Source organism: Tursiops truncatus, chromosome 10 (genome assembly GCF_011762595.2).
Source record: "Tursiops truncatus isolate mTurTru1 chromosome 10, mTurTru1.mat.Y, whole genome shotgun sequence".
NCBI classification, from domain to species: Eukaryota; Metazoa; Chordata; class Mammalia; order Artiodactyla; family Delphinidae; genus Tursiops; species Tursiops truncatus.
Window position 1 is genome coordinate 18,834,546 of NC_047043.1, and position 72,089 is coordinate 18,906,634.

General features: G+C 37.1%; 1 long non-coding RNA gene across 1 annotated transcript; it reads right to left on the reverse strand.

The window, feature by feature from the left end:
- Positions 1–13,894: 13,894 nt before the first annotated feature.
- Positions 13,895–52,012, reverse strand: LOC141279638 (uncharacterized). The gene is made up of 3 exons (XR_012334221.1): positions 51,951–52,012; positions 20,535–20,723; positions 13,895–13,915 (listed from the first exon to the last, which is right to left on the reverse strand). It is a non-coding gene; the product is annotated as an uncharacterized lncRNA (long non-coding RNA).
- Positions 52,013–72,089: the final 20,077 nt, after the last annotated feature.

Here is a 72,089-nt window from a genome sequence, read left to right on the forward strand (position 1 = left end):
GCCTCTCCCACTGCGGAGCACAGGCTCCAGACGTGCAGACTCAGTGGCCACGGCTCACGGGACCAGCCGCTCCGCGGCACGCGGGATCCCCCCGGACCGGGGCACGAACCCGCGTCCCCTGCATCAGCAGGCGGACTCTCAACCACTGCGCCACCAGGGAAGCCCCTTTCTTATGTATATTTTATACATAGAAAGCAATTTATTTGTTTTTTTCTTTATGGTGAATGAACAACTGGATAATATGAAAAAGAATTAATATTCATTCAGACATCATAGATTAGAAGATCCTCATTGGGAAGACTGTGATCCATTGTGGGGAATATAGTGCAATGAGAAGTTTTACAACCACTAGAATATAAGTTGTCAGGGCCTAAAACAGTAGTTGTGATATAGTTGATTCTTAAATATTATTTGAGTTCACGAACTTGTAAATAAACAGGATTGAGTCCACTCATTTCTACTTATAGGTTATTAGACTTTCAGGCTCTCTGAATCTTTAACTTCTTAAATTTGTGAAATAAAGATAGCGAATGCCTTACATACTGTTCAAGTGCATTCTACAAAAACAGGTAAAGAAGAAGAGGATAGAAACTAGCATTTATTTAATTGATATTTCAGACTCTTTGACAGGCAATTTTCCCTACTTTATATCAATGAGGTATGAATATAAAAGACTTTCCCAAAGTTTGTACAAGCAATCATTTATTAAACCATTTGTACCTGAGCTTCTATTGAATAGTTATCTGCCTGAATGACATGAGAGGATACTCTTCAAACTCGAATGACATATTTAGTTTGAGTAAGAGAAAACATGATAAAAACTAAACCTGGGTACATATTACATCAAGAAGTGGAATAGGCAGTCCATACTACTGCATTAAGAAAGGTGATAAGAAATTACTAATGACGGAATCATAAAGCGTCTGCCATGAGTAGCTGATCCCAGTGTATCTTTATGGTTAGTGAATAAGAAGAGAGCCATGTCCTCTCACAGCTTTTCAAGCAATAGAATCCTGGGTTGAAGAGCCAGAGGTCTGAACCAGTGGCACTACAGCAGAGCACGCAGGTAATTTTTTCCAAGGTTGTACAGAAAGTCAAAGATAAAACAAGAAATGTAATTTAACCCTCCTTAACTACAATCTAATTTTATATCCTTCTATATGCATTACCAAATTCATATTCTCCCAGGAGGTTTTGGGTTATTTCTATCCTGCATTCCTGTTTTTAGCATTCAGTTTTGCTAGAATTCTATAACCAGTGCACAAAAGTAGGACAAATTGTGCCCAAAAAAAAAAAATAGTTCTGTTCCAAGGAGCATATCACCTAAAGGCACAAATGATGCAGGGGAAGAAAAATGAAATAGCTATGTAGTAGCAAATAGTATAAACGTAATTATATTTAGACTGAGCACTTGAAAGACAATTTCTCAGGAGAGAAAGTAAATGATTAGCAAATACTAACTGAGGACTTGTGTTGTGTCCAGAGGATGGTACTCACATGTTTAAGGCAAACCCTCTTGCATATAAAGAGATGATTGTAGCAGCACAGAATCAGTAGTCCTTTTCTCTCTCTCCTTTCCCCCAGCTTTGGAATATTCAGCCTAGGTCTGGTTCTAGCCACTTCCAGGTACTAATATTGATGGCCAGCCCAAGAGTATTCAAGGTTTGTGCCCTCTCATGGTTATACACTTATTGACCGAGGACTCAATATTAAGAAACTTCAAGATTCAATGGAACTATCAGTACTGGTATGAATACCAGAGAGAATGATGGTAATCTATAGTATTTGCATCATGCGTTACAGTTTCAAGATTTTCTCACTTCCATTTTTTAATGTGAGTGTCACAAAAACATTGTGAGTTAGATAAGGTATATTATGTATCTTGCCTAAAAAGATAATTGAGGTTTGCCTCTGTGTAATGAATTCTGAATTGCAAAACCAGAGGCTAATTCTAGGAGCCCTCATTGATCCCCTCTCACCTTCTAAACCACACCACTCACTGTGACTATTCATAAAGCTCATCTTGGATACTTACCTTCTCAGCATCCATCTGAATTTATAAAACCTCCAGCCTACAAAACTATTATCTTTTGCATGGCCTTCTAGTATATTTAATTATTTTCTATAGTTGTAATTTTACAGTATATATCTATTGATTCTCATTTTTTATGTAATATATTGTATGCATTTTCTGTGTTCTACACAGTATTCACAGTGTTCTTTCTAATGCCTCCATCATATTGAAGCTGGCATATTTTCTTGCATATTTCTCTATTGTTAGACATTACGGCTACTTCTATTCATTACAGCTTTTTTTATTTTTTCATTTTCAAAAGCTTCTGTGAATAGTTTCACAAATAGTACTTCCTTTTTTTTTATTATCTCCTTAGGAATTTGCCTAGAAGTTGGATTTTAATAACTTAAAACAGCACATGTAATTTTTATAGCTCTTATATCTATTGCTAAATACCCTTCCGAAAGTACTGAACCAATTTACATCATGAACAGGAATGATAATTCCAAGTGTATTGTTCATTCTGTATGTGTCTTTCTTCCATAACCCAATGGATAAAAATTAACTTAATTCAATCCATCAAACATTTATGCAAAACCAACTATTAACCAAATATTTTGCTAGACCCTGGTAATGCAAAGGTGAGTAATAAAGGCACAAAGCCTACTCTCAAGGAGTTTTGGATAATTTGCCGCAAATAATTCCAGAGACACAGGAGGCAGGAATTATGTCCAACCAGAACACATATGTATTTGGTGAACAAATTATTTTAATAGGATTTGAATGGTTATGTATCTTACAGCTTTGTGTGATTCCATCTTGAGTATGTCATTCTGACTCAGTTGTCAACACTCTCATGAATAAGCCATAATCATTCGTTTATGTTCCACATCAAACTTAAAAAACAGATTCATCAGCTCTTCCTTGTGTATTTCCCAGATGAATCCATTGATTTGGAGCCCAGGCAGTACATCTTTTCAAAATTTCAGGTAAGATATGTCATAATTCTTTTATGGCTCTTCCTTTACACCAAAAAAAAAAAAAAAAAAGTGTGTCTATGAGGAAGAAACACTGGTGCAGAATTAGGAAACTTTGCTTTAGTCCCATATCTGCCACTAAGTATGTAACTTATGGCAAGATATATAATTAGTTTGTATCTCATGAAAAAAAGTGATTAAAAAAGACTTCCTGTCTACTCCACGACTATCCTAATTTGACTATATCCCCATTTTAAGATTTCTCTAATACCATATCTTAATCCAGGCTTAATCCCAATTATGGAGCCCCAGTTCTTCAGTCAAGATTCAGCTCTACTAGCACCATCTTCAAGAAGTCTATCCTCTATAATTCCAGGCAGCAGTGATTTTTTTTTCCCTTCCATCCCACCCTCAGCATTTGATAATGTTATCAATAAACTCAGCACTTTCTTGTGAACTACTTTAAATCATTCTTAAATTGTTTACTAATTTTCTTGCTCCTCTTCCTTGTCCATATCTACTCCCTCTACCCCAAAGATCGAAGCAGACGATAAAATTTTGTTAGTCCTACAGGATGTGCCGTAGTACCAGAAACATAGTAGGTACTCAAATAACATTTGTTAAAAGTGATTGAAAGAAACCAAAGGACTCAAAATTTAAATGAACTCGATGCTGGAGAAGAAGGAACTCCAGAAAAGGGAGGCTAACATTCTGCCTACAATCTCCCCTCTTGGCATTTTGAGATCCTCAAACTATGCATACATGAGGGAAGCAGAAAAAATCAAGCAGAAAGCACCACTGGGAGAATTAAGAAGTGAGCGGCAATCTGGGCAGTGCTGGGCAGATCAGGTTGGAATTCTGAGCCAGCCAAGGTAAAGGGTAAACACTTAGGGCTCTGAATTGAAACATCCCAAAAGGGCAACAAAGTACCATTAAGGGCTATGCTTTAGAAGTAAGGGCAGACTAGAGAAAAAACAGCCATGACAAATCCTGAAACTCAGCCTTGGTTGGATTAAGGTGATTTTGCATTAGAACTAGAATGCTGAGAGAGAGAGTGAAAAAAAATATTATAATACTTCTTAAGAAGGAGAACATTATTCCCAGAAACCAATGCTTTTTTCTTAAATCCAATCATTGATAATTAACTAGTTACATTGAATTAAACTTAAATAATCTAAGTCTAATTTATATAACAATAAAATATACAATTTAAATTATACCATTTGACGAGTTTATAAATGCATATTCCTATATAAACATCATGGTGACCATGAAAGAGAACATTTCTGTTTCTTCATAAAATTCCTTCGTGATGCGTTGTAGAAAATTCCACCCATCCCCACTTCCAGGGAACCACTGAAATAATTCCTTCCATTACAGTTTACTTTGACCTGTTCTATAATTTCATATACAGAATAATATGGTGTGCACTGTTTTGTTTCTTATCTTTGCTGTCATGTTCCTTTTTATCACTGAGTAGCATTTATCATCTGAGTGTTGCACAATTTGTTTTCCATTTAGTTATTTTTGAACATTTCGGTTGTTTCAAGTTTGGAGCTGTAATAAGTAAAGCTACTGTGAACATTCATATACAAGTCTTTTTATGAGTTTCTTTTTTTTTAATTTCTCTTTGGTAAATACCTGGGAGTGGAACTGCTGTCACCCAGTAAGAATATGTTTACTATATAAGAAAGTAGTAAAATATTTTCCAGAGTAGCTTCTATCCCCAACTAGCAACAGCTGCTCTATACTCATGCCTAAACTTGGTATATCAATCTGCTTTTGTACTTTATTTCAGTCATTCCAGTGAGTGTACACTGATATCTCATTTTGATCTTACTTTGCATTTACCTAGTGAGCATTTTTTCAGGGACCAACTGGCCATTCACAGAGCTTCTTTTCTGAAGAACTCCCCTTCCCAGTTTTTATTGGATTGACTCCTTATTATTGAATTGTGAAGGTTCCTTGTGAGATATATGTATTGGGAATGTTTTCTTCCAATATGTTGCTTATCTTTTCATTTCCTTAAGGTTGTCTTTCAAAGAACAACATCACTAATCATCAGGAAAATGCAAGCCAAAACTATGATGAGTTATCAGCTTTTGTTTGAATGGATATTATCAAACAAAACAAAACAAGAAATAGCAAGTGTTGATGAGCATGTGGAGAAAAGGAAATCCTTGTGCACTGCTGGTAGGAATGTAAATTGGTGCAGCCATTATGGAAACAGTATGGAGGTTCCTCAAAAAATTAAAAATAAAACTACCATATGATCCAGCAATTCTACTTCTGGGTATTTATCCAAAGGAAATGAAAACACTAACCTTAAAAAATATATGCACCCCCATGCTTACTGCAGCATTGTTTATAATATCCAAGACATGGAACCAAACTAAGTGTTCACATCTATGGATGAATGGATAAAGAAAATGTGGTATACGGATGTACAAAAGAATATTATTCAGCGATAAAAATAGAAGAAAATTATGTCATTTGCAACAACATGGATGGACCCTGAGGGCATTATGCTAAGTGAAATATGTCAGAGAAAAATAAAGATTGGATAATTTCACTTCTACACAGCTAAAAAATCTGATCTCATAGATATAGAGAAGAGAGTGGTGGTTGCCAGAGGTGGGGATTGGGGGAGTGGGCAAAATGGGTGAAGGTGGTCAAAAAGTAAAAGTTATAGTTATAAGGTAAATACATTCTGGGGGTGTAATGTGCAGCATGGTGACTATAGTTTACAACACTGTATTGTATATTTTTAAATTGCTAAGAGAATAGATATTAAAAGTTATCACAGGAAAAAAAATTTGTAGCTATGTGAGGTAATGGACGATAACTAAACTGTTGTGGTACTCATTTTGCAAGACACTGATTATGAAATTATGCTGTACACCTTAAATGAATACCATGTTAATACAATTATATCTCAATAAAACCAAGGAAAAATGAAATACCCTTTTTAAATGCAGCAATTTTAAAATAAAGATCTAGATAATATATAGATTTAGATATAGATATAGATTATAAAGCATACAAGTGAGTATAAACAACATGAGGAATAGAGGAAAATATCTATATTTAATTGAAGAGGTAAAAGGGAGCAATATATGAAGAAATACTAGCTGACAATTTTTCAAAACCATCTGAAGACCTTAAGTAACAATTTCAAAAACCTTTATAAATCTCAAGCAGGAAAAATACAAGGGGAACCACGTGAAAGCACATCATAGACTAGTGAAAAAGAGAAAAGAAAAGCACAAGCAGAGATAAAGGAAACAATTCCTTCAGAGGAGTACTTATCAGGCACAGAGTGGATTTTCCACCTGAAACTGTGCAAACCAAAAGCAGTAGAACGGTATTGTTAAAAGTGTTGTAGGGCTCCCCTAGTGGCGCAGTGATTGAGAGTCCGCCTGCCGATGCAGGGGACACGGGTTCGTGCCCCGGTCCGGGAATCATCCCACATGCCGCGGAGCGGCTAGGCCCGTGAGCCATGGCCGCTGAGGCTGCGCGTCCGGAGAGGCCCGCGTACCACACACACACACACACACGCACACGCACACACACACACACACACACACACACAGTGTTGTAATAGGGCTTCCCTGGTGGCGCAGTGGTTGAGAGTCCACGTGCCGATGCAGGGGACACGGGTTCGTGCCCCAGTCCGGGAAGATCCCACATGCCGCGGAGCAACTAAGCCCGTGAGCCATGGCCGCTAAGCCTGCGCATCCGGAGCCTGTGCTCCACAACGGGAGAGGCCGCAACAGTGAGAGGCCCGCGTAACGCAAAAAAAAAAAAAAAAAAAAAGTGTTGTAATAAAATCTTACCAAATGAAAATTCTATACCAGCTAATATATATATATATATATATATATATATATATATCTCCTTTAAAAGATAAGGAAATATGAAAGGTAAAAACAAAGTTTGTATTATACAAGAAAATCATCATGTTCTTGGGGTAAGCAAGGATTTTTAAAACAGGGCTGCAAAGCACTAACCATAAATAAAAGGACTATGAATTGGACTACATTAAAATGAAGACTTCTGTTCATCACAAGATACCATTAATGAGTAAAAATGCAAGACATGGAATGGGAGAAGGTATTTCCAACACATTTACTCAACTAACATTTATACCCAAATTTTATATCCAGTCTCAAAAACAACAATAAAAAGGCACAAGAATCAATTTTTCAAATGGGCAAGGATCTAAATAGGCACTTCACTGAAGAGAACACAGGATTATCCAATAAATATAAGAAAATATTATCCTCCCATTAAACATTGAGAAAATGCAAATTAAAATCACAGTGTGATACCACTACACACACTCAGCAGAATCCTTGAATGGCTAAATAAATTTTGGCATACTTGTGCAACAAACTACTATGCAGCAACTAAAATGAGCAATATGTGGCAATATACAACAATCCGGATAATGCTCACAGGCATTATGTTGAGTAAAAGAAGTCAAACAAAAAAGAGTGTTAGTGATTCCATATATAAACTTAAAAATCAGGCAAAACCAATGCACAATAATGTAAGTCAGATTAGTGGTGATTATGGCAGGGAGGAGTATTGATTGAGTACTGGAACAAGGATGACTTCTGGGGATCTGGTCTTGTTCTATATTCTTCTCTGGATGTTTATTTTGTGGGTGTAGACACATGAAAATTAATCAAGCTGTACATTATGATCTATTCCCAACATGTGTGTTTTGTTTTAATAAAAATGGCAACAAAAAGTGTAAAATATCCAATTTTAATGTATCGTAATCCAACACAGGCATGTAGCAGGGAAAGGTTAAAAGAAGTAAAAGGAACTTGTCAAACACACATTTATTTTCTCTATGAAGATAAAATGAAGGAAATATATCACAATAATAGAAGAGAATGTGGTGAGAGTACTTTGGAAAATATTTCAAATTATTTGTGAATACCATCTATTATCACTGTTATCACAATGCAAATGTTATTTCTATTAGAAAGATAATCCTTCACCCTCCCAAGCACTGACTGTGTAAATTTTCTGAGACTAATATTGATCTATTGAGTGCTTAGAATACATCAGACTCTATGATAAGCATTTTCAATGCATTACCCCAATTTATAGTCTCAAAAACCCCATGAGGTAGGTACAGGTACTATTATCAGTGCCATTTAACATGTGAGGAAATTGAAGTTTAAACAGGCTTAGTAATTTGAGCAAAGTCATGCATTAACATGCAGCAGAGCTAGGTCCTTAGGGCAGTGCTTGTCAATGAGTGTATTGAAAGCACTCAGCCAATAGCTGTCGAAAACTTGAAAAGGTTTCGAAGTCTCATCTATGCCATGCATTTATAACAAAGTGTCTTGCTTCTCAAAGGGAACCCTTAAAAATCTAATGCAAAATTGGGATGAAGCTGAGGATGATTATTATATAGTTCATTATTTTATATATACATATATACTTATATATATAAAATGCAGTATATGCTAGAATATTGAGCTCAGTAACCATTTTGGTTTCATAATCTGTTGACTCATTCATCCTGCAACTATTTATTGTGCATCTGCCATGCACTAGAACAGGGAATATGATGGCAAACAACAGAGACAAAATTTCTGCTCTCATTGAGCTAACAATTGGGGGGAGGAGACAAATAAGTAAGTAAATAAATGAGTTTAGAAAGTGATAAATGCTATTAGCAGATTGAAGGATTAGAGACTACAAGCCTATTTTATGAGGATGCCTAAGGAAAAACTCTCCAGTGGGGCAACCTAAATGACAAGATGGAGCCAGCCAAGCAAAGACCTGGAGGATATGCATCCCAGGAAGAAGGAGCAGTGGGTGCAAAGTGTCCCTGCTGTGCTAGGTGAGTGTGAAGAACTCTGAGAAGTCCAGGATGCCTAACACATAATGAGCAGAAGTGCCCTTTAATATTCACATTTTTTAAATATTTGTTTTGAATTGTACATAGAATGTTATCTGTATTCATCCTGACTTGAAAGTCAAGCTTGCTAGTATTACTAGCAATACTCAGGCTCTGCTGTATTATGAGCAGCTTATCTCTGGCCCTAAACTTGTATACTTCACTTAGCAAAGCAAAAGCCCTGAAATTTGCTGTACTCATGGGTCCAGAAAGTCAGCTTAGTAAGCAACTATTTTTACTGGAGGATGTCTCTTGGAGTATAACTCCCCCTAAGCAGTTTGTAAAAGTAATACCTCTAACCACATAAATACTATCCCTGAGCCTATTTTTCAAACTCCAGTGTGGTACTTGGTATCCTGTTAAAATGCAAATAAATTCTGGTTCAGCAGGTCTGGGTGGAGCCTGACATTTGACATTTCTGACAAACTCCCAGGTTACGCCTGTCCTGCTGGTTCTTGAAACACAGCTTGAGTAAGAAGACCTTAGAAGACTTCTAATAAATAAAAATTCCTTTGTCTTCCGGAGATATTTAAGTGCCATAGATTTTTAGTGCCTATCAGAATGGGGCTCTGGGCAATGGCACAGATGGTCTCCTTCTTAATCTGGCTCTGGCTGTGATAATTAAGTTAAATAACATATGTAAAAACATTCTCCACATAATAAATGCACAATTAATGCTATTTTTATCTAGTGGAAAGTTAACTGCCTCAAATAAAAACTAAATTACTTATGATGGAACTATTAAAATCATGTCTCTTAAACGCACTGGACTTCTCCTCATGTCTTTATGTACAAAATGGGATCTGTTAACATATGGTGCACTTTCTTTGTGTTCAGCATTATGTTAAACACTAAGAGGACAAAAACAGTTCTGCAGAACAGTCTCCGCCCTCCAGGATCTCCAATACAGTTGAAAGAGTGAGAAAAATAGAGAAAATAATTAGCTGCTAATTAGGATGATAATCAGAGGCAAGTGAGATCAATGAGGTCTGGTGTTGACTTCCTGTTCTACATCCCACTATGGGCAGACCTGACGAGGGCAAGGAGACTATGCTAAGCCTCTGGGTACTTTGATTTCTTTATTCCAGCCGAACTCACAGAGCACAAGGACTCTGAGCTTCCATCTTTCCCCAGTGTGTGGTTTCCAGCAATGTCTGGGGAAAAGATGAGGAAATGCAGATGTGCACAATTCATTGACCATACAGACGTCCCAGAAGGCAGCGGAAGAAGCTACAGGGCTCCAGTTCTGCGCGCGCACGCGCGCACACACACACACACACACACACACACACACACACACACACACACACACACACACACACACACACACACACACACACACACACACACACACACATTAAGACTCTTCATTATTTTGCTCCCTTCCTGCTTCCATCCAGGTTTCCACCCAGAACTGATCTTGGGGCACATTCAATGCTTCATATTTCAATCATCTTCTAGTAAAAAAAAGAGGTTTGATAGTCTACCCTGTTTAGCATCCCTACAGTCCCTCTTTGACGACAATGCAAATACTAATTATTTTCCTTCCAAGGGTGAGCAAACTGTAATACTGTCAAAGTTATGCAAAAAGAGAAGTCCAATAATTACTTCTCATCTATTGTTTGGTTTAAACTGGCCTTTCTAATGTTCTTTTACTTTTATGGTGTGTGTTTGTGTGTGTGTGTGTGTGTGTGCACACACATGCATATATGCACACATGTATGTACACACATATTTTCTCCTTGGATTTTTAAAGTGGGTCTACCTATTTCTAGAATACTATTTGAACTTGAATATAATCATACCTTTTATCAATAATATATATTATTGCTCATCGTTTTACCTTCCAGTACCTGGACTAGTCAAGAAAGTCTCCATGAAAGATACAGACCTTGAACTAAGACTTAAAAAATAGGTAAGACTTCAGAGGGCCAAACTGGGGAACGGAGGTGTGACAACATTCCAGCTAAGTAGAACAGCAGGTGTTCAGGTAGAAAAGGACATCTAATTAAAGCACGTAATACATATTGAGATCAAATAAAGTATAGGTTTAATAAAATATATGAGGCTATGAAGGGGAAGATTTTAACTGCCAGCAACAGTTTTGACTTGGCTCAGGAAAAAAAAAATATCCTGAGTGTTTGATTTCAGGGAGTGACATGACATAAATGTTTATGAAAAATAAAACCTGAATTTATTAAAACTTAAATTTTGGGAGTTAATTTAGGTATGATATAACTTGGACCCAGAGTAGAGTTTAAAATTAGATAAGGGGACAATAAAGCAGAATGAAATGAATTACTATACACCCTTATCTATTTCATACAACTGGTATGCAATGTCGCTATGTGGATGTCGCACTTGAGATATCTAGCAACTTCATAGGTACTTCTAGGATACCTTATTTTCCATATTTCTAGAGTGAAATAAGTTAAATTTATGAGTTGCTCAAGTCTTTAACAGACAACCCTTGGGTGCATGCATACCTTTGGGACTAGAATGTCACAAACATCTCAGTTCTGCAGAATCCAAGACAAATCTGTCGTCTGAGACAGTTAGATAGCCAGATAGCCAGATTCTTTGACACACTAGATGCAGAACTTGGACTAAATGGATTCTCAGCACCTTTTGGCTATACATCCTTCCATCTCCCATTGCTAGAAGACCCCCTGCAAGAACCTTGATTTTTTTGTACACTACCTTTAAATGTAAGATATTTAACAAAAACTCTTAGAAATGTGTTTCCAATTTACCGTTTATCTGCCAAATCAAGTGGTGAATCTAAACTCTTGACACTTCCTCCCTTAAACTTTTCATACAACACCACCAAACCATTTGTAATTCATTACATACTCTTCTAGACTCTTTCTCCTCCATACTTTCTATCCTCCTCACCCATCTGCCTGGAATTTCCTTCCCCATTGACTTCATGTCTCTAGTTCCTATTGAATAATTCATCTTTCCTAAGATAAAAGACACTCCTTTTTAATCTCTTTTTTTTTTTTACCTTCTAACTCCTATTGGTCAATTCATCCTTTGGAAGTCATCTTAGCCCTGACATCCTCTGACCTTCCCCACTGCATTGCAGGCTACAGATGTTACTCTCTCATATCTGTGCCTGCATATACATATATATCCATGAAAGCATGGAACCACAACAATTGAAATTACCTCCTCGTGAATCTCCTCCATTGTGAATTCCTTAAGGGAACAGTTTCTTTGAATTCCCAGCATATAACTGAGTACCAAGCAAACAGTCAGTGCTCAATGAATATTTGATGACTGAATGCCTAAATGAGTGCTTGTGTTCATTGTTATTACTAAAAATCACTACCATTGTAAATATGAATAGCAGTCCCATCTAGCCTCTTGAGTCAAAATTTGGAACTTCAATCTCATAGTGAAATTGCTTTAGTTCTTATAACACCTTCATATACAAACTGTAGAGTTCTAGCAGAAGTTCCATCCCCTGGGATTTTGGACAACTATGTAAAATAGGGTGATCTAAGTATGAATTTCTCCCCAGAAATACTTTCCAATAATCTATGAACATACATCAATCCCCAAGAATAATTTCAAAAACTAGAAACTTTAGATACATAGATTAGCACATACATTTCTGAAGATACTAGAGAGGCAATACAGTAGAGTGGTTAAGATTCAGACTGTCTTAAACTCGTGACTGTCTGGATTAAAACTGTCATTATCAAAATCACTATATAACATAGCCAACAAGTAACCTAATTTTTCTATGTCTCAGTTTTTTCCTCTCCAAAATGGAAGTAGTAATAATATCTAACTCCTGGGATTGTTATGATTCAATGTGTTAATACCTAGTCAAGGCATTTAGAATATCATCTGATCAAGAGTAAGCATTCAGTCAACATTTTGGGGAGAGATAGTGGTGGTGGTTGCAGTATTATTATTCTTCATGTAGAAAAGTACATTGAAAACCCAGCAATTTGGAAAGCAGAGTATACCTGTGGGTCCAGGGTCAAAAGGAAATGAAGTTAAATACACTGACATTTAATTACCTTAAGACCCTTGAGACTATATTGTGACAGGTTATTGATGCTCATCATTATTATCTCCTCATAGATAAGTGTGAAACTAGAGAAGCAAGCATTTTGCCTAATAGGAACATATTTTTAATGTATCCAAAGGCTGTTAAATACAGCAAAAATATATAAATATAGTCTTAAATGCTATGAGTCATTTTCAAAGTTTGAAGCCAGAAGAATAGCAGTATCATGAATTAATGAGCTTTCACAGTAAAAAAAAAAGTGTTGTAATAAGTTGTAAGTGAGATATCTGAAACAATTTTGAGATAGGACAACAGTCGGAGTACAGGTAATGAGCAAACTATAAGCAACCAAGTATCTTCAGGACTTGCATTTCTGACCTTTCTCCATTTCACCAAAAGGCCTGTTCTCCACCTGGCCTTAGTATGCTGAAAACTGCTTATAATTAGTCTAGCATTTTCCAGTTATATCATGCTCACGTTCCTCTCCTCTACTTGAAGCATGTAGTCTGGGGCCATACTGATTTTGCTGAATTCTTCTACCAAATGTTGATCTCTCTGAGGTCAAGGACCTTGTCTTATTTACTTTGCATCCTCAACTACTATAAAGATTTAAAAAATTATGTATTTGTACTTAGAGTTTTCCTCCTTAGGGCTACATCTCACACTACCTTTTATACATTTTAATTGAGTTGTTTAGCTGTGTGGTGCTATCATCAAGGATTTACTGACTATATTGATCTTTGTGCTATAAATCATGGTCTCTTCCCTTGAGGCTTTTAAAATAATTGAGAAGACAGAACGTACGCAGAAAAACAACTTTGGATCTTCGTATAAAAGTTCTAATTATATGATGGTCATTTAGTAAGTCATTGATTTATCCAATAAAAATTTAGAAAATACTAACCATTGGCTAGGCACTGTGAGATCTGAGAATAAAGAACAACAAGCAGGACTCCTGTTTTCATAGAATTTATATCCTAGTGAGGGAGGAAAACAATGAAATGAGAACTTCCCATAAAATATGAAAAGTGCCACAATGGGGAAAATACAGTATGCTAAGAGGACACATAGAAGGCACAACTAAGCAAACCTAAGGGCAGATCTTGGTTCAGTTAGGATTAGATTTGCTGCATGCAACAGAGACCTAAAAGATTAGGATTAGATTTGCTGCATGCAACAGAGGCCTAAAAGAATAGTGATGTAAAGCAGAAAGAAATGTATTTCTCTCTCATGTAAGCATCTGAAGGTAGGCAGCTGTGCAGCAATGCTCTATGAATCTGTCGTGGAGTCAGGCTACCTTGTCTTGCTACTACCATTCTTTTTTTTGTTTGTTTTTTTGCGGTTCGTGGGCCTGCCACTGCTGTGGCCTCTCCCGTTGCGGAGCACAGGCTCCGGATGCGCAGGCTCAGCGGCCATGGCTCACGGGCCCAGCCTCTCCGCGGCATGTGGGATCTTCCTGGACTGGCGCACGAACCCGCGTCCCCTGCATCGGCAGGCGGACTCTCACCACTGCGCCACCAGGGAAGCCCGCTACTACCATTCTTAGTGTCCTATCTCAAGGACCAAGGTGGCTCCTCAGGTGATAGCAATCATGTGCACATTCCAGCCAATGGGAAGGATAAAGGAAATAGAGGGTGGTTTTTAGAAGTAATATAACACTTGCATTGGGCAGTAACATGACCCCATTGAGCTCCAAGAGAGATTTACAAGTATCAGTTCAATTTTGACCAGTTAATATTAGGGTTTCTATCACAAAGGTACAGTCAAGACAAATGTGATTTGAAGGGTATTTTATATTTGGAGGTCATATAAATGTAATAATATATCTCAGAATACAATCTGCAATGGAATATTCCCTTTTTTAGTTTAAAATTTTAAATATCAAAGTTCAACTATAAGAAAATAAACAACCCAATTTAGAAAGGGGTAAAAGATTGAACAGACACCTTACCAAAGAAGATATGCAGATGGAAAATAAGCATATTAATATACGCTCAATTATTTGTCACTGGGGAAATGCAAATTAAAACAATGAGATACCACTACACATCTATTAGAGTGGCCAAAATCCAAAAATATAGCAATACTGATTGCTGGCAAGGACACAGAGCAACATAAACTCTCATTTATTGCTAACAGGAATGAAAAATGATATAGCCATTTTTGAAGACAGCTTGGCAAACTCTTATAAAGCTATACAGTCTTACAATATGGCCCCTCAATCACACTTCTGGACTGATTGAAAATTTATATAATACAGAAATATTCATGTAAAAGTTTATAGCCATTTTATTCATAATCACCAAAAATAGGAAGGAAGTAAATGTTCTTCAACAAGTGAATGAATAAACAAAGTATGGTACGTCCATACAATGAAATACTACTCAATGATGCAAGGATTGAGCTGTAAAACTAATGCAAAGACACGATGAATCTTAAATGCATGTTTCTATGTGAAAGAAGCCAGTCCAAAAAAGCTACATACTTTATGAGCTTATTTATACGACATTCTGGAAAAGATAAAAACCATAGAGATAGTAAAGAGATCAGTCTCCTTTGTTGGCCGTCCCAGTTATGACAAATGGATAGACCTCACCTTTCATAGCCCCTTCCTCCACGATCTCAATCATTCCTTGGTACTCAGTCTGTGTTGGGTCAACATACCCAAGGGGTGATTGACTTTACTGGAGTAGACGGCAGGTCCAGCTTTCTCAGTAATGCCATTCACTGAGTGTGTTTTGTTCACTTTTTCCGTGCTAATTTTGTTGCCTTTGCCTTTGGACAAGCTATACTCAACTATGTGCCCCAGTTCCAGGCTATCAACATTACCAGAGAACTCACTGTATTGGAAAAGATTTTCTTATCATGATTGGCTGGCTGTTTCAATAAATCCAAAGTTATCCTTCAAAGTTGCCACATAAGCCTCTTGGAGTTAGAATTATGACCTAAAAGTCACACACAAGTTGCAATCTCCTATCCAAGCCTCTGTTTCATATAATATTAAAAAATATGATATATAATATGTTTACATATTATTATATAACTATAATACATATATAATTATATGCACATACTTATATAAACAAATGAATGAATAAATAAATAAATGGGAGAAGACAGACAAATCGCCCATGCACAAGAATTCTAAACTATTTATGTAGATACTCTGCCCTCAAGGAGGTTGGGATTAATCCCCCACTCTTTAAATGGGGCTGTGCACAGTGACTCTCTTCCAAAGAATACAGTATGGAAAGAGGCGAAAAAAGAGCAATTTTACAATGGAGGAATCCAACAAACATGACCTCACCCAAATAATCAAGGTTAATATCAACATTGTTAAGGATGTTGATAGTATATACACTTGGTGTGATGCAACGAGAAGGACACTCTATCTCTGTGCTCTTTCTCCTAAAAACCCATAAACATCATCCACTCTAATCATGAGAAAAACAACAGACAAATTCCAGTTGAGAGACATTCTGCAAAATACCTGACCAGTACTCCTCAAAACTGTCTAGGTCATCAAAAATAAGGAAAAACTGAGAAAAATCACAGCAAAGAGTTTACTAAGGATACATGAGGACTAAATGTATTCTATCCTGAATGGGTTCCTAAAACAGAAATGGTACATTAGGTGAAAACTAAAGAAATCTGAATAGAGTATGGAATCTAGTTGATAATAAAGTATCAATATAGTTTCATTAATTGTGATAAGTGTGCCACATGGGTAAGATATTAATAATAAGGGAAACTGAGCATAGAGTGTACAAGAACCCTTTGTACTATCTTTGCAATTTTTATGTAAATTTAAAATAATTTTTAAATTAAAAGTTTATTTTCTAAAAAGATAACTAACAACCTTAAATAAACTACTACTTAAAAGTAATTTAAATATTTATACCACTAAAAAGTGAAATAATTTTGAGTTTTCTATATATCTATGACTCCTATTAAAAACTCAAAAATGTTTATGAAGTTTTCATAATAAGTAGTTATATACTGTTTCATTAAATTCTATTTAGGAAACTATTACATTAATAAATACAATTAACAATGATAGCAGTGATATAACCTTGAAGATAATTAGAGAAATTTGGCCAAACTGCTCAAAGGTTTAGGATTAGCTTCACGAATGGTTATGTAGCTTACCACACAGTGTGTAATGGTTTCTATTATCACTGGTTGAGGTGTGGGTACTCATATAACCATAATGTGATATTTTATTACAGTCCTTAATGGAACATATTTTTTATAATTGAACCTTTTTGTCTGCGTGAGAATATCATACAGCAGAGGAACTGAATATTTCAAGAATCCAATGGAAGTTCAGTATAAGATTTTACAAGGGACTGCACGTTTGAAACACAGAAAGGGAAGCATGCTAACTGGGAAATGAATTGCCAATTGGTTTTCTCTCCTGCTGGTCTCATAGGAGATACAGCAAGCTGAGAAAATTCAGTTGTACTCTTGCCAAAGAATCTCATATGTCAGAGAAAAGAAGCTCTGTAGGACTCTGTTTCAATGGCAGAGGTCAAAATATGCTTTCATTATAAGCGTGTGTATATATATATGCAGTATAAGGAGGGAAATGTTAAAATGAAAGCATAAACTCAGAACTCTTTCATCTCAGGATATTTTTCTATATTACACTCTAAAAATAAAATGCTCCCATATAAAAATGTGAAATCAAGACTTTAGTACATCTGCTCTAACAAGATTTATATCTACTATTAATTGTATGCCACACAAATATCCAAACTTTCATACAAGTCTGAATATAAGCCCATTTTAAATATGAGTATTACTATTGGATAACTTACCTTACCCACTGGGGATATTGATTTAAAGATGTAAAATTCTTCAAAGTGACCTACACACTTAAGAAATTCTTTTGTAAAATTAAATTTGAATTCAATTAGGACCTGACATATTGGTGATGACGGAAAGTGCACAGATGCATAGGAATCATCTATTCAGAGGTATTAAGTGAAAATCTAGGATTGGATGTCATCATATCGGGAGGAACCATAGCTAAAAGAAAGCCAAGTACAGATCCTTAGCAAAATTCATCTTTAAATGACAGGAGAAAAAATAAAACCAGAAAAGTAAAAAGAGCCGTAACTTTGAGAGTGGAAAGAACAGTCAAAATTTAAAACTCAGTTCCACTATTTCCTGAGTGTGAACATTGACCCTTTGACTCTGTTTGCTCATCTGAAAATAAGGAAAATAATTCTTATTTCACCAGCTCAAATATAATGTTAATATAACATATGTAAAGTGCTTAGCTCAGTTCATTTGTTAGTTTCCTTCCTCATGAACACTTATTTTCTTGAAAATAAAAGTGAATCATGGAGACCAATACAAACCAATAAAAATTTTTAAGTCACTGAATAAGAGAATTCAGGGAAACAACATTGATTCTCTAAGAAATGCATGTTGTTTCCATGGTGCATTTTATGCAGGACCAACTTTACTCAGAGCCCACATATTTTGACTCTATACCAGTTTTCTCAGGGTTAGCTTTGATCTCACTGAATGAGAGTTACATTTAATGAGGAAGGTGTGGTTGTAAACAGGGAAAGGATATTATACTTTAAATTCAGAAATTCCTCGGAGGAGCATCTTTGTTGCCAATGACTTCTGGTCATTTTGTTGGTCCTATCTGAAAATATATATCCAAAACTAAAACCAACTTGGCAAAATTTAGGAAATCCAAATATATTAAAAGAATCAAACTAAAGGAACTGGAAAAGAAGTTAAGTAACACAATATGTCTCTGTAAAGGATGTAAAAATTCAGCTGCTCTTGGATTTGTTAAATGCCTGTTTTCCTTTTAAAATACTTTTGGGAATAGGCAAAACCCAAAAGGTGTTTTACTAAGCACTTTTTCTGTTCATGTAGAAATGTCCCAGAGGAAATTTAATCTCCATGTTTCTGATACTTTCACACTTAACATCAAAGAATTGTTTTGTAAGAGTTATTTGATATATTAAGAGGATTTTTTGAGCTTTTTTCCAAGGCTTTCAAATTGTTTTTCTTGGAAAAAAAATGTAGTCACATCTAAGCAAGGGGATACTAATTCATACACCACTAAGTTCAAATTCAGTTCAAAACTCTGATGCCAAATTATGCAAAGAAAAGTCTTTCCTAGTTAAAAAATAATAACTCCTTTATTATAACATTTCAGCTAAACACCCCTACTTTATAGCAGATACATTTTCTTTATTACTTTATTACTATACTAATTTCATACACATCATTACAAAAAGCGCTAACTCCTAGTATAATGGAAGTAAGAACATCGCACGTTCTGCTATGTTGTTCTCATGAATTGAAGATGCATGAATGACTTCACACAAATTTGCAGAAAGTTCAAAAGGGTGAATGGAAGAGAATGGGAACTTTATTAGTAAATACCTGGTTAAATACCTGAAAGTTACTAAAGTTCTCTTCACCAAGAGCAAAGAGATTTAATCTTTATTTTTAAAAATCATTATGACCTTGGAATTTTCTAATCTTTAACCCAGAAATATCCAGACACCATCACCTGCTATTTAGACTATAGAAATAACCTACTGGTTAGTCTCTACAATTTTTATTTCCTCTGTTCAGTTCATTTTTCATACAGCCACCAGCTCTCTTATCCACCACAACCTTTAGTCCGTTCTTCATAGAACAGCCAGCATTATTTCCTTAAAATTAAAATCCAATCATACATCTGATCCACTTGAAGACAATCAGAGACTGCTGTAGACTGACATTTGTGTTCCCCCAAAATGCATATGTTGAAGCCTAATCCCCCATATGATGGTACTTGGAGGTGGGGCTTTGGGGAGGTGATTAGATCATAAGGGTGGAGCCCTCATGAATGGGATTAGTGCCCTTATAAAAGAGAATCCAGAGAGTTCTCTCACCCCTTCCTTCATGTGAGGACAAAGTGAACCATCACCAGACACCAAATCTTCAGGTGCCTTCATCTTGAACTTTCCAGCCTCCAGAATTGTGACAAATAAATTCCTGTTGTTTATAAACCACCTAGCCGATGGTATTCTGTTACAGCAGTCCAAACAGACTAAGATAGCGACTATACAGTTTCAAAAAAACTAATACAAACACTGAATTCCTTGATGTAGTATACCCCTCTACCACAAATCCAAAGCCTTGCTGAGCTTCTTTGGGATGAGCCAGGAAGAAAGCCACTTCCCGAATCAGTGCCTTTGCATACACTTTTCCCTCTGCCCGGACTGTGCCTCCCCACCCTGTTGCCCCAGTCAACCTCTACTTGTTATTTGAGCTTTCTTACCAATGTCTGCTAAAGAGCAGGCTTCTCTCACCATCATGCATACTGTTTCACACTCACTGAGCATGTCTTCATAATACGTTAAAAAACTGTGAATCAAATTTGGAGCTTTTTCAGTGTTTAAACAATTGAACTGAGTTTAGCTCCTGAGCTCCATTTTGATTCACTGCAGAAAACTTAATCTAATAATATACAGATTAACCGAAGTTATTTTTCCATCTCTTTAAGTAAATCCCTAGGCTTATAAACCCCATTCTTCTTCACCTGTGCCTATGATCAAACTCCCAGGGCCTTACCTTATATTCAGGTATTGATGGCAGAGGATGTCCGCTTCATCTTTTTGGTGAAGAAATTCATCTTGTTGACTGTTTCTTCAGCAACTACTATTCCCTCTGTACCAGTTCCACATGGTCGTGCAGACTATTCTGAGCTTCCTCCTGGTCTCTATGGCTAACCATTTGGAGAAGTCTCTCTGCTTCCTGTTTCTGAATAATACAGTAAATACAGCCACTGTTATTATAGTGTGTGCGTAGGAGGAGGATGTCTCACATATCTATCCAATAACACCATGTAGCCATTTTACTCTACCCATATTGCCACAGAATGGACATAACTTTTCTTTGAAAATTACATTCTTCTTGGCCTTCACCCTGAGAGTAAAGGTCACTTGTGTTCCGGGATATCTGCTAATTTATATGTAATATTATCCTTACTTCCAAAACCTAGGGCTATACCCAAATAGGTCTACTAGAATTGTGTCCCTTTCTAAGTGATAGGAGAGGTTACCTAAAACAAATTGTTCTTCATGTTGGAAAAAAAATATGACATACTCAAGACCACTGGATCTTTTAAAAATTTCACGAGGATGACAGACCCCAGAATTTCTTTGTAGTATTTATTTCCCAACCCCTAGTGTACAAATATCTAGAGCAGTTGCCACTTGCTCCTTATTGGGTATTATGTTGTATTATCAACAACATAATACAGTGAACCAACATGATGTCCTGTGGAATAGAAAAGTGACCATGGTCCCAGGACCAGATTATGACACAGGGTTGGAAAGCTGATATAGCCTTGTAGGATAGGTATTGTTGGTCCTATCAGCTGGAAGCAATCCCCTCCCTAAGATCTTTACTAACAGATATAAAGAGAAAAATCATTCACTAAATCAATAGCTGCAACAGCTGGTCATAACCATATACAAGGGGTTATATTGATTTGATCCAACAACAAAACCACAACGGAAGCAGCAGCTGTAATTGGAGTAACCAACTAAAAGTAAGTTTACAACAATCCACCATTATTTTCTAAGGTTGATCTGTCTTCTCCACAGGCCAAATAGGTGGGTTGAATGGGGATATGATAGGGATCATCACTACTATTTCCTGATGGTGGCACAATCTCTACCACTTCTGCAGAAATGTGGTTTTGTGTTGGGTTTAGTACTTTAAGGGTAGAGGCAGTTCTAGTTGCTTCTGTTTGGTCATTCCTATCAAAATAGCCCACATTCCATGTTTCAGGGAACCAACATGGGGATTCTGCTAGTTTCTGCGCATGACTATTCCAATTATACATTATGGAACTGAAGAATTAACCACAGAGTAGAACAGGGGACCCATTGGACCCACTCTGAGATGGCCATGAGCCAAAATTCCAATGATAACTTGACCTCCATAAATCACTATTGTGACTAGTATAACACAGTGATTTCTAGCAATTATTGAAAAGTTAGATTATTTTCCCTTCACCGTAGTAAGTAACTACAGGTCCCTTTGTGGAAGGCTAGGAGTAAGATAAACAGTAAAATTCTGGCAGTGTAGTGAGGTTCTTCCTCAATGAGATCTGGCGTCCCCTTCATTTAAAAAGCTCTGAGGCACCAACTGGCTCAAGCTATTATTAGAACTAATAAGTGAGTTTGTCAAGGTTGCAAGGTATAAGAATGATACACAGAAATCAATTGTATTAAAATATATTAGCAACAAAACATTTAAAAATGATTCTTATATCCTTCAGATCTATTCACACACTTATCTCCCAGATTTTCTTGATATAAATTGGCAAGGCCATGCAATTCTTATGGTGTATATAACACTTTTTTTCTTTTTTAAATCTTGCCCTCTGGGCTTTGTTGTACTTCAGTCTACTTATCGGTCTACAAGCAAGGGGAGAAAATGAAGGTCGGTACTGAAGACAACCAGCGGTTCCTTGCAAGGCAACTACCATAGGGGAGGTCACTATAAGTTCTTTAGGCAAGGATTGACTAATTAATTGATAAATTGATTCATTCAATTTGTGTGGTATACAGCCATCTCTAGGAATAGACTTTGAGTTGGTTTTCAGAAATCTCAACCTTGTGATTGTAGAGGAAAAAGGTTTCTTGAAGGGCAATCACAGAAGCTTTCAAGTCTCTTATGGGAATCTTGAACTGGGAATTAAAAGCACTGAGCTCATCATTTTCCCCTAGGTTTCCCAGCACACTTAGAACCAATCAACTTACCCTATCATACTTCTTGTTTTCACACACACACACACACACACACACACACACACACACACACACAAATATTCTATAACATCAAATACCTAGCCAACCAAAGATTTTCCTTCAATAGGCACGTGATTACAGTTTCTAAAGATAATAATAATTTGCATAACTGCATTGCCACTGAATGTCATGGGCTAGCAATGCCTCCTTCATCTATTTAAAAATAGAGTCATGAATGTTTAAGTTTAATCTGATTAAAGAACCTATTCCACATGGAAACAACCTAAAAGCCCATTGACAGATGAATGGATAAAGAAGATGCGGTATATATGTACAATGAAATATTACTCAGCCATAAAAGAGAATGGAATATTGCCATTTGCAGCAACATGGATGGACCTAGAGATTATCATACTAAGTGAAGTCAGAAAGAGAAAGACACATACCATATGATATCACTTATATGTGGAATCTAAAACACAACACAGATTAACATATCTATGAAACACAAACAGACTCACAGGCATAGAGAACAGACTTGTGGTTGCCAAGGGGTAAGAGAGTTGGGGAGGAAGGATTGAGAGTTTGGAATTAGCAGATGCAAACTAGTATATATATAGGATGGATAAACAACAAGGTCCTACTCTGTAACATAGGGAACTATTTTCAATATCCTGTGATAAACCATAATGGAAAAGAGTATGAAAAAGAACACACATACACACACACATATATGTATAACTGAATCACTTTGCTGTGCAGCAGATATTAATACAACATTGTAAATCAACCATACTTCAATAAAATTTAAAAAAGAAACAATCCCAAATAACCCAGAAACAATTCATAGAACTTATGCTTCAGATCTGTCCCTTTGGAACCACTCTTGTTAACAAATTCTGTATCAGTCAGAGTACAATTAGAGAAGCAAACCACTAAAACAATTTGATCCTCTGCAACTGTGGGAGCTGGTTAAACAATCTCTGTAACGTTTTTGTCTTCAAGCTTAAGTCTATAAGGCAGATAATTAAGAAGGGAAGATGAATGTAAAATGAAGGAGAACAAGGTCAAGCTGGAAACCATAAGTAACAAAATCTGTATTAGTTATTTATCACTTCATATAAAACTGCTCAACACTTAATGGCTTAAAGCAAAGTGGATAATTATTTCTTATCTCACACAGTTTCTATGGGTCAGAAATTCAGGGACGGCTTAGCTGGGTCTCTTGTGAAGTTTTGGTCAGATGTGAACTGGGGTTTCTGTCATCTGAGGGCCTTGAGGGGGCTGTAGTACCCACTTCCAAGATGGCTCACTCATATGATTCAGTTGCTTTCAAGCTGTTGGAAAAGAGAACTTATTTTCTCACCACAAGATTCTCTTCATAGGGCTTCCTGAGTGTCTTTACAATATGTCAGCTGGCTTTCCTTAGAGTGAGTGAGCCCAGAGAGAAAGTAGGAGAAAGTCAAAATACCTTTTACGACTTAGTCTCTCAAGCCATGCACTATCAGTCCTTCCGTATTCTACAATATTTATTAGAAGAATCCAAGTCCTGCCCACACTTAAGGGGAGTGGAATTAGGCTCTCAATTTTGAAGAAAAGAGTGTCAAAGAATTTGTAGAAATATTTTAAATCATCACATAAACTTACTAGCAATTCCTCTCATATGTTTACTAAAATGAAAGAAAACATATGTTCACAAAAAGAGATCTATGAAAATGATCATGGCCGTTTTATTCAAAATAGTGAAAAACTGGAAAGAGTTCACACATCCACCAACAGGAGAATGAATAAACACAGTTAGCTTCATGCAATGTAATACCACTCAGCACTAAAAAGAAACTATTGATTATGCAAACACATAAGAATGCTCAAAATATTATGCTAAATAAAACAAGCCTTATACATTTGATTTCCTGTGTATGAATCCATGCATATGAAGTTCTAGAACAGGCTAAACTATACTATGTAAACAAATTCAGAACAGTGGTTGCTTTTGAAGATTGGAATATGAGGACATACTGTGAAGTGGCAGTGAGGGAATTTTCTGTGGTCATTATGATGCTCTTTAACTTGACAGTTATAGTCAAGTGTCTTACACTAGTGTCTACATTTATCTACACGCATAGAAAGGAATGCTTAATATTCAATATTTCACTGTATATAAATTGTACTTAAAACATAAACAAATATTAAACTCTTGATAATGATATTCATTCATACATGTTTAGATGTGAAATAGTCTGCTGTCTGTAACTTACTTTGACATACATAAAAATAAGATGGAGTAATGGATGGAGAGATATAGGGCTGGACATATATGTGGTAAAACAAACATCGCAAAATATTAATAATAGAATAGTCATGTGGAGCAGACCTGACCCCAACCTGCGGCTTGGAGGACAAGCTAGCCAAGCCAGGACTAAATTAGCCAAACTTCATCTGCACTTCAAGTGGAAGAGTGAGAATGATTATTAAGTCTCCAAATTTTTGGATAGTTTGTTACATGATGTTATTGTGGTAAGAATTAACCAAATTGCCAAAGTAATAGTTTTCCCACATTATCACTCTATAGAGAAGTGCTTGTACAAAACTTTCTTCGTTATGTGTTGTGCAGAGAAAATTAACAGCCATAAACCATGCTTCATAGGACCTTAAGTCATGGAGACATACAACAAGTGCGTGGACAAATGAGTAGCAGGTATGAAGCTAAGGATATGAACACACTGGATATATTCCTAAGTGACAGAAGACTTAAGCTACTTACTTTACTGCAGAGGAAAATCAGCATCTGATAAGGTTTGACTGAATTTAAAAGCAACCTATAATCAGTTTGGGGATGGTTAGGTAAGAATGAATGGATGATCTCCCTATTGTCTTCATTATGATTTTGTAATTCTATGGCTATATTGTTGCTCAACCCAGAGACAGCCTGCCTCAGGGAGTGCATTAAATTATCTTCAGCTCCATGAGCTGCAATGGTCAAGATGTATCCAAACTGGAGGAGAACCTCCAAGGAGCTTTAGAGAAAAGAAGGAGAAAGAAAAGCTTCTGATTTTGATTCATGTCCAGAAACACATCCAATTATATTTAATTAGCCTTTCAAATTAATTTTGAACAATTGTTCAATTATTTTATGTGCCGCCTCCTCTTTCTATATATTATCCTTCTTCTTCTAAGATAGAACCCCAGAAATAGACTTTGGGCTGAAAAGTTGCAAAGTGCGTTTCTCTCTCGTTGTCCTTTGAAACCAACACTCATTTGAAGGCTTTTAAGGAGTCTGTGAGGAGTCTTGACCCCGGCCCGTAGGCATCACCTCCAAGGCACGTCCATCTAAATGGACTCCTTTTCCTCAAGGGCAATCATTCATCATCACTCGCAGTCTCTCAGCCAACTAGCTGAAAATAAAGAGGAGCATTTTTACTGCTACAATAAAGGCTGACTTCCTATCTGAGATCTCTTTCAGTTTGGGGGAAAAGTAAGATTTTTAAAAAGTCTCTATGCTTTATGGTCCACATCCCCTACTATGAATTCAACTGAGGGTCTCCTGAGAAGAGAAGATCACGCAGTTTGTCAATCCTTTGACCAGAGGAGGAATTAAACCATAAAGTGCAAGACTGAGGCAGGGTTGGATCCTAGGCCAAATTACGAAGTTGAATGTGTCTTTCCCTTTGACTTTTCAGTTTCTGCTGTTCTCCTTAAGCTCTCATCCCCATCGCTCCTGGTATCCTTGCACATGGTCCATGACCTCTTGTGGTTCCCTTTTCTCTAGGTGTCAGGCAAGCCCCTCCATTGCTAAGACTCCTTCCGTATCAGGGCATCTATGACGTTTCTCTTTCCTACTTAACCTTATACTACACATTTTATTGTTTCTTTTATTATCTACTGCTGTGCATAATTTACAAATTAAAACACACATATTTATTTTATCTCTAAATAAATCCATATATGTGGTGTAGAAGAAAGAATAGCTTAGACATCAGATAGACCTGGGATTGAATTTGGGTTTTACTAGTAGCTGTGTGATTTTGAACAAATACCTTAACTTTTTTGAACCATGTCTAAAAAAGATCACGTTCTATACACTTTGGGATTACAATCTCTTTTCCAAGTTTTCTATGAACTCCCAGCAGGCTGATACACTAGTTGATTACCTTACCTGTAATTCTGAATTCTCCCTTTACTAAAATAATTGAGTTCATAACATGTGCATCACAAAAAAGCTTCATGTGTTAATTGACACATCATATGCAAATTGCAAAAAAAAAAAAACAAAACAGGAAAGCAACACAATGTTTAAAAGACCACTTTCGAGTCACAAATAACAGGAGGCCAAACAGTACTGTTTAGAATACTGAAAAAGAAGGACCACGGTTTGACAGGAGATGCCCTATTAACATTTAATTAATATTTAGATTACAATAAAAAAAGAAATGGTCATCTTTGAAGACATTTGCAGATCCTTTCAGTGTTACGTAATCTTAGCTAATACATGCATTAAAGTTTGCTCAAAAGTGTTTCTTCAAATTCTAATTAAACTGTCAGTGCAATAAATGATAGAAGGGGCATAAGGCCCCTTCTCAGCTCCATTGATTTTGTAAGCACTAAATTAAAACACCACTATCATTTTTGCCTTATGCTTATTAAGGTCATTACAAATTCAGTCTCATAAAGTAGAATTTAATTAAAGATAATGAGACAAAATATTTGAACAAATCACATTTTGTTCCAAACATAAGAGATTGATGGAATTAAATTTGTAAATTGAAATTTCTTTTTACCTAAAATGTATGTACTACCCATCATATCTGGAAAAAATATCATAACCTACGGGATGACTTCCTTCTGCCACATGTGAGTTATCTTTTCCAACTACTAATTATATTTTGGCAAAATATGGATCATGCATAAATCCTACACTGACTAGTTTTTAACAGAAGTTAAATCTGACTGGATTATCAATCTCCATGCAATTTTAATATCAGAACAAAAACTAGGAGGAAAACATCATGAAAATAAGTATTTTAGATTCTCTTCTCTCTCTAGGTGCAGAGGCTTCATCCAAAATGCTTTACTCAAAACACAGGAGGGTTAATACACCATTCAATCCTGAGGAATAGTATAATATAGTTTTTTAGAGTCTCATAAGTATTTTTCATAGCTTGTAATATATTTAGAAAGTCACTCTTTTTTAAAAAATTCAATTTATTCTGGCATTTTTTGGAAATATTTATCTATAGTTATGTAATCTATATGTCATGTTACTGTTGTGTAGTGTAATAAATTAAAGCACTTATTTGATATATTCTTAAGACATTCTATTGTTTTTGATTGATAAGGAATATCAAGGTATAGAATCATACCACTGAGACAAAGGAAAGAATTCTAACTAGATAATTTTTAGAGAAGTCATTCCACACAAATCCCTTCCTGCTTCACCTAATAAAAAATAATAAGGTAATAAAATAAGCCTCAATTCTTGGAAATTTCAGGAGAATTAGATATGAATGAATTTTCCAGCTATCTGAGCTTGTTTTGAAGTCAAATAAATCAAATGTCTCTTTTTGGTAAAACACTGTGTTAAACACACACACACAAAAGATAAGTAATATATAGACCCTGCCCTCAGCCATCAGAGATATATAAACAAATATTCAAAGTAAAAAGCAGACAGAGTTTTGCCTTGAAGTTCAACTATACAATAGGAGGTAAAGAGGTTGCATAGTAAATTACAACTCTGGGGAGTAATTTGAAAGTTTATTTTATTTTATTTTATTTATTTTATTTTTTTATTCATGCTGGTGGCTTTTGTTCTCATAAGGATCTTTGGAAATGTATTAAAAAGTATTCTGGAAACAAATGACTCAGTGGAATCATTATGAATGTCAACGACTGTAATGTGCATTAAAATAATTCTTAAGGACCACAGGCAGTTACAGAAATAATTGCCCATACACTAAATGGCCCCCCAATTGTATAACTTATAAATTATCACATCTGCTTTTCCTATCTCTTTCTTGTCTCTCACCCAGTTCGAAGTACCTTTCTTTTGCTACCAAACAATTCTCCTACTTCCTTCTAACATACCATTTATAACAGGCAAAAATTTAATAAATTTAATAAAACATTCTACTAGTTTAGAGTCCCAATTCTAGCTGAGACAGAGAACCAGGTGAGGTGGTTTAGGTTGTTTTTTGTTTTGCAATATGGATCCCGCTTCTTACTCCTTAAGTATTTCCGATTCAGAAGGTCCAAGGTAAGGCAAAATGATCTGTTGGGGTTTTTTTCGAACTTTTGTGCAATTCAGATCTGATCCACATTTGAGCGTTACTGCTCTATTAATTTTAAAGGCATCTGCTTTAAAACAATTATACAATATTTAACCGAAAAAAGGAAGGTGAACTTTTTTGACAAATCTGAATTAATGTTTTCTACCTACCCCTAAATTATTTCACCCTAACCAGAAATGCAGCAAGGGTATTTTCTTTTCAGAAGTCCTTGTTCATAGAATAGCAACCCCATCATGTGGTATTTTGCTGAAATTGCTTCTAGAGGCATATTAGGTTTAATGTATTTTCATATCCAAAAGCAAAATTTTTAAAATTATTTATTTACTCATTCAACATTTATTGAGCAGACATTATACAGTAGGCATAATACTAGATGCTCAACAAAAAAAAATTCAAAATCAATACTTTAATCTATTTACATCCGTGTTGAAATCTATACAGTGTCAAAAATAAAGCTGGTTGACCCCATGATATTGATTAATACAATCCTATTCAAATTACCAATCAGATTCTTTTCATTAAAATCGATGGTTTGTGGCAGTTTGAACTTCCTAAAAAGTTTGTTTAATCAGAGCTAGGGCAAGACTAGTTGATTGGTCTACCAAGATGACTTATTACACTAATTATGGGCCCTCATCCACTTCTCTCTCAGAATATATTTGGTCATTACCCAGGAAACTTCCAGAGAACCCATCAGAACAACGACTTTCAAAATTGTATTAACTGACACTGAAACCCAAACCAACACTGGGTTTGGTTTCTTTTTAATTGAGTTTTTCTCCAGTGCTTCCAAACATTTAAAAATAAATATTTTTTAGATAAATGACTTTACCACTACCAAAAGCTAGAAATGCATTGAGGTTTGATTCTGATGTACAGATCATAAATGCAAAAGGATTACTCTTTAAAATTAGGCATTTGTGCTCTTTGCTAGTGCAACATTATCATGGTCTTGCATGCACAATGACTATTGAGCACAGTGTTCTTTATTAATGAGAACCAGAGCTGACAGAAAAGACCATTGTCCTAGGAAAGAATTTGTGCACATTTTTCTAAGTGCACTCCTTCGTTTTTTTGCTAAATCAAGATCATTCCATAAAAACAGATATTCTGAGACACAGTTACTTTAAGAATTTTAAGGGGGTTTAAAATTAGAAAACTGAAGATGCCAATTTTAAAATTCCCTTTTGTTGGTAACCACAACTACAAATTCCCAATAACACTTGAATATATGGTTACATGTATCTCTTTATTAGCCAGTATTTTTATGGTTTAAAGCAACAGTGCCTTTCTAAAAAGTTGTCTGTAAATTGCATTTTACAGTCAACTCAGAAAATTGAAAAAAGTATGTCATTCTTATTTAAATTTTACAAGGGTAGATTTTGTGAATTTAGCAGATACAGGAATAAATTATTGAGGACTACAAATTTTAGCTACAAGATATGTTACCAAAATGTTTATTAAGTATCTGGCATTGAAGCCCAGGAATTCTTCCAAACGAATTATATATTCTAAATGTGCAAAGTATATGAATAGACCTGCCTTGTGAAATACAGTAACTACTAGCCACAAATACATATTGACTACTTGAAATGTGGCCACTGTTGATAAATTGCATTTTAATTTTATTTAATTTCAATTAATAATTTTAATAGCCACATGTGACCAGCTGCTGCCATATTGGATACTGCAGGTCTAGAATCACATACTGTATTTAGTTGCCATTTTATCTTTAATATCCTCTAATGTCAGCCTTTCTCAGCCTTTTTCTCCTTATGATATTCATATTTTTGGAGAATATATTTGGTGGACCATCTTTATAGCTCCTTATCCTGACCTGAAAACTCTTTTCTGGAACTTATCTTCAAACCAAATTTGTAGGAAATGTTTACATCTGTGAATCCTGAGACCTTTAATACCAATCAAATGGGCAACCAATCCATAATGGATGTTACAAGAGGTACAAGCATAAATAAAAGGATGTCTCTGAATACTGAGAACTCCTGAAGTCAAGGAAAAGCAGACAGAGTGTCAATTTGAAGTGTACACACCAAGGTCATGGGAGACTGTGGAGTAGCCGTTAATACAGAAGACAGACAAAGAAAGGAGCTGTGAGATCTAATAAAGCCTCAACATACGGGTAGGAAGGCTTGGTAGTAAGGAAATGATACAGTGCTTAATTTCAACAGTTTATAACCTTAATAATGAAGCTGTAAGGACCACAACTCTGTTATATGACCAGCTAAGATAGGGAGATAAAACAGACATATAAAAGCCATCAAAGAAAATAATATCATTAATCATTTTTAATAGTCTAGAAAAGGCAATTGTTATTTCTGTAAAAAGCTAGAAAGTAGATGAAAAAATCAGGATATGTTTCATAGAGTAACACTAGGTGTGACTTCAAACAAAATATATTGTATATATTCCTATATCTGATTCTAACTACTATCGTAAGAGGTTGGATTATGTTATTTGTACAACTCTATGAATATACTAAAAACCATTGAATTGTACATTTTAAAAGAGTGAATTTTGTGGTATATAAGTAATACCTTAATAAAGTTGCAACAAGATAATATATAAAAATAAAAAATAAATCTGCAAAAGAAGCCTCTCTTCTCAAGGGAGGATGGTTTGGGGACTGCAGGTTGAAGTAGATATTTGGGAGAGCTAAATTTCTCTGTTCAATGAATGGAGAAGAAATAGAAAAGTTAGCTGAAGGAGTCATCATGAAGATGACTTTGGAAAAAGAGGTGAGAGAGATGGATGAGACAAGGGCCTGCACAGTTGCAAGGGTGGGATTTGAGAGCCCTCAAGGACAGGGTATCCCAAAAGGACTTTGCTGCATAAGGAATACAAAGGGGAATTTTTAAGTAGTTTACCATGATGTTTTCTATGCACCTGTCTCTATCGTTTTCAGTCTTGCAGTGCTTTAGTAAATGTTACATTTCTCACTAATCCTTTTCCATCAGTGTGGATTCTTTTGGGGGAAATAAAAAGGGGACTATGTCCAGGTTAAGGCAAATACATGCAATGTGGGGAAGCTGGAGCTGAGGTCAAAGGAGATGCTGGAGTCTAGGTATCTTGGAATTAGCAGAAATTCCAGGGAGAATTAAGACTTTTGAAAGCTGTAGAATTAGTGAGGTTCAAGTTGAGATTCCCAAGTGGTAAAGGGGAACCAGGATCATACCTGGGATACAGATGGAATGAACAGAAAAGTACATTAAGGTAAATATATGATACAATGAAAGGATGAAGTTGGAAAACAGGAAAGCCCAGAGATGATCCAGACCCAAGAAGAGTAGATGGAGTTGCTTGGCTGCTGGCAGATGGAAAGACTATAGACTCACCTCCCCCTTAATCTCCCCCAACCCTTGTGAATGTCTATAGCTCAGCGATGAGGGTCTAGAACTCCTGGGTAGAGTGCATGAGGTGCTTCAGTGTGCTTCAGGTGATAGAGGGCTATCTTCTTTTTTTGTATTGTGGTATATAATATATATAACATACGTTTACCATTTTAACTATTTTTAAGTGTACGACTGAGTGACATTAAGTACATTCAGATTGTTACACACCTATTACCACTATTCATTACCAGAACTTATTTCTAATAATCCGATACTGAAATCCTGTACCTATAAAATAATAACTCTCCATTCCTTCCTCCTTTCAGCCCGCTGGTAACGTCTATTGTACTTTCTGTCTCTATGCACTTGCCTATTCTAGGTACCTCATATAAGTGGAATCACACAGCATTTGCCCTTTTGTGGCTAGCTCATTTCACTTAGCTGAATGTTGTCAAGGTTCATCCATATTGTAGGGTATATCAGAATTTCATTCCTTTCTAAGACTGAATAATAATATTCAGGCTATCTTTTTAAATGAGGTTCTCCTATGGCTGAGTTCAAGCTCTACTGCTTGGCGCACTGATCCATTTTCTACTTTTTTCTGTGAATGGGACTCCTCCTTATGTTACTCTACTGCCTACAGAGGAATCAATGTTACTTTAGGAAAATCAAGTCATAAATCAGGTAAGGCCATCCTAGACACATGCCCATCAGAGACTAACTCTATTTCTTGTTCCTCTTCCTATATTTCTCAATCAATTACTTTTACATAGAGAAACATCTGATATGTGAACTCTCAAGAAAGAATAGAAGGTTCTAAGGGAACCTGTCTCATTGAATTCAAGCTACTTTGCCTCAAGTAGATTAACTCCTAATGCCCTACAGTCCATCCTCAGAGCACATCTAGTGAGGACACATCAGTTTCTCAGGTGCCGAAAGTCTACACAGGGTCCACAGGGAGCAGCCTGTGGCAGTTGGAGCTCTAGATTCTGAACTCCAGAAAAGACAAGAATTTAGTCTTAATTCAAGAAGGAAAAGACCCTAAAGGACCCAAAGCAGGAATACGTGGAGGAAGTGATGCAGGTTTGAGGATCCCTCAAACTCAAGGGAAAAACAACCTGGCCCAAGGGGCTCAGCAGACACCCTGTGAACAAGTTCCTTCAGGACCTGCCACAGAAGTAAAGGCTTCTTGACAGAGTCACTTTGGAAAGTGGATGGGGAGCTTTTTCTTTGGCTATATACCAGGTAAAAAGCAAATGAAAGGAGGGTCCTCTTCAGGAAACCAGTTAAAGGTCATTCTCTGAGCAAAACCCAAGCCCAGAAGAAAGCAGAGCTGTATTTTTGCACAGTGGGGGACTGAAGTTCAGGAGCCCTTGACAACCACTGACTAGATCCCAAGAGAAGAAACTGGGGCTTAGCCTGGACTTCATAACCTGGGAGAAAATCAGTACAAGGGGAAACTCCAGGTCCAGGAAGAGCCTCTAGAGGGGCATTCTTGAGACTACAGGGATCTCTCCCATGCAGAGCAAAGGAGAGTGGTGAGTGCCCTATCATGTATACAATAAACTGTCTCTGATGGCCACAGATACACAAGCAGGGGCAGAGACAGGGACAGAATCCTCACAAAATCGTAAGATTCAAGCATCAGCAGATATATCCAAGCTATCTCCTTTTAGGCCCCATGTCTCTGCCAGGATAAGGCAAGCACACCAAGTACCTGCAGCCTGCCTCAATCCTGCTCAAGGTGCTGCCTTCAGAGAGGTGTGTCTTCTATTCAGTCAGGAAACATTTCTAGGAAAGAGTCTTTCCAGGAAGCAACATTTTTAACTAAGAAAAAATCTAGTCCATGCTAAGGAAACATATTATCTCTCATGTAAGTAAATGAAACAGCGCTCAATTTCAGTAGTTTATCACTTTAATAATGAAGTTTTTATGCATCAGAGTTGTTTGTTACATGACTGGCTTATGAGAATATTACATATGAGTGTATATGTGTGTAGATATGTGTGTGTATCATATTTACATATACATGAACATGTATATTTAATTATCAATATAAAATATTTAAATTTTCTTTCTATATAATGTGCATATATTGATATATAAATATAGTTATGTACACAGAGATTCTATATGTGTATATATAGAGAGCAAAAGATTCAAATATAGTATGTGTGAATTCAACAAAAATAACTTCATTATGTTTTTTTTTTAATATAGAGAGACCAATTGAATTTTAATGAAATGTTACAAACTGGATGGGAAAAATCAAGAATCCCTAACTATTGCTATGCAAAAGTTATAAATGCTTTGGTTAGAGAATGGATTATGTTAGAGAAGGGCTCTCCTCACTTTCCAATTCCAGATGATCTGGAGGTGCAGGGTGGGTTAGAGACCTGGGAGAATTGAGTTGCTCTGTATATTAAAGAGGATGAAAGGCTATTTGTTTCTGAGGGGGCTTAGTGTGCCATGGCTGAGCTCAAGCTCAACTTCCTGGGGCACGAATTCCATCTTCATCTTTCTAGGTGAGCTGGTCCTCACTTTCTGTTACTGGACTACTGACAGGAGAATCTATTCTTATTTCCAAAATGAAGGCATGATCAGGTAAGGAAATCCTAGGCTCACATCCAGTAAAAATTGACTCTATTCTCCTGTTCCTCTTTTGACACTTCCAAATCAGTTTTGTTGTCTCAGAAATACACCTGAGATAAGATAGAGTACGACTAATGTGATCAGTCATAATTGAGATATACTGTGCCAAATACAGAGAAGATTTCAAAGAGTTAGTATGAAAAATGTTTTAATTTCTCATTAATAATTTTTATATTGATTACACGTTGAAATGGTAACTGGGCTAAGTCGACTAAATACCTTAGATTAATTTTCCATATGTCTTTTTTAAAAAGATTCTTCCGGGCTTCCCTGGTGGCGCAGTGGTTGAGAGTCCGCCTGCCAATGCAGGGGACACGGGTTCGTGCCCCGGTCTGGGAAGATCTCACATGCCGCGGAGCGGCTGGGCCCGTGAGCCATGGCCGCTGAGCCTGCGCGTCCGGAGGCTGTGCTCCGCAATGGGAGAGGCCACAACAGTGAGAGGCCCGCGTACCGCAAAAAAAAAAAAAAAAAAAAAGATTTTTCCTTTTTTTAATTTTTGCCTGCGTTGGGTCTTCATTGATGCATTGGGTCTTAGTTGCAGACAGTGGGGGCTATTCTTCGTTGCGGTGCACGGGCTTCTCATTGTGGTAGCTTCTCTTGTTGCACAGCATGGGCTCTAGGCACATGGGCTTCAGTAGTTGTGGCACGAAGGCTCAGTAGTTGTGGCTCACGGGCTCTAGAGCACAGGCTCAGTAGTTGTGGTGCATGGGCTTAGTTGCTCCACAGCATGTGGGATCTTCCCAGACCAGGGCTCGAACTAGTGTCCTCTGCATTGGCAGGCATATTCTTAACCACTGTGCCACCAGGGAAGCCCCTTCCATATTTCTTTATACTTTTTTTAATGTGATTGCTGGAAAATTTTTAAATTAAATAGTAGCTCTGTTTTTATTTCTATAGGACAGAACTGGAATAGCTGATTTATAAAGTAAAAACTACAAATAGCATAACATAACAAAAATATATCTTCACAGCTAGTCTAATTAATGAAAACTTACACAACCTTTAGCTTTTAAGCTAACAAGATACGAAAAAATGTTAATGCACGTTATTAGCAAGGACATGGTAAAATAAATATGCTTACATATTAGTGATGAGATTATAAATTGTTAAAATCCTTCTGGAAAAAAAATGGAAATACATTTAAAAGCCTTTAAAATATTGGTTCCCTTTTAATAACTAATTCTACTTCTAGGAGGTACTACAAGGAAATGATCAGACTGATATACACAAATTTATGTACAATGTTGGTTACAGTATTATTTATTTAGGGATGTATTACAATAATCTGTATGGTGAAAATAAGGAAATATTTAAGTAAAATAGAGTTTGTTCACATGATAGAAATATTGTTCATATTCTGGTCACAGCACCTTTGTAATACTAATTTAATAGCAGATATTCATGCATTGATATACAAAGATATAATCATGCTGATATGTTAGTGTGATTAACATTTGGTTTTTTATAGAACATACTTTTTGTTGTTACAGATTTTCTAAAAAAAAAAAAAAAATTAGCATGAATTACAGGAAGTAAAGAAGAAAGAAAACAAGATGGGTAAGGTATCTGCTAGTTTCATTCATCCCCCATATTTTCTCTTCCAAATGTCCTAAACTTAGAAATGTCTTAAGTAGGCACGTAGATGATTTCCATCATTTCCTTTAAACTCATTTCCTTTTTTCCTCTCACTTTTTACCTACCAAACCAAATTATTACTGAATAACATTTTAGCCTCAGATAAGCTCTCAAATGTTTCTTTGAAAACATGAATGTTAATTTAAAAATAACTGTTTTTCACCTCACTTATGTAGGTGTTAACATTTTCTATTTTTTTATATAAAAAAATCACCTCACTAAATTTACATATTTATCTCCAACTTTCATCCTAATTCATATTCATTTTATTTATTACTCACTGTATATCTGATAAAATTTAACTAACATGTTTTAAAATCTCTCACTAAAAGAAAAAAAAAAACAACCCTGTGTCTTTAGATAAGTATTTGAACATAAAAATAGTGATTTAATTGACTATAAAAACTCAGTTCAACCAATATTGGCATTGAGACACAGGTCAGGATTTTTCTGACTTGTCGCTGGTGTTGACCATGAATAAGCTTACATTTCTGGTTCTTGTTTTTTAATTGATCATTGTTTAAGAGTGGAAAGAAATGTTTATAGTCATCTGGGTTGTCCCTCCCATTTGGCCGATGTTGGTTCTAGCAGAGTTGATCATCATGGCCATACCACACAAGCCCAGACTTAGAATCAACTTACTGAGGCAGAAGACTTATGGACTCAAAGGATTATTTCAAAATCACTAAGATTCAAATTTTCTACATGGGACAACCAAAGGAGGGATATGAGTTGATTCTCAGGATCCCCAAAGCAGCTTAGAATGAATAAAAATTGGAAAAGCACAGATGAACGTGTATTTGCAGACTTTTTTGATTGTTGTGATGATAAGTACTCGCCTACAACTTTGTGCACAATTTTGTTTATGAATGACATTGCTCTTGAGGAATACACAGTGTGGGCTTTGGTACCATCTGGCACTGTATGGCCAAGGACAGCTCCAGCCCTGCAAGGGATGTCAAGCAGTAAAACAGCAGAGACTGCTGTTAGTCATACTGGCATCCTTGACACCTGACAGTGTGTTTACAAAATATTAGGCACTCAACAAATGCTATTATTACTCCTTAATACATAATGAACCATCCTATATATAGTCACATAATAAACAGTACTATACATAGTCAACAAAAGTATGATATTCAGGAAAGTATTCTTGAGCCCTCAAATTAGCGGAATGAGCGTTTACCCCAATAATTAATAGCTATATTTCTTAATTAGTTGAGGCACTTTACATAAAATAAAATCCAGTCATTTAAAGCGTATAGGGGGGCGATCGGGAAGACGGCGGAACAGTAAGACGCGGAGATCACCTTCCTCCCCACAGATACCAGAAATACATCAACACGTGGAACAACTCCTACAGAACACCTACTGAATGCTGGCAGAAGACCTCAGACCTCCCAAAAGGCAAGAAACCCCCCACGTCCCTGGGTAGGGCAAAAAAAAAAAAGGAATAAACAGAGACAAAAGAATAGGGACAGGACCTGCACCAGTGGGAGGGAGCTGTGAAGGAGGAAAGGTTTCCCACACACTAGGAAGCCCCATCGCAGGCGGAGACTGTGGGTGGCAGAGGGGGAAAGCTTCGGAGCCGTGGGAGAGAGCACAGCAACAGGGGTGCGGAGGGCGAAGCGGAGAGATTCCCGCACAGAGGATCAGGGCTGAGCGGCACTCACCAGCCCAAGAGGCTTGTCTGCTCACAACTGGGGCGGGCGGGGCTGGGAGCTGAGTCTCGGGCTTCGGTCGGAACGAAGAATGAGACTAGATACCAACGCAGGGAGAGGACTGGGGTTGGCGTCGCGAACACAGCTTGCTGGGGGTTAGTGCACCACGGCTAGCCAGGAGGGAGTCCAAGGAAAAGTCTGGACCTGCCGAAGAGGCAAGAGACTTTTTCTTACCTCTTTGTTTCCTGGTGCGCGAGGAGAGGGGATTCAGAGCGCTGCTTAAAGGAGCTCCAGAGACGGGCGCAAGCCGCGGCTAAAGCGCGGACCCCAGACACGGGCATAAGACGCTAAGGCTGTTGCTACCGCCACCAAGAAGCATGTGTGCGAGCACAGGTCACTATACACAACCCCCTTCCGGGGAGCCTGCGCAGCCAGCCACTGCCAGGGTCCCGGGAGCCAGGGACAACTCCCCCGGGAGAACGCACGGCGCGCCTCACGCTGGTGCAACGTCACTCCGGCCTCTGCCGCCGCAGGCCCGCCCCGCACGCCGTGCCCCTCCCCCCCAGCCGGCGTGAGCCAGAGCCCCCGAATCAGCTGCTCCTTTAACCCCGTCCTGTCTGAGCGAAGAACAGACGCCCTCCAGCGACCTACACGCAGAGGCGGGGCCAAATCCAAAGCTGAGCCCCCGGAGCTGTGAAAACAAAGAAGAGAAAGGGAAATCTCTCCCAGCAGCCTCAGAAGCAGCGGATTAAAGCTCCACAATCAACTTGATGTACCTGCATCTGTGGAATACATGAATAGACAACGAGTCATACCAAATTGAGGAGGTGGACTTTGAAAGCAAGATTTATGATTTTTTCCCCTTTAACTCTTTTTGTGAGTGTGTATGTGTATGCTTCTGTGTGAGATTTTGTCTGTATAGCTTTGCTTCCACCATTTGTCCTAGAGTTCTATCCATCCGTTTTTTTGGTTTGTTTTTAAAAATTTTTTCTTAATAATTATTTTTTATTTTAATAACTTTATTTTATTTTACCTTTATTTTATTTTACTTTATCTTCTTTCTTTCTTTTTTTCCTTCCTTCTCTCCTTCCTTCCTCCCTCCCTCCCTCCTTTCTTTCTTTCTTTCTCTCTTTCTCTCTTCCTACTTCTACTAATTCTTTCTTTCTAATTTTTCTCCCTTTTATTCTGAGACGTGTGGATGAAAGGCTCTTGGTGCAGCAGCCAGGAGTCAGTGCTGTGCCTCTGAGGTGGGAGAGCCAACTTCAGGACACTGGTCCACAAGAGACCTCCCAGCTCCACATAATATCAAACGGCGAAAATCTCCCAGAGATCTCCATCTGAACACCAGCAGCCAGCTTCACTCAACGACCAGCAAGCTACAGTGCTGGACACCCTATGCCAAACAACTAGCAAGACAGGAACACAACCCCACCCATTAGCAGAGAGGCTGCCTAAAATCATCATAAGTCCAAAGACACCCCAAAACACACCACTAGACGTGGACCTGCCCACCAGAAAGACAAGATCCAGCCTCATCCACCAGAACACAGGCACTAGTCCCCTCCACCAGGAGGCCTACACAACCCACTGAACCAACCTGAGCCACTGGGGACAGACACCAAAAACAACGGGAACTACGAACCTGCAGCCTGCAAAAAGGAGACCACAAACATGGTAGGATAAGCAAAATGAGAAGACAGAGAAACACACAGCAGATGAAGGAGCAAGACAAAAACCCACCAGACCTAACAAATGAAGAGGAAATAGGCAGTCTACCTGAAAAAGAATTTAGAAAAATGATAGTAAAGATGATCCAAAATCTTGGAAATAGAATAGATAGAATGCAAGAAACATTTAACAAGGACCTAGAAGAACTAAAGATGAAACAAGCAACGATGAACAACACAATAAATGAAATAAAAAATACTCTAGATGGGATCAATAGCAGAATAATTGAGGCAAAAGAACGGATATGTGACCTGGAAGATAAAATAGTGGAAATAACTACTGCAGAGCAGAATAAAGAAAAAAGAATGAAAAGAACTGAGGACAGTCTCAGAGACCTCTGGGACAACATTAAACGCACCAACATTCGAATTATAGGGGTTCCAGAAGAAGAAGAGAAAAAGGAACGGACTGAAAAAATATTTGAAGTGATTATAGTTGAAAACTTCCCTAATATGGGAAAGGAAATAGTTAATCAAGTCCAGGAAGCACAGAGAGTGCCATACAGGATAAATCCAAGGAGAAATACGCCAAGACACATATTAATCAAACTGTCAAAAATTCAATACAAAGAAAACATATTAAAAGCAGCACGGGAAAAACAACAAATAACACAAAAGGGAATCCCCATAAGGTCAACAGCTGATCTTTCAGCAGAAACTCTGCAAGCCAGAAGGGACTGGCAGGACATATTTAAAGTGATGAAACAGAAAAACCTGTAACCAAGATTACTCTACCCAGCAAGGATCTCATTCAGATTTGATGGAGAAATTAAAACCTTTACAGACAAGCAAAAGCTGAGAGAGTTCAGCACCACCAAACCAGCTTTACAACAAATGCTAAAGGAAGTTCTTTGGGCAAGAAACACAAGAGAAGGAAAACACCTACAATAACGAACCCAAAACAATTAAGAAAATGGGAATAAGAACATACATATCGATAATTACCTTAAATGTAAATGGATTAAATGCTCCAACCAAAAGACATAGACTGGCTGAATGGATACAAAAACAAGACCCATATATATGCTGTCTACAAGATATCCACTTCAGACCTAGGGACACATGCAGACTGAAAGTGAGGAGATGGAAAAAGATATTCCATGCAAATGGAAATCAAAAGAAACCTGGAGTAGCAATTCTCATATCAGACAAAATGGACTTTAAAATAAAGAGTATTAGAAGAGACGAAGAAGGACACTACATAATGATCAAGGGATCGAACCAAGAAGAAGATATAACGATTGTAAATATTTATGCACCCAACATAGGAGCACCTCAATACATAAGGCAAATACTAACAGCCATAAAAGGGGAAATCGACAGTAACACATTCATAGTAGGGGACTTTAACACCCCACTTTCACCATTGGACAGATCATCCAAAATGAAAATAAGTAAGGAAACACAAGCTTTAAATGATACATTAAACACGATAGACTTAATTGATATTTATAGGACATTCCATCCAAAAACAACAGAATACACATTATTCTCAAGTGCTCATGGAACATTCTCCAGGATAGATTATATCTTGGGTCACAAATCAAGCCATGGTAAATTTAAGAAAATTGAAATTGTATCAAGTATCTTTTCCAACCACAGTGCTATGAGACTAGATACCAATTACAGGAAAAGATCTGTAAAAAATACAAACACATGGAGGCTAAACAATACACTACTTAATAACGAAGTGATCACTGAAGAAATCAAAGAGGAAATCAAAAAATACCTAGAAACAAATGACAATGGAGACACGACGACCCAACACATATGGGATGAAGCAAAAGCAGTTCTAAGAGGGAAGTTTATAGCAATACAATCCTACCTTAAGAAACAGGAAACATCTCTAATAAACAACCTAACCTTGCACCTAAAGCAATTAGAGAAAGAAGAACAAAAAAAAACCCAAAATTAACAGAAGGAAAGAAATCATAAAGGTGAGATCAGAAATAAATGAAAAAGAAATGAAGAAAACTATAGCAAAGATCAATAAAACTAAAAGCTGGTTCTTTGAGAAGATAAAAAAAATTGATAAACCATTAGCCAGACTCATCAAGAGAAAAAGGGAGAAGACTCAAATCAATAGAATTAGAAATGAAAAAAGAGAAGTAACAACTGACACTGCAGAAATACAGAAGATCATGAGAGATTACTACAAGCAACTCTAAGCCAATAAAATGGACAACCTGGATGAAATGGACAAATTCTTAGAAATGCACAACCTGCCAAGACTGAATCAGGAAGAAATAGAAAATATGAACAGACCAATCACAAGCACTGAAATTGAAACCGTGATTAAAAGTCTTCCAACAAACAAAAGCCCAGGACCAGATGGCTTCACAGGAGAATTCGATCAAACTTTTAGAGAAGAGCTAACACCTATCCTTCTCAAACTCTTCCAAAATATAGCAGAGTGAGGAACACTACCAAACTCATTCTATGAGGCCAGCATCACCCTGATACCAAAACCAGACAAGGATGTCCCAAAGAAAGAAAACTACAGGCCAATATCACTGATGAACATAGATGCAAAAATCCTCAACAAAATACTAGCAAACAGAATCCAACAGCACATTAAAAGGATCATACACCATGATCAAATGGGGTTATTCCAGGAATGCAAGGATTCTTCAATATACGCAAATCAATCAACGTGATACACCATATTAACAAATTGAAGGAGAAAAACAATATGATCATCTCAATAGATGCAGAGAAAGCTTTCAAAAAAATTCAACACCCATTTATGATAAAAACCCCGCAGAAAGTAGGCATAGAGGGAACTTTCATCAACATAATAAAGGCCATATATGACAAACCCACAGCCAACATCATCCTCAATGGTGAAAAACTGAAAGCATTTCCACTAAGATCAGGAACAACACAAGGTTGCCCACTCTCACCACTATTATTCAACATAGTTTTGGAAGTTTTAGCCACAGCAATCAGAGAAGAAAAGGAAATAAAAGGAATCCAAATCGGAAAAGAAGAAGTAAAGCTGTCACTGTTTGCAGATGACATGATACTCTACATAGAGAATCCTAAAGATGCTACCAGAAAACTACTAGAGCTAATCAATGAATTTGGTAAAGTAGCAGGATACAAAATTAATGCACAGAAATCTCTGGCATTCCTATACACTAAGGATGAAAAATCTGAAGGTGAAATCAAGAAAATACTCCCATTTACCATTGCAACAAAACGAATAAAATATCTAGGAATAAACCTACCTAAGGAGACAAAAGACCCATATGCAGAAAATTATAAGACACTGATGAAAGAAATTAAACATGATACAAATAGATAGATATACCATGTTCTTGGATTGGAAGAATCAACATTGGGAAAATGACTCTACTACTCAAAGCAATCTACAGATTCAATGCAATCCCTATCAAACTACCAATGCCATTTTCACAGAACTAGAACAAATAATTTCACATTTTGTATGGAAACACAAAAGACACCAAATAGCCAAAGCAACCTTGAGAACGAAAAATGGAGCTGAAGGAATCAGGCTCCCTGACTTCAGACTATACTACAAAGCTACAGTAATCAAGACAGTATGGTAGTGGCACAGAAACAGAAAGATAGATCAATGGAACAGGACAGAAAGCCCAGAGGTAAACCCACGCACATATGGTCACCTTATCTTTGATAAAGGAGGCAGGAATGTACAGTGGAGAAAGGACAGTCTCTTCAATAAATGGTGCTGGGAAAACTGGACAGGTACATGTAAAATTATGAGATTAGATCACTCCCTAATACTATACACAAAAATAAGCTCAAAATGCATTAAAGACCTAAATGTAAGGCCAGAAACTATCAAACGCTTAGAGGAAAACATAGGCAGAACACTCTATGACATAAATCACAGCAAGATCCTTTTTGACCCACCTCCTAGAGAAATGGAAATAAAAACAAAAATAAACAAATGGAACCTAATGAAACTTCAAAGCTTTTGCACAGGAAAGGAAACCATAAACAAGACCAAAAGACAACCCTCAGAATGGGAGAAAATATTTGCAAATGTAGCAACTGACAAAGGATTAATCCAAAATTTACAAGCAGCTCATGCAGCTCAATGTCAAAAAAACAAACAACCCAATCCAAAAATGGGCAGAAGACCTAAATACACATTTCTCCAAAGAAGATATACAGACTGCCAACAAACACATGAAAGAATGCTCAACATCATTAATCATTAGAGAAATGCAAATCAAAACTACAATGAGATATCATCTCACACCAGTCAGAATGGCCATCATCAAAACATCTAGAAACAATAAACGCTGGAGAGGGTGTGGAGAAAAGGGAACACTCTTGCACTGCTGGTGGGAATGTGAATTGGTACAGCCACTATGGAGAACAGTATGGACGTTCCTTAAAAAACTACAAATAGAACTACCATATGACCCAGCAATCCCACTACTGGGCATATACCCTGAGAAAACCATAATTCAAAAAGAGTCATATACTGAAATGTTCATTGCAGCTCTATTTACAATAGCCAGGAGATGGAAACAACCTAAGTGTCCATCAACAGATGAATGGATAAAGAAGATGTGGTACATATATACAATGGAATATTACTCAGCCATGAAAAGAAACGAAATTGCTCTATTTGTAATGAGGTGGATGGACCTGTCATACAGAGTGAAGTAAGTCAGAAAGAGAAAGACAAATACCGTATAATTGCTTTACAATGGTGTGTTAGTTTCTGCTTTATAACAAAGTGAATCAGTTATACATATACATATGTTCCCATGTCTCTTCCCTCTTGCATCTCCCTCCCTCCCACCCTCCTTATCCCAACCCTCTAGGTGGTCACAAAGCACCGAGCTGATCTCCCTGTGCTATGCAGCTGCTTCCCACTAGCTATCTATTTTACATTTGGTAGTACATGTAAGTCCATGTCACTCTCTCACTTCGTCCCAGCTTACCATTCCCCCTCCCCATGTCCTCAAGTCCATTCTCTATTGGTCTGTGTCTTTATTCCTGTCTTACCCCTAGGTTCTTCATACCCTTTTTTTTTTTTTTTAGATTTCATATATATGTGTTAGCATACGGTATTTGTTTTGCTCTTTCTGACTTACTTCACTCTATATGACAGACTCTAAGTCCATCCAGCTCACTACAAATATCTCAATTTCGTTTCTTTTTATGGCTAAGTAATATTCCATTGTATATATGTGCCATACCTTCTCTATCCATTCATCTGTGGATGGACACTTAGGTTGCTTCCATATCTTCGCTATTGTGAATAGAGCTGCAATGAACATTGTGGTACATGACTCTTTGAATTATGGTTTTCTCGGGATATATGCCTAGTAGTGGGATTGCTGGGTATGGTAATGATACCATATGGTATGATAGTTGATACCAAACTACTGTATGGTAGTTCTATTTTTAGTCTTTTAAGAAACCTCCATACTGTTCTCCATAGTGGCTGTATCAATTTACATTCCCACCAACAGTGCAAGAGGGTTCCCTTTTCTCCACACCCTTTCCAGCATTTATTGTCTGTAGATTTTTTGATGACGGCCATTGTGTTGGCAGTCAGTTTTTAAGATCAGTTAGAATAAGGTAAAAGTAACCTTTACTCTAGGGATATTTTGGCCCTGTGTGCAGGGTGTAACCCTCTGTTGTCTCTAGTGAATGCCCGAAGTGTTCAGTGAGATGTCTCCACTCTGGCTAGTTGGAACTCAAGGCTCTTCTAGCCCTGTGTAAGTCTTAGGAATGTTTCAACTTATTCCTTCCTAGTACTTGTTTTTTTGCATGGTTTTGTAAAGTTTCAGTCTGCAGATGTGTAGTGAGGTATCCTGGAACATTTTGTCTGCAAAGCTCTCTCCTCTTCAATACTCTGCCCCATCTCAACCTCCTCAAACAGAACTGCCTGGTGTCCAGTATCTGCCAATAGCTGGTTCAGATATTTTGCTCAATTTTCTAGATGTTTATGGCAGAAAGACAAGCCTGAGTGACACCAGTTACTCTAACCTGGCTGGAAGTGGCTGCCACAAATTGTTATTTTTTGTGCAAGAAAAATATAAGGGTTTGAGGAGTCCAAGAAAACATGATACAATTTTTTAGAAGTAAGACATATAACTCCATAACCACAGCAAATGAGTCAGCCTCCTAAAACTAAAACTGGAAATAAACCTAGTTAATTTATTTGCCTATTCAGATTAAAAGAAATAATATAGCAATTTTGAAGTTTTTTCAAGAGTTTACCCTTGAAATATGGTATTCCATCTGGTATCATTGAAAAGAGGGCCTTTGTTAAGCAGTATCAAATTCCAGGGACAAAATTTATTTCACTCTGAAGGCACGTAATTTAGAACTCCACTTACAAAGTGATTATTGGGCTTGTGTGGTAACTGTCTAAAAGCATTTACACAGTCAAGGTTTTCAAAAATCTTGCACAGCATGGCAGTCTCCCTCTCTCCACTCCCAGCAAGAATGGGACTCTGAGTGATCACAGACACATGGCATGGATGCATTTCAAGTAACAAAATGGACACCGTATTTATTTGTTTATGAAGCATTTGAGTGTCCTTCTTGTCCTGCTACATGTTCTGTCTAGGAAAATAAACACATCAGTGATTATATTTCAGTCTCCTTACGGTGAAGATTGGAGAGAGGACATAAATGTGCAGAACTTTAGGCTTTTAAAACGAATGTCATTTATTGCCCGAAATATAAAAGTATTTACTCTTACCAAATTATTTCATTCTTAAAAAATATCCAGTACAAACTGTCTCTAAAAATAGAATATATTTTCAAATAAAACTGCAAGACTCTGTTTGACAGTCTACTTACAAATCACTAGCATATTTAAGATGTTTGCTTCAAAATATTTCCAACGATTTTTCATTTCACCTTTTCTTAATGGTAAATTATTAATATTTTTATAAAAATGGTTAATGCTTTCTGGCCTCATAACTTTTTGTATGGTTATCTTTTCCTCATATTTCAAAAATGCATTAAAATTTAATTTCACATTTGCCATGTCATTGTTCAAGCTGACATGCCATTAAACAGGTTTTATTTATTTGTATTACAGGATTTAATCTGGCTTTCCATTGTGAACATGAAGAAACAAATAAATGAAATGATTTTCTTACTCCCCTCAAGAAAATAAAATTTCATATGGAACAGTATTTAAGCAAAATAAGCATTGTGCTTCTCTCAAATATACCAGCTGAATAGGAATAAATACTTTGTCCTCAGTATAATCTACAATAACCTTAGAACCATTTTCCATTGTCTGAATACTAAAAATGGATTAGTCACAGCTTGGAACTTGGCTAAATATAGCCCAGTTAAGTGTCACAGCATGAGGAGGTCTGAGAAAAGCCAGGACCTGGGACTGGCCCAGCCCACTGGAGAAGAAAAATTATAAACAGATATTCTCACTACAGATGCTGAGAGGAAGCCCACTCTGGCAGGAAGTACTATGTTCACCAGAGGCTATGGAATGCAGTGAGAATCAGGAAGTCTCACATAAAGCCATGTAGCTACCAACGCAGGAGGCGTGTACAGGTAGAGACATCAAAGTTAAGGAATACAAGAGCAGATTAAAAAATGCGAGCACACATGCCATTAGCACTGACTTCCTTTTGGAAACTGGATTTGCTAGCATCACCAAGAGAAGCGCAGAGGCAGAGTTGTAAAGATAAAAACCCAGTTATGTGACCCTGGGCACAAAGTAAGCCTGGAGCCCAAGTTGGAACTGCAGCAGCTATAACTTTATGTTGCACCCTACAGTGGAGGTTAATAAAATTGTTAAAATTATTGCCATGTGGGCTTCCCTGGTGGCGCAGTGGTTGAGAGTCCACCTGCCAATGCAGGGGACACAGGTTCGTGCCCCGGTCCGGGAGGATCCCCCATGCCGCAGAGCTGCTAGGCCCGTGAGCCATGGCCGCTGAGCCTGCGCGTCCGGAACCTGTGCTCCGCAACAAGAGAGGCCACAACAGTGAGAGACCCGCGTACCACAAAAAAAAAAAAGAAATTATTGCCATGTAACGTGGGAATTAACCCTACAGACTGGGACAATTCAAGGTGGTGTGGCCCTGCTGTCACGAAGTAGAGTGCACCAGGATAAATACAGCCAGTGTTCTACTACTGACCTGAAATAAATAGACTGCCAGATATTTCCCCAGCAAAGATGGGTTTATTGAGGATTGACAGAGAACTGCAGTTCGGGGTCTGCCATGCGATCCACATGCAAATCCCCACACTGCAAGGAAAGAAAAATGCTTTTATAGAGAAGTAAAGAAAGTTGAAAGGAGTATAGTAAACAAACAGTCCATGGCTTTTCATTGTCTGAGCCCTTGATGGGAAAAACGAGTCTTGTTTCTGCTGGGCTCTGCTACCATGAGGATATGAGAGCTCTCCCAACTCTATTTCATTGAGTTTTCTGTTTATAAACTTTTTACACTATTACTTATTAGTATGTGTTACCCAGGCCCGGAATATATAATATCTTTCATTCAGATCCGTACAATCACCTGCAAAAGTAACTTACTGTAAAACAAGATGGCTCATCATGCTTTTTTGATGTCCCTTCATAAATGAGGTTTGCATGCTACAGAGACATTACCAGCTATCGGAGGTAGTTGCCATCAGTAAACTGCCATCTAGCTCTGCTGCACAGACAAATAGTGGGGCTTTTCCCAGGAACAAAAACTATATTATATAAAAACAACAATAACTTCCATATGTGGAGCACTGATTTGAAAAGCCACACACAATGCCAAAAAATTTATATTTCAATATCATTTCAATCCTCATAGCTACTTTTGAAAGAGGTAGTACTCCTCATTTAGAGCGTGCAAATGGGACCTAAGAAAGTTAAAATCCTGTCAATGGTGACAAAACCATCAAAAGTAGACCCAGAAAAAAAAAAAAAGTATACCCAGGGGCTTCCCTGGTGGCGCAGTGGTTGAGAGTCCGCCTGCCAATGCAGGCGATACGGGTTCGTGCCCGGTCCGGGAAGATCCCACATGCCGCGGAGCGGCTGGGCCCGTGAGCCATGGCCGCTGAGCCTGTGCGTCCGGAGCGTGTGCTCCGCAACGGGAGAGGCCACAACAGTGAGAGGCCCCAACAGTGAGAGGCCCACGTACCGCAAAAAAAAAACAAACAAAAAGTAGACCCAGGATTTAAAGTTAACCTTATGTTTAAAATCCAAAGTTGATTCTCTTAAAATCTATGCTCTTCAATCCTTCAAAATAAATGAATAAGAGAATGAATGCATAGAGTCTATCACATATTAACGTCTACTGAATGTCTTGTCCTTAACACGATCTAAATGAATTTTAGATTAGAGCCAGAGCAAATAAACTGTGCCTTGAATATAACTATTAAAATAATAAATATTACCTGGTCAGTAATTTAAAGCACTTAAAATATTATGAGCCATGAATGGTTCAACCCAGAAATAGCAGCACTATTTCCATTCTCATGTTGTTAAGTAGAACTAAGAGTCAACTCTCTGTGAATTTTGGATTTATTGTCACTAAATTCAAAGGTTCTGAAAATGTATTGAAAGGTCAATGAATGCAGCATCCATGCTATGTCACCACAAACAGAAAAAGCCAGTTCATCTGGAAGTAGATAGAAATAACTCTTCATCACATTCTTAGGAAGGTACCCACCAAAACATTAAACTCTGTCCCTAAAAAATGCATGACTGTTATTTTTTGTGGCAGCCAGAGTCCCTCCATCATCAATCCCTTTCTTTTTTGATTTGGAAACATCAATGCTCAGAAAAACAATTAGGTAAGAAATTTGGGAGGTCAACAGTGGTATATTTCATTCTGAAAAGTGTCATCTCCCAAGACAAAGTGCTCTAATGGGAGTAGAACAGGAAGAACTGTAGTAGCATAGTGCACTAAGAATTATAGTATTACAGGCCCTTTATTGCATCAATGTTCAGAAATCCCAACAATGGAATGAAATAATCCAACTTAAAATTTAGAGAACCTCACTTGATGGAAGCCTTCTGGAAACTAAGGATTAGATGAAGTTATACAACTTGGTCTATTGTACAGTTTGACCAACACAGAGTGGAACAAAGCATGACTACATACTCTTTATTGGCATACACTAATTCTAGAAAGCTATTTTCTCATGCATGTTTAAGGTGAGTAAAAGAGAATAACAACATGTGGTCAGTGAACGATTGAAGAAGAGCAAAAGTGGAATTATGAAAAAATAGGAGAAAGCATAACATTGCAGGTTATTTCTTTAAAAAAAACAAAACAAAACCTTTTTTCCATTCTCAGTAAAATGGAAAAAGCAAAGGTAGATGACAATGAAAATAGTGTCATATTGCAATGTATAGTAAGAAATATATATTTGGTCTTCATCTCCATTTCTGGCACAAAAGTTCCTAAAACACCTGGATTTCCTAAGGGAACAGGAGAGTAAGGGATATTTTATTATGTCAACAGGTGCTTTGGGTAGCTTATACAGGGGAGCTGTTTACTGGGGGAGCCAATATGTGATTATAGAGAGTTAAAACTTTCAGTCCCACACCCACCCCCACCAAAACCAGACCTCCTGGGAGGGGGGAGGGGATGGAGATTGAGTTCAACCTTCAATAGCCAGTGATTCAATCATGCCTCTGTAATGAAGTCTCCATAAAAACCCAAAGGACAGAATTCAGAGAACTTCCAGTTGGATGAACACTTGGAGATTTGGGGAGAGTGCCACTCTCAGAGAGCATGGAAGCTCTGTGCCCTTTGACCATACCTTGCCCTATGTATCTCTTCCATCTGGCTGTTTCTGAGTTATATCCTTCTATAAGAAACTGGTAAGTAAAATGTTTTCTCTGAGTTCTGTAAGTCACCCTAGCAAATTAACTGAACCCAAGGAGGGAATCATTGGAACTTCTGGTCTATAGCAAGCAGATCCTCAGAAGCACAGGCGATAATGGACTTTCATCTGGCACCTGAAGTGGTGGGAGGGGGGGACAGTCTTACAGAACTAAGCCCTTAACCTTTGGAATCTGACAGTATTTGGAGGTACATAGTGTCAGAATTGAACTGAATTGTAGGACACTCAGCTGGTATTGGAGCATTGCTTCTTGTTTGGAAATCCCCCTCCATACACACGTACACTGAAATTTTAAATAAATAGATGATAGACAGAAACACACATGCATATGCACACACACACACACACATGCATATGCACACACACACACACACATAAGTAGTGGGAGAAGAACTATAAGAACTGATGAATCTGAGTGAGTACCTGACGTTCAGGGGCTCCTTGTATTATTATGTTAGCAACTTTTCTGAAAGCATGAAATTACTTTCAATTACAAGTTTTTTGGATTGACTTTTAGTTATAAATGAAATTGTGGAAACATGCTTAACAAACATTTGTGGAAACAAATTATTAAAAATACCTCCCCAAAGTGAACAGATGTTTCAAATGTCTAAAAATAAAACAAGAAAGAGAACCAAAAGATTAAAATGTCAGATGTTGTTCCAGTAAAAGCAATCCTGATTCAGTGCAAGAAAATATTTTAAGAGATATGGACTAGTGGCTGTTCCTTATAAGAGTATGTTCAGGACGTTTATCCCATCCAACACAAAGTTTTAAATAATAAGTTTAATTACTCGTAAGACAAATAAAAGAGGTTCATGTAAAACAAATGAATTATGAAAGAAGATGTGGAGAAAGCTCATAAGGTTGAAAGAAAGAGACCCCCAAATTTAATTTTACAGCAAGAACTTCAAGAGGGTAGATAGTGTCAACCCAGGTCAGACTGAAGATCTGCAGAGCATATACGAGACACTGGAACAAACAGAAGCATACTGAAAACAGATGTCAAAGTACAGTGTTCTCAGTGAAAGAATAGCTATTATTTGGAATAAGTAGGTAGAAAAAAAGCTTCATACCCTGGGTCATCCAGGAAGCCAGAGCTGATGGTATAATGGAATTTTCTTCATTGGCATTCTGCATCCATCCAGGTGTTAACTTCTTGTATTTGCTGAAACAATCCAGGGTTGATCTATCACAAACTTTATCTCAAGCAAGATAAGAACTTATTACTACCTAAAGTATTCTACCACCCACACACCCATGTCACAGTGGAGAACAACAGAATACTTTACGTTAACTAAGCACCTTAATTTTGAATAATCACTTTTGTATTCACTTCCAGATCCTGTAATATTGATAGCACCTCTCACTATTAAAGAAGCAAATTAAAGATTAATGGAGCTAAGAATGGGCATTAGCTTTTCTATTCTCTGAATATTTATCTATCTTCCATTTACTGCTTTTTGATTTTTCCCTTAACATGTAGAGTATAGATCCTCTATGAAAATTTAAAGATCAAGTCTTAGTATAAAACCCTGAGGATCAAATCATCAAAACATTCACACAAAGGAGAGGATTTGATCAAGCTCTATATGAAGATTGCTTTTGTTCAGATGAAGGATAAAGAGTTAAGGGTCAAGTTCTTAAACAGTATTTAAGGTAGGTGTTGTGATGACTTATTATATCTTGAATTTTTAATGCATCCATTCTTTCTCTTAGGAATTCAGAACGGTAATATCTAAGTGAAAGAATGAAACAATATTGGCTTTTTCAGGGAAGCAGAGTTCTTGTTGCTATTTTTAGGGTATTTTTTTAAGAGTTTTGCTTGCCCTTTTGAAATGAATGGAAATAGCATGAGGTATCAACATGAGGTAGGGAAAAGTGAGTAGACATTGGAATCAGACACATCTGGGCTTCAAAATCCCAGCTGCAATGTTATTAGTGGGAGGCTTCATACATGCTATGCAAGACTCAGTTTTCTTATCTGTAAAGGAGTGATACACTACTTTTTTCCAGCGGAGTGATATTAGAATTAAAATAAGTAAAATTTTAAAGTGTCTAGCACACTGCCTAAGGTTGCCAAATAAACAACGAATATTTTTAAATATGTTTGTCCCATACAATATTTCTTAATCTGAAGTTCAAATTTAACTAGATTTCCTGTGTTTTCATTTGCTAAATCTGGCAACCCTACTCCTGGCACAAGTAGATACCTAAAGATCATTGCTCCTTTCCCATTACTTTAATGGCCCTTCAAACATAGGTCTGTGAATTCCTCCTCTACAGAGCATTTGAAGACAGCACAATCAAAAGAATCCTTGGCCTACATGCTTGGGAATGGGCATAAAATAACAAGAGAACCAGCTACACTGATGAATAGTGATAGATTCTGCTTCCAAAATTGTAGGGACCTAAAGTTCAGATTGAAGCATACACCATCTTAAACCCCCAACTTCCCCAAAGTAAAATATAAGCAAATATTCTGATACAGTAAAATCATGAAATAATAAAAGACAGAAATATAAAATATTTCAATTTTAATTCATTACACTGATATTGGAGAACACATATGCTTATTTGCCCAAAATAACTTCAAGATCTAAAGTAGCTAAAATGTTCAATGAGTTTGATAAGACACATTCAGTCACATTCCTAAAGTGGATATTCAGTTTTGAAATTAAAAAAGCAATAACTTTTCTCTTTTTTCTTTACTAAGATAATCAATATAGTCAAAAAATCAAGTTTCCTATGCTTTTCCAGCTTTGAAAATTCTGCCAGATCTCAAGAAAGTAGTGTCTCCAAGATATAAAAATGCTTAATGACTTATCTTAGACAATTGAACAAAAACTTCAGGTCATGAAACTCTTTTCCACCAACACTTAACAGCAAAGTTTTGTTGCTTGCGTGTCACATGTCAGACTCTGTTCTCAGCTTTAAACTGTTGAGAACACTCTCTTCACAAGGGTAACTGTCAGTATTAACTAGCATACCTTAGGTGAAGTACATAGGCCAGAGATGGCCCCCAATAAACACTGGTTCCCTCTTCACTTGATCTACCTTAAGCTCTATCTAGATGCTGCATATAAAAAGATAAATAAGACATAGCCCCTTAGCTATATAGTTGTATATGCTATGTTATTTTGTGATACATTTTTTCGCTGACAAGCCATGGAAAAACATTACTGGACTTATCTTGTGGAAGAGAGAGCAAAGTTTTCAACCATGAAAGAAGTTTATGATTTCCTCGAGAATTGTGTAGGAGTATAATAATTCCCTGAGTTAGCAAACTAAAAATGGAAAAACAAATGTTCTTTAGACTTAGAAAATAATGCATCAAAAGAGAATATAATCTTATGGGAGGATAAACTTGCAAAGATAGCAAAACAGCCATCTACTGCAACCTGTCAACTCCTCCTATTTTGTCCTAGCCTGAAACCCTAAGTTCACTCTCATGCCTTCTCCCAGAGGTCATATTACTACTGCCAAAAACCAAACAAACAAAAAGGCCCAACAACAACAACCTCCCAAAAGTCTGCAGCTACAGATGAACAGAAGGCAATTTTGGCCCGTGTGATAATTAACAATGTTTTGAATGAATTCCACATAAGACCAACTGTACTAAAGAGTATTCTGAAGATATAACTAAATTCTATGACTTGTTAAGAGCCCTGACATTAGTAAATATGACCGAGAGTGGTTCTTCCCTGGAGAAGGAACCAAAAAGCAGAACAGAACCAATGTAAGAGGAAAGGAAAGAGCACATAAGAACCAGATTTCTATCCTAGTTTACACAAGAAGATTTCTGATATGAACAGACTGCTAAAATAACAAATTGTTTTGCCTGGAATCACTGTATATTTTCTTTGACTAATCTGTTTTAATGAAGTCCTTATTCCCACAATAATAGCAAGACATAACAACTTCTTGGGAACCCTCCCTCTATTGTCTCAAGCAAGATTCCAGGACAGCTGAAGTAAAAATCCATAGATATAAGCAGAAAAAAGCCCTGTCTCAAGCTCTGGGTTATCAGTCTGTTTCCCATAAACGAGCTCCTGAATTCTACGATGTAGTCTGAAAAAAAATAATATACATAGGCTATGTCTGCAAGCTAAACTGATGAGCCCATTAAGAAGGCCAGGTTCAGTAAAAATAAGTCAAGCCAAAAGAGAAAAACTGACTATTGTAAAGGTTGAACCAGATGTTTATAAAGATCTAGTCCAATCACACAGCATAGTTTAGAAGCTTATATGAAGCTTATATGAAGCAGATGGCCAAAATCCTGTCCTGGTGTGCTCTGGGTTTTCTGCTTATATTCCTAGGTCTGACTTTCACATTTTATATTTTGTTTGTTTGGGGGTTCTTGTTGTTGCTGAGCTGACAATCATTTTAAAAGCCAAACCAGTTGTGTTTATGAATCTAGCCTTCAGAGAAGACAAAGATGCTAGGTCTGGTAGAAATAGGCATGCTTTGGATTTCCTCCTGGCTTTAGTTCCAGGAACTTAAAGATTCTAAGAGACTACAGAGAAAATGAAATGTTTGGGAACACCTCCTAAGATGGATGAGGGAGTCTTGTGGCAACCCCCTCTCAATGTTCTCACAGGTAGAAAATATTCACCGGAAAGGAAGGAGGGAGGATGAAGGAGAGACCTGGATATCAGCCTAGACTTGGTGTGTTATTTTCACTGGGCCCTACATGCGCTACCCTCATTCCTTTCCTGATCCACAGGAAAAGTCCTACTTACTCTAAATCTCAACTCAAGGGTTACTTTCTGGTTGACTTACAAAGCACTCTTTCTGGATATCTTCCATTTATTCCACACTGCCTGATAAGAAAACACCTTTTCTTTTTAAAATTCTGAGCCCAAGAATTTCCTAGTCTGCAAAGACCTTTCTGACACACAACACAGAGTTAATTATTGTTTCTTCATGTCACTGTTGTCCCTAATCCTTACTTCTATTATAGCCCTAATTACATGGTAGTGTAAGGTTTTGGTTTGTTTTCTATATTTCTGTCTCTCCTAGAACATTGAGAGTTGCTTGAGGGAAGGAATTGTTTCTTATTAAACTTTGTGTCTGCAACCTCTTACACAGAGCCTGCATTTTAAAAAAGCACTCAAGGAGGTGGGCTTCTGGCAAAGGCAGGCTAATCTGCTTTCGTCCTAAGGTCCCTCAGGGAAGAAGTAGATAAAGAAACACAATCTTTTTTCATGTTTGAATGCACTGGAGGACTTAGACAATGATAATTTTCAGGGTCTAGGATACAGAAAAATAGGAAATCCAAGGAGGTGAGCCCAGCATTTGAAAGAGCATTTGCCTGGGTTGGGGTGGGTTAGGAGTGATGACTGATTTCCAAAGTAGCTGAGTGTCTGGGAATCTATCAGAGTTGTCACCACTTCTGGGGAGACTAGCGACAGACATTTGAAATCATGGCTTCCCAAGAACAAGAAGGCCAGGTAAACCTCCCCAGTTTGAGGCTGAAAAGCAGCAAGACTGTATCCCAGGAATGAGTGAATTGAAAATAAATAGCTTTCATAAGGTCTGAAGCCCAGTTACAAATCATCTCATTCTGATTGAGTTACTGTGATGAGTCAACAGCAGAGCTGCCTGTCTGAAGCGAAAGTAAATCATCTCTGGAGGAAGAGAGCCTCAAATTATTTCTATGCATTTCCATATACAATGCTTAGCTCTCAATCAAAAATAATCAGGCATAGGAGAATATAAGAATTTACAGAAAAGTTAAGAGAACAGACAATAGACTCTTAAAAGGTGAATAAACTCAAAAGAAACACATAGATATGTGCACCAAGCACACATATGTAAGAATGTTCAAAGTAACATTATTCTTAATATCCCCAAAATGGGAATATTCCCTGTAGAATGGCTGAATTCACTGTGGTTTATCCTGACAATGGAATAACACAGTAATAAAAACCAGTGACATAATGTTTTATACAACTTACATAAATCTCCAAAAATAACATTGAATGAGAATCCAGACACAGAAAAAAATATATGCAGGATGATTCCATGTGTATATAGTCTAAAACAGGTGAGAGGTCAAGATAGTAGTTACCTTTGGGAGGAGATAGTGATTAGCAGTATGCACAAAGGGGATTTGGAGATGCTGAAAATTTTCTGTTTCCTGAGTTGGGTCATGGTGAGTCCATGAGTATATTTATTTTATGATAATTCACTGAGTCATATTTTATGATCTGTGTACCTTTATATATGTAAGTTTTATTGCATTAAAAACTTACATAAAAATTATAAATAAAGATAGGTGTTCAATAATGTTGTGGAATGAATTAATGAATAGATCAATGAATCTTGTTTCAAGGATTTACAGCCACTAGAGAGAAAAGGTAACGAGCACAGGTACTAAGAAATGAATAACCTAACAACTTCACCTGGATTTATTGGGCTTTATGTCACTGTTAAAATGAGGTAGACTATTGGGCACTTGAGATAAATGTCTTTCAGGATATTACCTAATATTTGACTTAGCAATAAATTCTTTCTGTTACTCTAACCTAAATTACTCTTGCAGTTAACATTCTATTTGTCTTAGGTCATATTTTACTTCTCTATTTCTAAAAGCCATTCTCAACATAGGCCACACTGAATAAATAGATATTTGACAAGGAAGAGCAGTAGGAAGGCTGACTGCTAAAACAACAGAAAACCAATCTGTTTTGTAGTATTCCTGTACTTTCTGAATGAGTCCTGAGATTAACAAGTACAGATATTCAATTAACTCTTTTAGCTAACCTTGGAACCAATTAATATATGAAGTGGCAATTTACCAAGTGGTTTTCTGAAATCTCTGGAAAGCCTAAGGGTGTTTTCCCAAAGAGTTATTCTTTGCTTATAAACAATACAATAGGAGCGTGTGGTTCCATATATCTTTGGTGGCATTTGATTTGATTTTCCACCACCTTATTGCAAATATTGGTTAATTTCTGGCATTCTCCTTCAACTGTTTTATTAGCCACATCTATTATTTGACATCTCATGCCAATATAGATTCCGATTGTCTTACAGAGGGTATGGTAGGGCTCTGTGTTCTACAAGCCTATGAAGAACATCACTGGGTGCAATCCCCACGTGATCTAGATAACATACCAAATATGTGTGTGCGTGTGTACACGCCCGTGCCCGTGCAGCACTGATGGAGGGGCAGGGAGAGGATGGGCTGAGATGTACTGAGCATCAGGGGTGGCCCTGAGAACACAGGAATCCGGTCGGAGGCCCTGCCTCTTTGACCATTTCTCCCAGAGGAAGCCAGACCCAGGAGGAGGATCTCAAGAGCTCCATGGTGTGAGAAACACCTGGGTGCCCTGGGTGCCCAAGGCCCTATCTCGAACTCAGCATAAGGAGTCTGGTTCACACCACCTATCACCCAAACCCCAGTCCTCTTCCATGCCCTGCTTCACACCACTCAGAGTCCCAGTGTTGTGGCACTTCACCCAAGGGACTTGACCAGATGACAGGGAACCGTCTCTGGCCCAAATTCTGTGCACAGGCGATCGGGTCCTCAGGCCAGCTGCGGGGGTGAACTGTGCATGTGCAGACAGCAAATCTACAGCCTTCTACGAAGCTAGAGGCCAAAGTCCCCAGGGGCAGCCACTGGACCTGGGACCCCAATCCTACTTCTGCCAAGGTCCAGGCTTCAACAACCCTAACGGTCTGCTCCACAGCACATTCTAGGAGCCAGCTGTTCCTCCTGGCAGCTGTATGGTGTCCAGAATTTGTCCCAGGAACCCATCCCTTCTGGCTCCCCAAGCCCTTCCCCTGAAGAAAAGCCTCAGGTAATTTGATACGTATCAAGTAATTTGATATGCTACCATGAATCCCTGAGTGTTTTAAGGAAAAATTAAGTAGAAATGCTAAGATATGAAACTGTCACTGATTATTGTGTTCTCCAAACACCCTTTGGAAGTGAACTCTCTTGATCACTTATGACCCAAGCATCTGGCAAAAGCCAAAGGTCCAGGGAAGTGGCCAAGGCTGTGTTTGTCTTGGAGCCTCTTGGTCTAAGAACAGCCTTGGTGTCCTCCTTATGGGACTTCAGACATAAAGACTGCCCTTTGTGACGAACCAAAGGAAGCATGAGCCTTCCTTTCCAAAGGTTTCTGAGTTTCATAACTGTGACAGTTCCTGGTCAAGGGCAAGGGAGTTTAAAATCATTGAAGCATTTGTAGTATTGAAGGGGATCTAGATGGAAACCAAATGCCAGGTTGCAGTGCAGCTTACTAGTTCTGTCTCACAAAGAAAAGAGAAATGATTTCCCCTTCCCCTCCAAGGGTCACATCTTTGGGAGACAATAAAAAAAAAAATATGTAGGGATTCCCTGGTGGCGCAGTGGTTGAGAGTCCGCCTGCCGATGCAGGGGACACAGGTTCGTGCCCTGGTCCAGGAAGATCCCACATGCCACGGAGCGGCTGGGCCCGTGAGCCATGGCCGCTGAGCCTGCACGTCCGGAGCCTGTGCTCCACAACGGGAGAGGCCACAAGAGTGAGAGGCCCGCGTACCGCAAAAAAAAAAAAAAAAAAAAATGTAATGGGTTCTTCACAGTATTTTGGAAGTAGATTCCAACGAAAGCACATTTTAGTGGATTAATCCTAATTAGTGTAGCCCTTTGTATGACCTACCACCCTCAGAATTTTTGTCCTATCAACATATAAAAACTTAACAGAAAACTCCATCAAATAGAGTCAAGAGACCAGAAGGGGCGCTCTCATGCCTGTGATGAGACTTCTCTCCTTGCCTGATAAAGACGCAGCCAATGAACAGCCATAGACTCCTGGTTTGCTACAGCCCTCCTATCCTTTTCCTCTCTATGAAACATTCTGCTTTGCTTGCCATGGGGCACTTGTAAGTGGCTCACCACGGTTGCAGAACCCAAATTGCAGTTCTCTGCTGATTCTGGGGAAAAAACCATCTTTGCCAGAGAAATATCTGGTAATCTATTGTTCCAGGTCAACAATATCACTATAATTACGATTAATATTTTTCTTTTGATTGATTCAACTTGTTTACCTTAAATGCATCAACTTCATCTTAAACAATAATATTTTCAGAATCATGAGCTTGATACTAGGTATATTTTGTCTAATATATTTAAAGTAACAAGTTAAAAAGTTTAAAAACATTTATCAATTCTTTTACCATTGAAAATTTGCTTATTTAGCACTGGTATAATGTGTACCAAATTTCGGAAAATGCTGTTGTATATCCCACCTCAACTCTGTTGCTCTTTCAAACGCTCCTTATGAGAATTTGAGACCATGAGGGATAGGGAAATAATTCATATTCAAAATCAGATGTGGGGCTTTAATCCCAGCTGGGCCACCAAGTAGCTGTAATTTACACTCTTGACTTTTCTGTGTCGGTTTTATCATCTGTCAGGTGTGAATAAAAAGACTTTCTTCGCAGGAGTATGAAACTTAAATTGAGATTGTTTTGAGAACACTGACCAGTGACTGTACTTAATAGGAGTTCAATAAATGCAAGTTTTCTTTTCATTCTCCTTTTCCTTCTTTAGCAGGGACAAAACCCTAGATTTCCTACTATTTGCAATTCACTTTGAGCTTTCTTCAGTTCATAGCCAAGAGGCATTAGGAGATATTACGCAAATTAACAACACACACATCTATGATTATATTGTTCTCACTTGTATGTCACTCTACTTTTAAATTAATTGTTCATACGTCTCCCTGTCCCATTAGACTACCTTCAATGTCTTGAAGGTAAATTCTGGGGATTTAAGTCTACCATCTAAACATCTCCAGAATCTTGTCACTTCTTTCCATTTACACTGTCACTGCCTAGGCCAAACCACCATAATTTCTAATTGAGACCATTGTGATAGTCTCTTCCTGGCCTCTCTCACTATATGTCCTTGCTCTGATCAATCCATCCTTTCAAAGTGTAAGCAGGAGAGATTTTTTTGAAGACACAAATCAATCCCATTTAAAACCCTTCAGTTACATAACATTAGTCTTGGAATAAAATCTCTAAATCTTAAACTCAACCCAAAGCCCTTGTATAATCTGGCCCCTGCCCATACACATTGCCTCAAACGGCATTACTGGCCTTTACATTCTACCGTTCAAATATTGGGTTGGCCAGAAAGTTCATTCAGGTTTTCCATAACATCTTACAGAAAACCCAAATGAACTTTTTGGCCAACCCAATATAAGGGTCACTTTTCTATTTCACAAGTTACAATATTCTCTGTCACTATGAGGCCACTGAACTCGCTGTATCTTTCTGTCTTGGATGCCTCTCCCCAGCACAGCTAAAAGCTGTATGGCACCAAAGTGAAATTCAGTTCCATGGGAGGTCTCCTGACTAACTCAGGGTTCCCTGTTGTCAGTTCCAAAGTATCTTGTACTTGGACACTCTCGCACCGTGAGGACAGGGACCTCTCCTGTCTTGTCACTATTGTGTCTTCAGCAACTAAAACAGTCTTGGGACATGAATATACATTTAATGAATACATGAACATATCTGAATGAACCCATTCATGTATGAGGGTACAATATTAATTCCTTACTTTTATTACAGAAAACTTATTGACCTAAAAATGCACATATATTTAATGACTTAATTTTACTCTAGATAGGATATAATCCTGAATACCCATTTTTACAGTCCCCTCTTTGTCATGCTATCCCCCCCCCAAGATAAATATACTACTACACTTCTATGCATATTTCTGCATCAAATCTTAACAAAGGAGGCAGAGGACCCTCAGATGAACAGAGAGCTCCTGACCCCCATACATGTGAACCGGCTGACCTTCCCACCTGGGTCCTAACTGGAGCACTCCTTTCTAATGTGTGAAGCTGATGAGACTGAAATGATAAACCTGCCTGTCCGCTACTCAGAGGAGGCTGAGGTGCTAGTTCCAAACCCACTGATAAGGAAATCCTCTGATGATAACAGCAGGTTTGACATTGATGAAGCCTCCCCATCTGCTGTGTTTAGGGGAGCAATAATGAATAAGGGGTGGCAAATTGTGTATTCCTGGCTGCCGGCCACCACCATATTGTGTTAAGGTTTCTCTTTTCCACTGTTCCACCATCCCCATTTCTGACTTGAAAGAAGAACTGTTCTAGAAATATTTGGCTGCTTTTGAAAGCTTTCCTTTCCTCTTTTTGACTAAATCAGGCTATTCCATTTGATGGGTAAAAAAATGTCTTTCCTTTGGATGTACTCACAAAGTTCTTTCATAGAGAAGAAAGTCTTACATGCAGCTTGTGTCGCCCCAATGTTCCCTTAGAGGCCAATGTGGTATCTAATGGAGTTGCTAGTTACATTTTAAAAGTCAGCAACATTCCTACATTACTGTTGATGCTCTGTTCAGTGATTGTTAGATGCTTTCCTTTTTCCATTTGGTTACACTGGATGGGCGGTGGCACATATAGGTAACCCAAGTTGATCTAATCTACTCCATGTATTTCCAGGTATCATTTCTCTATTAAAATGATTTGCAGATTCTGTGTTTCATCACTACTAAGGAAAACACAAACACATATTGTTATACATATAATTACTTCTGGATAGCTGTAAAACAGTCATGGACTATTTCAGTGTAGTTAGCTACCTAGCCACAACTAGCATGGACTCACGCTAAACAAGAAATAAAGAAATCTTTTTCACTGATGTTACCATCTGTGTATCTCTTGACAAAAAAAAATAAAAATATCTTTTCACTTATATGCAAGATTTTGTGTGGTATTAACACAGGAGCATATATTTTTCCCTAAATATGGCTAGAAATGTACAGAGCAATTAATTTGCCTTGCACCTTACAGGCACTAAAATATAATCACTAAATTTTAGAATTAAAGGCCTTTAACTGAGGGCTGAGAAATAAATATCCTTGCTGGGGACATAAGCTAGTTAGTGAGAGAATCTGAAATAGAACCCAACTGTCCTAACTCCTGATTATTTTTGGTCTAACACAATAGCCTGAATCATTTGTTTATTGAATGAATTAGTGAATTAACTTTTTTTCTTTAGCATGATCAGTAGCCCTGAAAATAATAGTCAAACCTTGAAAAAACTGCTAAGAACTGTCTATATGTGTACCACTTTTGAGTATAGTGATCCATATTCTGTGATTACTTTTGTTGAAGTTATGATCTAAATCTATAAATGGCATTTTTAGTTTCACTACTATAAAGGATTGGTTTTATTATCTTTCAAAGAAATAGATATAGTAGCATTTATATAGTATAAACTTTCAGTGAACTGCATGATGGTTATTACTTGAGAATTACTCACCCACAGCTAATTTTTAGTTAGATTGATAATGACCTGTCACCACATACTCCTCAGCTGCTACTCTTTAGATGATATATGATGTGTGCAGATACAAGTCTTTTTAACATAGTTGTAAGCAAAATATATTTGTGACTTACATGTGGTATGTCTTTATTAATATTGTAACTCTTCCTATAAAAGAGATAAGATATACTCCAAAAGCATGCTGTAATTAACTTCAACTTTCCCCTGCCTCTGGACTACCTCTCCCACTACTTCTTTCCAATAAGAAAACAAAAAAAAAAAACATGTTACAAATCCTGTTGGAATATGGTACTTCTTACAGAGATTTATATGGGCATGTTACTGACAACACAGATATGATAAAGCGTTCTTCACTCTCTATGTATATTCAAAAACTAATTTTGTGTTTCAAATACTTTTGATAAATCTAAAAATCTTAGCTCTAGTGTGTGTCTTTGAATAAATGTACTATTTATAATGGAATCAGAAGATCTTAGGTTTGGAGTAGCATCACATGCACAGCGGCCAAATGCATCAGTGTTGTGTCAACACCTGGATTGTATTCTCAGCTCTTCAACCTGACAAGTCTGTAACACTAAACTGTATCATTAAGCAATGCTAAGAAACTGCCTAACATTAAGCAATTCTAAAATGTAGGCAATAATATTACCTAAGTCAAAAGATTTTTGATTAAATGAGATTGATGTACTTAGAGTATCTAGAACATGGTACTCAAGAAGTCTCAGCTATTATTTTTGGAATGAAGTTCATCAATCAGTCAACTTCATTTCCTTTCAATGAAGACATTCCATGTGAAAACTCCCCAGGAGGTAGTAATCCAGATTCTGGTAAAATACTTCCAATGTTAGCAGACTTGCTAAAATTTTCCTCCTCTATTACTTGATAACACCAAGTGCAGAAAGTCCACCACTGTACTGAGCTAATAATACCTGCTTCCTCATAACTACTTCGGCTTTATCTTAGGCTTATACTGTTGGAAAATCTACGTAAACCCAATGGCAGCCCTTTAAATATTATGAGCATTTGTCCTATACCTTATATAAATTATCCTTTATGCTACTCTTACATTCTTATTGATATATACAGTTAATTAAATTGTTAGGCTAATTACAACCAACTTTTCAAGTTAAACTGAAAGGCATTTGAAAAAATTTTCTGTTTACCCACAAACTATTCATTTCCATTGAGTAGATGGTATTGGGAAAGTAGCTTAGCAACAATAACATTGTGGCCATAATAGGTATTTTTTAACCTTTTGTTCCCAAAGTTATTGCCTTTTCCAAGCAAAATGATAAATTAATAATAGTTCATTTACATCATCCTATTGTTTCCTCAAACTAGCATTGCATGTACTTGCTGGCAGTCAGACAATTACAAAAATGTGTTGCCTATTTAGTTCTCAAAATCTTAAAACAATTATTGCTTGTATGTTTTCTATTTTTCTTGTTTCTGTAATTCTGATTAACAATATATTCATGCATTTTTTTAAAAATCTGGTAGAAGGTTTTATATAACATTTAACTGTAAGTATATTTTCTTCACAACATATTTTTCCCTCAGTATATTGATGGAAATAACATCCATTTTTGAAGGTATGGGAAAATACTTCCTAAATTATAAATTGAAATTTTATATAAAAGCTTTATATTTACCTTTACATTATTTCAATTTTCACTTTTATTTTTTTGATGTACCTATTCAATAGTTAAATTTTTTCTTTTCCTACTATTTCCACTTTAAATTTTCCTTAAGCTATAAATCTTTTAGAATTCTTAAGGGAAACGTTATTAGATACTCCTCTTTACGGTCTATCTTCTCAAAGACATTCAATTGTCTGAGCTTTTATTCAGCATAACCCTAAAGACAATTTTTTGGATCCATGGAGCTTAACACATTTCTCTCCAACCCACTATAATCTCTAGTTTTCTTTGTTCATACAGATTTGAAATCTACTGTCTTTGTAGTACAGAGAATCACAAGTCCATTTTCTATTGTGCTGATTTAAGTAGCTCATAGTTATTACCAATGCCAATCTTGATTTTTCTTTTCTTGAAGAAAATAATAACCATCTCATAAAAATACCAGAGCTATTTATATTATGCTAAAGTTCTTTTTATTCTATTTGCTAATAACGTATTGCTGCAGTGTTTTGATAGATTGCTGTAACTTGCAATTTACACTAGCCATCATACATGAAATGTTGCACTGTTGCAATTTTGAAAGTATTTTTAATAATGTGTAAAATATTGAGCTTTCATTTTTAAGTGGTATATAATAAGTTCCTAATTATTTTCACTAATGAAAAGGAACAAAGCTGAGGATAATACTAAATACCAGATCAATCCTAGCACCTAAATGATGCTTGAGAATATCTGGAATTCTGAAAACTGCATAATAAGATATAATCAAATCAGGCATTGATAATATATTACTGGGATCAGAATTTGAAAATGCACATTTTCCTTATCTTGCTCACCTAGATTTCTCTATCTCTCTATGTGGAAATATATCATCTATCTCTCAGACTGATAAAAAGAAATCACCTCGAAAGAGATAACTTCTTTCAAAATTTTCTACAGAACAAGAAAGATATAGGTAATCTGGGAATGAAGGAGATAAATATCTCCGCAAAAGAAATAGAAAGTCAAGTATTAGATAATTGTCCCAATGTGTAGCAAAAGAGACTTTTTACAACCTGCTGGTTTGATTATATGCAAATAATCTTGTAATCTTCATTATCATGCATTGAACATCCATTCTGTACTAGACATCTTGCCTGTGTTACATCACTTAATACTCATGGTAACTCTCTAAGTGTACATTATAATCCTAAATTTACACTGATAAAGATTTACTTACCCAGAGAGGGCAAGTAAATTGCCAAGTATGCATAGATATTATCTATGTAAGTTGCTGAATGAAGGATTTAAAATAAATTAAATTTAGTCCAAGTTCATGGATTACTGCTATGGATTTCCACAGTAAGCTATCCTATCCCTCCACTGTTAGAAATTTAGTCTTATCACATCTATAAGCAGGGTTCATCTCTTTTCTCTGATGGGGCAGTTTCTCCTCTTTTCTCTGATACTGGTAAAAACAATGTCTACTGCTCTGTGCCATCCTGTGAAACACCTTTGAGAGATCCTCAGAGTTTTCATTTGAATGCAAATGATGTTTAAAGATTTACTCTCTTTAGCCGAAGAATGAGAGCAGGCATTTTATGTTCTCTGAAGAAGTCAGATTTATCACATATGCCACTGTCCTGGGACCTGCTGTCTTGCCTGTCGGGGCCGGGCGGGGGCACCAATCGGCACCTGTAATCAGTCATGCATTGTGTATGCTCAGCACCCTTCTTACTGTTAGGTCTGGCCATATTTCCCACAGTCTGAAATTTATTCCCATCAGCCTGTACCCTAGCAGCAGAGAGTTTGTCTCTTTGATATGTTATTGGCTTCTAGAAGCCTGACAGTTTTCCCTGTGTAGTTTTAACACATACTGATGAGTTTCCTGAACTATTATGTACTCTCAAAAATCCTTACAGTACCTCAAAGGCATTTCACTTTACCTACTAGTTCCCAATATGGGGGGTCTCTGAACCACTACCGATTCTTCAAGGTACCAAAAGGGTTTGGGGGGGGCTTACTTTCAAAATTAAAAAAACTTAGGGGAAATAGTACTTTTAGAAAAGGTGAAGTTGTAGAGGTTCCACACAGCACTGAATTCTTTTATGGTACTAAGATCATGTTAACTCACTCTGATTACCTAGTTAATCAATGCTCATTAGAATCTTTGTTTAACAGCTGTGAATAGTATTGACTTTTAAATATTAAAAACTAATCAGTTAGTACTTCATAAAAGTAGTTTTTATTGACAAAATCCCAAACCACAGAGTCCAAGAGAAGGTAATTCAATGGCTCCTTGGAGAAGACAAGTTTGAGAACTGTTTTAATAGTAATGATAATTATTATGATTAGCACATTAAATAATGTAATCAGTTACCCTAGAGTGCCTACTATAAACCATACAATGTGTTAAGTGTCCCTTCCTGCACTAATTTTTTAAAACTTGGAGCATGTGAAAAATAGATAACATTGCCTCCTTTTTATACATTGTCCAAGTGTAAAAGCTGATTTATCCACATTTTCAATGCTAGAAAATCCTTGTTCTTTGTACCGCCTTACAGAGATCTCTACTCTAAGAGAAGTAATAATCTATTTAAGTGTAGACAGTCAGGCTGAATAAATTCATTTTAAGAAATTATCCCCTTTAAGAACTTACCTAATTAATTCAATATGAGGTTTTCTGATTATATGATAAAGTGAACCATGCAATTGTTATTCACCACTCTGCTGTATAGACACAGAACACACTTAGTATAAGTAAATCAGTATTTTCTGTCCATATACAGAGCGAGTTTCTCTATTTTTTTATTACATTGAAGAGACAGGCAAACGAAGAGGCTACTTCTTCCTGAGTAGCAACATGGAATTAGAGTCACGGCTCAAGTGATTTGGAAAGTCATCTGAGTATAAGGAAAATTGCTCTAAGGCGAGGATTCTTGAAAGATTAGCAGAATCTTACATTTTCCAAACAACAGAGTTATATAACCAAAACCCTAATCTTATGCACTTACTTATTAGTGCAGTACTCAACAAATGAAGCATACTGTTTCTAAGTTTTCTTCTTTTTAATCTATATTTATCTGATTCCCTGGGGTGTTTGCTGGTCTTTTTCCCCATATAACTCATTCTCCAGTAGTTTCCAAAGGGTTATGGATTTTTAGGGATACTATTTTTTAATCTTACTCATCAGCATATTATGTTCTGTTAAATAATCACAAAAATCATAATAAAAAATAAAAAAAGAGAATCTTTTTTTCTAATTATTCTTTAATCAGTTTACTATTATATTAAAGTCTTACATTGAGTTTTTCCCAATTTTGTGATCATCTCCCAAATAATCAAATACTCAGCCTGTCAAAAAATTCATAATCTGTATCTAAGTTCATAAATGCTAACATTTACATGAAATGTTATGACAGAGAAAGAGCTCCCTGTCACAGATGGACTTCACACTGAGAGGCTAAGAATAAGTCTGTCATGCAAATAATTACCCCCTAATTTATGTGTTTCATAATTAGATTTGCTTTTCTATATTGGATTTTGTGAAATCTGGATCCAGTTTGAAGAAAATGGGCAAAAAATAACACCAAGGTGATAGCAGAATATTTTACAAACTTCACTGTGAAATACAGGAGCCTGGCTAACCTTGCTGAATTTTAAAGTCCTCCCCCAAGTCAAAGATATCTCACTAAAAGTCTGGAACCAAATGCTGGGTTGGTGTTGGCTCTGTCTCAACCTTCCACATCCAAATTTTCAGCAATTTCATCAGCATAATTTATAATCATATAGCATAAACGATGAGGCAGGATTTCTAAAAATGTAGTAATGAACATCAGTTATTCTGTACACCCCAAATAATGCTTTTTGAATAAAACAATTTCATCAAAACTAGACAAGTATAGGGAATAAATAAGAGCTTTATACTTAAGCAATACCTATTCCAAAAAAAGGCTGACATGGGGAAGTAACATGAGGAGAACTGAATCATGCATTCTGTTGGTCTAATGGAAAAACTTCAAGCAATATGGCATCGTTCTGAAGCTTTGGTATAACCAAAGCACCAATTCATTGAGTAGTTACCAGAAAAGGGGTTTTACCACTTGAAGAAATGATTCTCACAGTCTATAAAGCAATGAATGGCACACTGAGAACATCTACAACAACAAAGAATATGTCTATTCTATACTACAGTATCAAGAAATCGATCATGCATCAGTAAATTTAGACATATATTAGCAATTGAATAATAATATCAACACTATGTGCAATCAGAATCCTCGATCTTTTAGGTTATTAGAAATATATCCTGGCATCAGAGTGTACTGGAAGTAACTGTGTTGAATTGGGACTAGGCTTGATCCTGCCCCATACTAGTTATGTAACTGTTGCCAAAGGAGCTCTGCTTTCTTATTTTTTAGTTTGTTAAATTATGGAATACAATTTAGATGATCTCTAGGTCCTTTCACCCTATAATTCTATCACCTCTATAACAAATATGTATGTGTGAATATGGGGGAAACAAAACTAAGCCTCAGCTATTAGAGAAGTAATCCTTCAAAGTACCATTCCTAAATTAGAGATATTTCATGAGCTAGTTAACAAAGTTATAATAAATGTAAATTTTTATAGTGACCATCTACATCTATAAATGAGTCGATAAAATCATCTAATGATCTTAATACAATCACTGGCTCGAGCAAAAGTTTAAAAAGATTTTCTACTAATAGAGCATAAGCAGATGGATTTGGAAGTTTGGAGGGTCTGTAGGATAGTTATCGTGTTCCATAAATGAAAGGAATTTGGGGTATCTCTCTGTTCATGCACAAGGTATCACATCACATCCCTCCTAGTAATTAGTGATCCTTAACTATGCCATTCAATACTTAAAGGTCTCACCAGCATATCAGTAGAGATAGGGACTCATTAGGTAATAATACACATTTGTTTGGTCTTTGCTCTACCAGTCCATATAGAGCAAAGACTTGCAAATCTTCAACTCAAAACGTTTCTCTCTGGCCCCTAGGATTTTCTATCCAATTCACATCATTCTTAGTTTCAACCTGATATTTTTTGTTTTATTTCCTTTCACAGTTCTACATAACTCCTTAAATTCCTAGATTTTTAAACATTTTAGCATGCTCTATCTTATCTCCTGCTCCTAATCTCTACCAATTTAGGAATGGAACTATATATTTAGTTTGACAGCCATTCCAATAAGTCAATCTCTTAATCACTCTTCATGCTCCTTGTCAGGTTGCTTCCATTTATCAACTTTTGAAGACTTGAATGCCAGACCTCAAATACAGCTGCAGAAGTTGAGCTGCATTCTCATGATATTAAATAGAGAAAAATTGATAACTCCAGGAAATGAAACTTGGATCAAACCATCACTGCTTGACACTAATTCCCTAGGATTGAGGAAGACCAATAATTTAGTTTTATCACTTGAACATGAAACTAAAAGAAAAATCAACTAAAAAAATTAAGATCCATGATGGATCTTTGAACTGATAATTTAACACCTGAAGGACTACTGAAAAACAGAGATTCATAGGTAAATATGAAAATACTCACAAGCACATTTAGAGGATCACTGATCCCTTCCTTTCAGTCTAAGCAAACATGCAACTAAGTCGATCCTAAAAGGGAGTCGGCACAGAGTTCATTTGTCATATTTATGGCTGCGAATCATTTTTTGATATAGCCTTTCTATATTAGTAACGCCCTACATTATGAGTTCTCCTTCCTCAAATTAGAATTAAGAATTCAAATGTTCTGCCTTTCTTTGTTTCTTGGGGAGAGGGGTGAGTGGAGGGAGTGTGACTTGACCAATCAAAATCCTCCAGAAGAGATTTTGACTCAGGAGTGAATAATGTGTACAAATAGGCTAGATGTAGACTTCTAATTTTGCTTACATAGATGGCAAAGATGACAAAGAGATATCTACATTTTGAGAACAACTATAGCTGCAAGGTTGAAACCCTGATGCTTCGCAGAAATAGTTTCAATAAGGGTGAATTCCTGGCATTATTTGAAATGGTAGCAGCAGTAATGGTGCTTTTCTTCAGATTTGGGGTATTTTTTTCTGGACCCTTAATCATAAATCAACTTATTTAGCCCCCACCCCTCACCAGCAATGATTTTAGGAACTATTGAATATATTCCAATAAGAAACAGCTCTACTTATATTAGCCTGAGCAAATCTTTTTTCAACTAAGAACACTGACTTAAAAGCTAATCAGAAAACTCTGGTCTGAAGTACAGGGGGCGAGGCATCTGAACACGGCCCCCTGTGAGCAAGTGGAAATAGACTGAGCACAGAGGAAAAGAAGAAAAGGGTCTTGGTGCTCAGGCCGGAGCCTATGAGGTGGGACAGCCGAGTTCAGGACACTGGCCTACCAGAGGCCTCCTGGCCCCACGTATATCAATCGGCAAGAGCTCTCCCAGAGATCTCCGAATCAACACTAAGACCCAGCTCCACGGACAGCCAGCAAGCTCCAGTGCTGGAGACCCCATGACAAACAACTAGCAAGACAGGAACACAACCCCACCCATTAGCAGAGAGGCTGCCGAAAATCACACTAAGTACACAGACACACCAAAACACCACTGCATATGGCCCTGCCCACAAGAAAGACAAGATCCAGCCTCATTCACTAGAACCAAGGCACCAGTCACCTCCAGCAGGAAGCCTACACAAGCCAATAAACCAACCTCACCCACTGCAGACATCAAAAACAACGGGAGTTACAAACATGCAGACTGCAAAACAGGAGACCCCAAATACAGTAAGTTAAACAAAATGAGAAGACAGAGAAATATGAAGCAGATGAGGGAGCAAGGTAAAAACCCACGAGACCAGACAAATGAAGAGGAAATAGGCAGTATACCTGAAAAAGAATTCAGAGAAATGATAGTAAAGATGATCCAAAATCTTGGAAATAGAATGGAGAAAATACAAGAAACGTTTAACAAGCAGCTAGAAGAACTAAAGAGCAAACAAACAGGGATGAACAACACAATAAATGAAATTAAAAATTCTTTAGAGGGGATCAGTAGCAGAATAACTGAGGCAGAGGAACAGATAAGTGACCTGGAAGACAAAGTAGTGGAAATAACTACTGCAGAGCAGAATAAAGAAAAAAGAATGAAAAGAATTGAACAGTCTCAGAGACCTCTGGGAAAACATTAAACACAACAACATTCAAATGACAGGGGTCCCAGAAGAAGAAGAGAAAAAGAAAGGGACTGAGAAAATATTTGAAGAGATTACAG